At 44.7% G+C, this 72089-nt stretch overlaps 1 protein-coding gene across 2 annotated transcripts; it reads left to right on the forward strand.

The window, feature by feature from the left end:
• Positions 1-28246: 28246 nt before the first annotated feature.
• On the forward strand, positions 28247-52645 carry LOC137545491 (melatonin receptor type 1B). 2 transcript variants are annotated; one of them, XM_068266807.1, is made up of 2 exons: positions 28247-28330; positions 51702-52645. In XM_068266807.1, exons 1-2 carry the CDS (start codon positions 28315-28317, stop codon positions 52568-52570), a joined length of 885 nt encoding a protein of 294 aa, XP_068122908.1. In that variant the 5' UTR covers positions 28247-28314; the 3' UTR covers positions 52571-52645. The 2 variants fall into 2 exon arrangements, with proteins under 2 accessions (XP_068122908.1, XP_068122907.1); XM_068266806.1 differs by lacking the exon at positions 28247-28330 and adding an exon at positions 33866-33945.
• Positions 52646-72089: the final 19444 nt, after the last annotated feature.

The following is a 72089-nucleotide window of genomic DNA, read 5'->3' on the forward strand; positions in this document are numbered from 1 at the left end:
GCAGTGAGGTGGGTTCACTGAACCCAAAAGGTAGTTATAAGCAGTGAGGTGAGTTTACTCAACACAAAGGTAGTTAGATGCAGTGAGGTGGGTTCACTCAACACAAAAGGTATATATGCAGTGAGGTGGGTTCACTCAACACAACGGTAGCTATATGCAGTGAGGTGGGTTCACTGAACACAAAAGGTAGTTATATGCAGTGAGGTGAGTTCACTCAACACAAAGGTAGTTATATGCAGTGAGGTGGGTTCACTGAACACAAAAGGTAGTTAGATGCAGTCAGGTGATTTCACTGAACACAAAGGTAGTTATATGCAGTGAGGTGGGTTCACTGAACACAAAAGGTAGTTATATACAGTGAGGTGAGTTCACTCAATACAAAGGTAGTTATATGCAGTGAGGTGAGTTCACTCAACACATAGGTAGTTATATGCAGTGAGGTGGGTTCACTGAGCCTAAAAGGTAGTTATATGCAGTGAGGTGAGTTCACTCAACACAAAGGTAGTTATATGCAGTGAGGTGGGTTCACTGAACCCAAAAGGTAGTTATATGCAGTGAGGTGAGTTTACTCAACACAAAGGTAGTTAGATGCAGTGAGGTGGGTTCACTCAACACAAAAGGTATATATGCAGTGAGGTGGGTTCACTCAACACAACGGTAGTTATATGCAGTGAGGTGATTTCACTCAACCCAAAGGTAGTTATATGCAGTGAGGTGGGTTCACTGAACACAAAAGGTAGTTATATGCAGTGAGGTGAGTTCACTCAACACAAAGGTAGTTATATGCAGTGAGGTGAGTTCACTCAACCCAAAGGTAGTTAGATGCAGTAAGGTGGGTTCACTGAACATAAAAGGTAGTTAGATGCAGTCAGGTGAGTTCAGTCAACACAAAGGTTGTTATATGCAGTGAGGTGAGTTCACTCAACACAAAAGGTAGTTATATGCAGCGAGGTGGGTTCACTCAACACAAACGTAGGTGTATGCAGTGATGAGGTGGGTTAACTAAACACAACAGGTACTAGTATTAGGTAAATGCAGTACTGGGTAGTACAATGTGCAGCTCCCTGTCACACACACAGGTAGTCACTGAATGTGCTGCTGCTGGCTGGGCTGCTGGCAGTGGGACACACCACTTAGTGTTATATGCAGTGAGATGAGTTCACTCAACCCAAAGGTAGTTATATGCAGTGAGGTGAGTTCACTCAACACATAGGTAGTTATATGCAGTAAGGTGGGTTCACTGAACACAAAAGGTAGTTATATGCAGTGAGGTGAGTTCACTCAACACAAAGGTAGTTATATGCAGTGAGGTGGGTTCACTGAACCCAAAAGGTAGTTATATGCAGTGAGGTGAGTTTACTCAACACAAAGGTAGTTAGATGCAGTGAGGTCGGTTCACTGAACACAAAAGGTAGTTATATGCAGTGAGGTGGGTTCACTCAACACAAAGGTAGTTAGATGTAGTGAGGTGGGTTAACTTAACAGTAAAGGTAGTTAGATGCAGTGAGGTGGGTTCACTCAACACAAAAGGTAGTTAGATGCAGTGAGGTGGGTTCACTGAACAGTAAAGGTAGTTCTATGCAGTGAGGTGGGCTCACTGATCAGTAAAGGTAGTTATATGCAGTGAGGTGGGTTCACTCAACAGTAAAGGTAGTTCTATGCAGTGAGGTGAGTTCACTCAACACAAAGGTAGTTAGATGCAGTGAGGTGGGTTCACTGAACACAAAAGGTAGTTAGATGCAGTCAGGTGAGTTCAGTCAACACAAAGGTAGTTATATGCAGTGAGGTGAGTTTACTCAACACAAAGGTAGTTAGATGCAGTGAGGTAGGTTCACTGAACACAAAAGGTAGTTATATGCAGTGAGGTGGGTTCACTCAACACAAAGGTAGTTTGATGTAGTGAGGTGGGTTAACTCAACAGTAAAGGTAGTTAGATGCAGTGAGGTGGGTTCACTCAACACAAAAGGTAGTTAGATGCAGTGAGGTGGGTTCACTGAACAGTAAAGGTAGTTCTATGCAGTGAGGTGGGCTCACTGATCAGTAAAGGTAGTTATATGCAGTAAGGTGGGTTCACTCAACAGTAAAGGTAGTTCTATGCAGTGAGGTGAGTTCACTCAACACAAAGGTAGTTATATGCAGTGAGGTGAGTTCACTCAACACGAAGGTAGTTAGATGCAGTAAGGTGGGTTCAGTCAACACAAAGGTTGTTATATGCAGTGAGGTGAGTTCACTCAACACAAAAGGTAGTTATATGCAGCGAGGTGGGTTCACTCAACACAAACGTAGGTGTATGCAGTGATGAGGTGGGTTAACTAAACACAACAGGTACTAGTATAAGGTAAATGCAGTACTGGGTAGTACAATGTGCAGCTCCCTGTCACACACACAGGTAGTCACTGAATGTGCTGCTGCTGGCTGGGCTGCTGGCAGTGGGACACACAGTATGAATTAGCAATGCTGTCTAAGCAACACAAGTGTCCGTTTCACACACAGAAAAAAAAAATGATCACACGAGCAGGATTAGCTCTGAAAAGAGCTATTGAATGAGGGGTGCTATTAAAGCAATAACATTCAGCCAGGAGCAAGCTAAGAAGCCAAGAGCCTGACTAATCTGTCCCTAGGAGAAAAAGTCTGCAGCAGCTCGCCCTAGTCTGTCTATGTGCAGGCACACGAGTGATGTAATGGCCACCGGAGCCTGCCTTATATAAGGGGGGGTGGGGCTCCAGGGCTGAGTATAGTCTGATTGGTGACAATGTGCCTGCTGACTGTGATGCAGAGGGTGAAAGTTGACCCTCATAGAGCATTATGGGGCGATTCGAACTTCTGGGAAAGTTCGCCGGCGAAGGCGAACCACCCGAAGTTCGCCCGGAACCGTTCGCCGACGAACCGTTCGGCCCATCTCTATTCACAAATCACATCTAGCCTACACTGTAGACCTGCTAATGAGCACTTCTTAATCTGCACCAGTTAAGGAATGGATTTGCACTTTTCTTAACTGTAGTGTAGCTCTAGAAATCCACGCTAAACTGCCGCTATTACATAGGCATTGGGAAGTTTCTTACTATCATGCAGAACTGTTCTTCTGCTGGTTAGAACAGTTTTAGAAGAAAAAACTGTCAGTAATGCTTTGATAAATCTGGCCCAAAGTGCTTAGGCATGCAGGGAAAAAAACTTGGGCACCTGGGAATAGCTGATAGTAGAATATTGGTATTTTACCAATATTCTACTATTTCAGAGTGGTATTTTTCATTAATAAAATATTGGTAATTTACTACAGCATATTTTACCAATATTTGACTTCAGCAAGACCTCACTCTATTCTCACAGAGAATCCCTCCAACTACTATAACCACCACCACCCCCGGGTGCCTAACGTTAACTACCACCCCCCTGTGTGCCTAACCTTAAACCTCACTTACCCTTGGCTAACCTTAACTACCCCCTACCCAAGTCTAATCTTAACCATCCCCCCACACCTCACCTTAACCACCACCCACCAAACATCTAACCTTACCCGCCCGCGTAAAAATGATCATTTTTAGGCATTGCAATAGGCACCATTATAAATAGCAGCTACACTGTGAAATTTGCAATGCACAATACGATAAATATTGCATTGTACATAATAAAATAAATATTGTATTGTGCATAATATGATAAATATCATATTATGCATTGCGGGCAGGCCAGATTTTACAGTTGTTTTCAGTGGTGTCTATCGTGGCCAGGGATGCTCATCACGGAATATTCACGAGTAACCACAGTGGTTACTCGTGATTCAAATTATCTTTAATTGCCCCAGCTGAGCGGGTAGATGTGGCGGGGTTAATTACCTATAATGCCGCTCTCCGCCCAGCGTTTCAACGAGCTTGCAAGCGTCTATTGGATGATCAAATTTTCATATTCAGGGTCTGCCGAGGCGAATTTTAGTGATTGAAAATTCATCCACGAAGCCGAATACCAGAGGCAAATAGCGTAAAAATGGTCGTGATTCACGGCAATTCGTGATCACGAATTTACATCCGAGCACCACTGAAATGCAGGTGGGGAGATTAAGACCTGTCCCCACTCAGGATTAAGATGTCGTTCTCTGCAGATCGGAAAAAGTAAGGTTATATCATCCCTCCACCGGGGGTGGACACATGTATCGCGGAAAGAGAACAGAGGCCCCAACTGGATAAAATATACTAAAACATTTAAAATTGCTAGGGAGGCAGTGGAGGACTTACCTCCCCGAAGCAGACATGAAACTGTCAGTTTTCAAACAAATTCCATTATTCCCATACTCCAGGATACAAAGCAACGCGTTTCGCAGGTTTATTCCTGCTTCCTCAGACAATAATAGGAGGAGTATACAACAGTAGTACAGTGCAGTGATAATGGCGTCAATTCACCAGAGGTTACCAACCTATTTATCTCTTGGGAGGTAATTTACCTCCTGTGATATCTCCAAATAGCAATGCTCCAGAAGTATAGGGGAAAATATCGACAGAGAGAAATGCAAGAGATAAATGTGAGATAAGTATGAGATAAATAAGTGATAGTTAGTAGCTAGTTTTTCTCCAAATCACAATTCACCAGGGAAGAAAGAGGGTGTGGCCATTTGTTATTTTTTCATCTCTTTATCCCCTGAAAGAACCTGGAGATATCGTGGTTTTCACACAGCAGCTGCTACTGTGGAAGATGAAGCCTTTTGAGCTTACTCTGTTAGGCCTGGTGCACACCAAAAACTGCTAGCAGATCCGCAAAATGCTAGCAGATTTTGAAACGCTTATTTTTCTGTAGCGTTTCAGCTAGCATTTTGCGGTTTGTGAAGCGTTTTTGGTGTAGTAGATTTCATGTATTGTTACAGTAAAGCTGTTACTGAACAGCTACTGTAACAAAAACCGCCTGGCAAACCGCTCTGAAGTGCCGTTTTTCAGAGCGGTTTGCGTTTTTCCTATACTTAACATTGAGCCAGAAACGCCTCCGCAATCCAAAATCTGCAGCAGCCCGGGAGTATGCATTTCTGCAAAACGCCTCCCGCTCTGGTGTGCACCAGCCCATTGAAATACGTTACCCAAGCGTATCCGCAGCCGCAAGCGGATCGCAAAACGCAGCCGAACCGCTCTGGTGTGCACTAGGCCTTAGAGCTTGCTTCTATTATGAGGAGACGAAGGCGCAGGAGGAGGGTCTGTTTAATCGCCCCTCATATTTTTCGTGAGAGAACAGTTCTTGATAATTTTACTGAGACAGAGGTGGTGAAGAAGTTCAGACTCACTCGTGATATGATTTATGATATGATCCGGCAGTAAAAGGCGGGAATACTCTGGTCAGGTAGTGGTAAAACTCCGCCTCCTACCCACAATGCTTCACTTTCAAGCTTACAGAGAGGAAAAGTATCCCATGTAAATCATTACTACCGATTACCTAACTCTCTGCTTTCTCACACTTTCCTCATGCATATCTCTTCATTATCCCCTGCTATCGAACACTTTTCTCTCTGTCCTCTCACACTGGTGAATTGACTCCAGAGTGGTAAAATACCTCAGTGGTAAACTACCTACCTTTTTTCTCTTAGTAAATCCTCTCTGGTGAATTGACGCCAATGCCTAGCGCCCTAGATGGGGGGGGGGGGGGGGGCAGGAGTACAGGAGCCCAAGAGGGAGTACAGCCTGGATAGTGTAATGGTTAAGGGCTCTGCCTCTGACAAAGGAGACCTGGGTTCGAATCTCATCTCTGCCTATTCAGTAAGCCAGCACCTATTCAGTAGGAGACCTTGGGCAAGTCTCCCTAACACTGCTACTGCCTATAGAGCGCGTCCTATTGCCTGCAGCTCTGGCGCTTTGAGACCGCCAGGAGCAATGCTCGATATAAATGTTCTTTGTTTTTTCATTGGCTGCCATGTGTCTGCTGACTGTGATGTAGAGGGTCAAAATTTAGCCAACCGATGAGGTATAGGGGGCGGGTTGAACGCGCTACATGTTCGCGTCCCGCCCCGAATGCTCTATATGTTCGCGTCCCACTACGGACAGCTGAAATCCGCGTGAATTACCCGCCGGGGAACCATTCGGGCCATCTCTAGCCAGGAACTCTCAATACTTGAGTTGTCTCCTTAGGTTAGCATATTTCCAATATTGAATTGACATCAGCAGCATGCTGTAAGCAGAAACAAGTTCTTTACATCAGAAAATAATACAGTGAATATCTTTAATACATTTAATTTCCTTCCAAAGGCAAGAGTAAAATAGATTACACTGTTACCGTGCCATTTATGCAAGGAGGACCGTTTTAAGAATATATACCCAGTATAAAATTACTTTCCGATGAATACTATATACGGTTATTTTATATCTAATTATATATGTCTTGGGAGAAAAGCATATTAACAGCTACCGATGCCAGATGTTTGTAGACTGCAGCGCTATTTGTTTTTCACCCCTTTGGCGAGCCAGTAATTGTGTTTTGTAGAGAATAAAGAAATTGTCAGTGCAAACAATTGGCTGCACTTAGCCGCACCTGGAGAGATTATCACGCTCATTGCACCGGCTGCGAAAAGACGCCATCTCAAGAAATTGTGCTTCTCTGCACGGAAACCGGGAGTTGCTCATGTATTTCCGTGTCTTCACAGATAATGCCACTTGTAAATTGCTGTAGACTAGTTAAAAAAAAGGAAAGAAAAGAAAAAATGGATCTTATTGTAAGTCTGGATTTTGCTTTGTTCTGTTTCTGTTTTTAAAAATGCGTTTCTGCCTCCCATTTTCCTCATGCATATGATTCTAAATTTGCATTAACGAACAATGCTATAATTTGTGTACTATACTTTTTCATTATATACGGTATGCACATTTCAATTCTCCGAGGAATCTTAAAGAGGGATTCTCACCATAAAAATCAAATTTCAACAGCAACTGGTCTGAGTGTAATTAAGTGATAAAGATGCTAATCCTGCATTCAAAACTTGCAAAACTTTTTCTGCTGTTATGGTTTGGAGTTATGACATACTTTAGGAGCACTAGCCCTTTAATAGTCAGTGCCAAACAGTTGAATGTTGGGAGTTCTTTTTATCTATAATATATTCCTCCTCTTATTCCTCCTCTTCCACTTATTTCCCTTCCTAGCTGCTTATCTGAAACACCTCTGATCACTTGTGTTTACAAGTAAGGCTGAGGTGACTCAGCGATTGGAGGAGAGAAGAAAAAAAGACAGTGCAGTTGTTAGTATACACCTCAGTGGGAGTGTCTGAAGACTCTAGGAGGAGGCCAGCTAATGAATACACAATGGGCAAGAGAAGGGAGGGGGGGGGGGGAACAAGAGTCAGGGAGAATATGATGTCAGCATTAGCTTAGCAAAATGGCCACTGCCTAGAATAGGATTTTCTGCTTTTCCTTTAGAAAATTAACATGAATCATTACGTGGATAGCACAATACATCTGTTATGTAGGTAGAACTAGTATTTATCTACTCATATATATAGTTACATAGTTATTTGGGTTAAAAAAAAAACATACGTCCATCGAGTTCAACCAGAGACCACCAGCCTGCTCCCTCATATATCCCTGTTGATCCAGAGGAAGGCGAAAAAACCTTACAAGGCATGGTCAAATTAGCCCCAAAAGGGAAAAATCTCCTTCCTGAATCCAGGTAGCAATCAGATAAAATCCCTGGATCAATATCACTGGGCATTACCTAGTAATTGTAGCCATGGATGTCTTTCAACGCAAGGAAAGCATCTAAGCCCCCTTTAAATGCAGGTATAGAATTTGCCATAACTACTTCCTGTGGCAATGCATTCCACATCTTAATCAATCTTACTGTAAAGAACCCTTTCCTAAATAAATGGCTAAAATGTTTTTTCTCCATGCGCAGATCATGTCCTCTAGTCCTTTGAGAAGGCCTAGGGACAAAAAGCTCATCCGCCAAGCTTTTATATTGCCCTCTGATGTATTTATACATGTTAATAAGATCCCCTCTAAGGCGTCTTTCCTCAAGACTAAATAAACACAGTTTATCTAACCTTTCTTGGTAAGTTAGATCTTCCATCCCACGTATCAATTTTGTTGCTCGTCTCTGCACCTGCTGTAAAACTGCAATATATTTCCTGTAATGTGGTGCCCAGAACTGAATTCCATATTCCAGATGTGGCCTTACTAGAGAGTTAACAGGGGCAATATTATGCTAGCATCTCAAGTTTTTATTTCCCTATTAATGCATCCCAAAATTTTATTAGCTTTAGCTGCAGTGGCTTGGCATTGAATACGATTATTTAACTTGTTGTCGATGAGTACTCCTAAGTCCTTCTCCAAGTTTGATGTCCCCAACTGTATCCCATTTATTTTGTATGGTGCTGGACCATTGGTACGACCAAAATGCATGACTTTACATTCTTCAACATCGAATTTCATCTGCCATTTATGTGCCCATATAGCCATCCTATCCAGATCCTGTTGCAATTTGACACTATCTTCCTGAGAGTTGATGATTCTGTACAATTTTGTATCATCTGCAAAAATAGCAACATTGCTTTCTACTGCATCTTCTAGGTCATTAATAAATACATTGAAGAGCACTGGACCCAGTACAGACCCCTGTGGGACCCCACTGCTAACAGTCACCCATTTTGAGTACGATCCATTGACCACAACTCTTTGTTTTCTGTCCATTAGCCAGTTCCCTATCCATGCACACAGACTCTCCTCAACTTTTGCACCAGACTTTTGTGGGGAACAGTGTCGAAGGCAACAGGACCTGTCTTTAGTAAACCCATGCTGATGCTGAGAAATAAGATTATTTTCTACTATGAAGTCATGTATAGTATCTCTTAGTAACCCCTCACATAGTTTGCATACAACTGATGTTAAGCTTACAGGTCTATAATTTCCTGGATCTGATTTTTTTTGCCCTTCTTAAATAATGGGAAAACGTGGGCTGTACGCCAATCCACTGGGAGTCTGCCAGTTGAAAGAGAGTCCCAAAAGATAAGATAAAGGGGTTTACCTAAAACGGAACTTAATTTTCTTAGGACTCGAGGATGAATGCCATCTGTGCCAGGTGCCTTGTCTATTTTTAATTTATTTAGTCTTGCCTTCACTTCTTCCTGTATTTAATATTACAATTGGAAGATTGAGACTCTTCTGCATCTGTAATTTGCAACAGTGATGTTTCCCTTGTGAAGACAGAAGCAAAGAAAGCATTTAATAACTCTGCCTTACCTAGGTTATCCACCATTGAGTTCCCACGCTCATCCTTTAGGAGTACAATACAGTCAAACTTTTTTTTTTAGAGTTGCTGTACTTGTAAAACTTCTTTGGGTTAGATTTGATATCCCTAGCGATTTGATTTTCAGCTTCAATCTTTTGCCAGCCTTTCTTTTTTACAACTTTTATTTCACTCCTTATAATTGCTTAATGCAGCCTCAGTCCCCTCTCATTTTAGGACCTTATAGGCATTCTTTTTCCCCATTTTATCTCTAACCTTTCTATTCATCCATAGAGGCCGTTTCCATATGGGATATACATACTACAATGTTGATTGAGAATAAGTTTAAAAGCTTGCCATTTCCCTTCAGTGTTCTCCCCTTGTAGTACATTATCCCAGTTCACCAAACTTAGTGCCTGCCTGAGTTGATTGAACTTTGCTTTTCTAAAATTCATAGTTTTAGTGGTCCCGTTGCCCTGTGGCCTATCAGTCACCAGATCAAACGTTATCATGTTGTGATCACTATTTCCCAAATGTTCTTGAACCTGCACATTTAATACATTATCTTGTCTATTTGAAAGGATCAAATCCAGTAAGGCATTCCCCTTAGTTGGTTCCGTTACTATTTGAGTCAAGTAATTGTCCTGTAGTGATGCCAGAAATCTGCTGCTTTTACCAGAATGGGTAGCCTCAATACCCCAGTCAATGTCTGGAAAGTTGTAGTCACCCATAACTATGACTTTATTTTTACTTGCAGCTTTTTCAATCTGCTGTAGTAATCGCAGTTCTGCAGCTTCATGAATATGTGGTGGTCTGTAGCATACCCCAATAAGCAATTGGCAACTTTTATTTCCACCATGAATATTTACCCAAACGGACTCCACATCTTCGCAATCTTCCTCCATCTCATCGTTTAGGACAGCTGTAAAAGAGTTCTTAACAAAGAGACAAACCCCTCCACCTTTTTCCCCGTTCTATCCTTCCTAAACACATTGTATCCCTCTAAATTGGCTATCCAGTTATGGCTTTCACCCATCCATGTCTCAGTTATTCCCACAATGTCATAGCCTTAGTCAATCAGAATGAACTCTAGGTCGTCCATTTTATTTGCAAGGCTCCAAACATTGGTTACCATGCACTTTATATTTTTACCACCACATTTTCCAATTTTGGTTACCTGAAATGGGCTACTTGACGTTTTACCAACCTCCTTACTCTTCACACTGTCCCCACCCCCTCTCCTCCCCCCATAATGTTAGGCTCCCACTGTCTTTCTACCTTATCTTGTCTACGTATTGAGACTTTTCCCTCCCGCCTCCCCCCAGATCCTAGTTTAAAATCTCCTCCAACCGTTTAGCCATCTTCTCCCCAATGCAGCTGCACCCACCCCATTAAGGTGCAACCCATCTCTGCTGTAGAACCTGTAGCCGACTGCAAAGTCTGCCCAGTTCTCCAGGAATATATGCGTTTTTTATTTCTAGGTCAGCATGGGTGTCACTTGTTCTTTAAGTGGAACTGAACTCTTGCACAGGACCATCCTCGTTTTTAGTGGAGGGCAAGGCAGGGCACAGTGAGGGAGCAGGGCATACCTGGCGCAGTGATGGGGGGAAGCAGTGGGGGACCCCTTACTCATCCCTCTCCTCGGCCTCCCTCCGTGCTCCCCCTCAATTGTAGAGAAGGATTTATGGCAGCGGGAGCAGAGTAGCAAAGACTCACCTTCCAGGCTCTATGTGAGGTTCACTGCCGCCAGGATGTTCTGTTTCCAGTGCTGCTTACTTTTACTACTTCCTGATTAGCAGGAAGCAGTGTTGGGCGAACACCTAGATGTTCGGGTTCGCGAACGTTCGCCGAACATCGCCGCGATGTTCGGGTGTTCGCGCCGAACTCCGAACATAATGGAAGTCAATGGGGACCCGAACTTTCGGGCTTTGTAAAGCTTCCTTACATGCTACATACCCCAAATTAGCAGGGTATGTGCACCTTGGGAGTGGGTACAAGAGGGGGAAAAATATTTGAAAAAGAGCTCATAGTTTTTGAGAAAATTGATTGTAAAGTTTCAAAGGAAAAACTGTCTTTTAAATGTAGAAAATGTCATGTTTCTTTGCACAGGTAACATGCTTTTTTTCGCCATGCAGTCATAAATGTAATACAGAGAAGAGGTTCCAGGAAAAGGGACAGGTAACGCTAACCCAGCACCAGCAGCAGCACACGTGATGGAACAGGAGGAGGCGCAGGAGGAGAAGGCCACGCTTTGAGACACAACAACCCAGGCCTTGCATGAGGACAAGAAGCGTGCGGATAGCATGCTTTGTACCGCCATGCAGTCATAAATGTAATAAAGATAAGTGGTTCAATAAACAGGGACCACGCGGCAACGCTAACCCAGCAGCAGCAGACGTGATGGAACAGGAGGAGGCGCAGGAGGAGAAGGCCACGCTTTGTGAGACACAACAACACAGGCCTTGCATGAGGACAAGAAGCGTGCGGATAGCATGCTTTGTACCGCCATGCAGTCATAAATGTAATAAAGATAAGTGGTTCAATAAACAGGGACCACGCGGCAACGCTAACCCAGCAGCAGCAGACGTGATGGAACAGGAGGAGGCGCAGGAGGAGAAGGCCACGCTTTGTGAGACACAACAACCCAGGCCTTGCATGAGGACAAGAAGCGTGCGGATAGCATGCTTTGTACCGCCATGCAGTCATAAATGTAATAAAGATAAGAGGTTCCATAAACAGGGACCGGCAACGCTAACCCAGCAGCAGCAGCAGCACACGTGATGGAACAGGAGGAGGCGCAGGAGGAGAAGGCCACGCTTTGAGACACAACAACCCAGGCCTTGCATGAGGACAAGATGCGTGCGGATAGCATGCTTTGTACCGCCATGCAGTCATAAATGTAATAAAGATAAGTGGTTCAATAAACAGGGACCACGCGGCTACGCTAACCCAGCAGCAGCAGACGTGATGGAACAGGAGGAGGCGCAGGAGGAGAAGGCCACGCTTTGTGAGACACAACAACCCAGGCCTTGCATGAGGACAAGAAGCGTGCGGATAGCATGCTTTGTACCGCCATGCAGTCATAAATGTAATAAAGATAAGAGGTTCCATAAACAGGGACCGGCAACGCTAACCCAGCAGCAGCAGCACACGTGATGGAACAGGAGGAGGCGCAGGAGGAGAAGGCCACGCTTTGAGACACAACAACCCAGGCCTTGCATGAGGACAAGAAGCGTGCGGATAGCATGCCTTGTACCGCCATGCAGTCATAAATGTAATAAAGATAAGTGGTTCAATAAACAGGGACCACGCGGCAACGCTAACCAAGCAGCAGCAGACGCGATGGAACAGGAGGAGGCGCAGGAGGAGAAGGCCACGCTTTGTGAGACACAACAACCCAGGCCTTGCATGAGGACAAGAAGCGTGCGGATAGCATGCTTTGTACCGCCATGCAGTCATAAATGTAATAAAGATAAGAGGTTCCATAAACAGGGACCGGCAACGCTAACCCAGCAGCAGCAGCAGCAGCAGCACATGTGATGGAACAGGAGGAGGCGCAGGAGGAGAAGGCCACGCTTTGAGACACAACAACCCAGGCCTTGCATGAGGACAAGAAGCGTGCGGATAGCATGCTTTGTACCGCCATGCAGTCATAAATGTAATAAAGATAAGTGGTTCAATAAACAGGGACCACGCGGCAACGCTAACCCAGCAGCAGCAGACGTGATGGAACAGGAGGAGGCGCAGGAGGAGAAGGCCACGCTTTGTGAGACACAACAACCCAGGCCTTGCATGAGGACAAGAAGCGTGCGGATAGCATGCTTTGTACCGCCATGCAGTCATAAATGTAATAAAGATAAGAGGTTCCATAAACAGGGACCGGCAACGCTAACCCAGCAGCAGCAGCACACGTGATGGAACAGGAGGAGGCGCAGGAGGAGAAGGCCACGCTTTGAGACACAACAACCCAGGCCTTGCATGAGGACAAGAAGCGTGCGGATAGCATGCCTTGTACCGCCATGCAGTCATAAATGTAATAAAGATAAGTGGTTCAATAAACAGGGACCACGCGGCAACGCTAACCCAGCAGCAGCAGACGTGATGGAACAGGAGGAGGCGCAGGAGGAGAAGGCCACGCTTTGAGACACAACAACCCAGGCCTTGCATGAGGACAAGAAGCGTGCGGATAGCATGCTTTGTACCGCCATGCAGTCATAAATGTAATAAAGATAAGTGGTTCAATAAACAGGGACCACGCGGCAACGCTAACCCAGCAGCAGCAGACGTGATGGAACAGGAGGAGGCGCAGGAGGAGAAGGCCACGCTTTGTGAGACACAACAACCCAGGCCTTGCATGAGGACAAGAAGCGTGCGGATAGCATGCTTTGTACCGCCATGCAGTCATAAATGTAATAAAGATAAGTGGTTCAATAAACAGGGACCAGGCGGCAACGCTAACCCAGCAGCAGCAGACGTGATGGAACAGGAGCAGGCGCAGGAGGAGAAGGCCATGCTTTTTGAGACACAACAACCCAGGCCTTGCATGAGGACAAAAAGCGTGCGGATAGCATGCTTTGTACCGCCATGCAGTCATAAATGTAATAAAGATAAGAGGTTCCATAAACAGGGACCGGCAACGCTAACCCAGCAGCAGCAGCAGCACACGTGATGGAACAGGAGCAGGCGCAGGAGGAGAAGGCCATGCTTTTTGAGACACAACAACCCAGGCCTTGCATGAGGACAAAAAGCGTGCGGATATAGCAGCAATGCTTTTTGCCGCCATGCAGTCATAAATGTAATACAGATGAGAGGTTCAATAAACAGGGACCGGAAACGCTAAACCATCCCAGATGTTCATTGGTCATGTTACTTGGTTGGGGTCCTGGAGTGTTGCGTAGTCGTTTCCAATCCAGGATTGATTCATTTTAATTTGAGTCAGACAGTCTGCATTTTCTGTGGAGAGGCGGATACGCCGATCTGTGACGATGCCTCCGGCAGCACTGAAACAGCGTTCCGACATAACGCTGGCTGCCGGGCAAGCCAGCACCTCTATTGCGTACATTGCCAGTTCGTGCCAGGTGTCTAGCTTCGATACCCAATAGTTGAAGGGTGCAGATGGATTGTTCGACACAGCTACGCCATCTGACATGTAGTCCTTGACCATCTTCTCCAGGCGATCGGTGTTGGAGGTGGATCTGCACGCTTGCTGTTCAGTGGGCTGCTGCTGCATGGGTGTCAGAAAATTTTCCCACTCCAAGGACACTGCCGATACCATTCCCTTTTGGGCACTAGCTGCGGCTTGCATTGTTTGCTGCCCTCCTGGTCGTACTGGGTTTGTGGAAGTCAGTCTGTCGGCGTACAACTGGCTAGAGGAGGGGGAGGATGTCAATCTCCTCTCTAAAGTCTCCACAAGGGCCTGCTGGTATTCTTCCATTTTGACCTGTCTGACTCTTTCTTCAAGCAGTTTTGGAACATTGTGTTTGTACCGTGGATCCAGAAGGGTATAAACCCAGTAATTGGTGTTGTCCAGAATGCGCACAATGCGTGGGTCGCGTTCAATGCAGTCTAGCATGAATTGAGCCATGTGTGCCAGAGTCCTACCAGAATCCTCATCATCCTCTTGTGAGCGTTGTGATAGTTGTTGTGATGCATCATAGTCGTCACCTTCCTCCTGGTCTGCTTCTGCTGACCATTCGCGCTGAATTGTGGAAGTCCAACGTGCACCGCTCTGGCCCTCGTCAGTGGTGGCATGAAATTCCTGCTCCAACTCCAGCTGTTCCTCCTCCTCTTCTTCGTCATAGCTGCTGGGGCCAGCGTTTCCTGAGGCGGATGGCCTGATGTTGGTACCATCACGCTGATCGTTTTCTCCTTCAGATTCCCCCAGTTGCATCATGACAGCTGTTTCCTTGATTTTCAACATTGACCTCTTCAGTAAACAGCAGTGGTATGGTAATGCTGACTGAAGAGTTGTCACTGCTCACAAGCAACGTGCATTGCTCAAAATTTTGGAGGACTTGGCAAAGGTCCAACATGTTGGCCCAATCGGATCCACAGAAGCTTGGCAGCTGTCCGGATGCGCCTCGGTACTGCGCCGTCATGTACTGGACCACTGCACTCTTCTGCTCACAAAAGCGGGCTAGCATGTGCAGCGTAGAATTCCAGCGTGTAGGGACATCACACAGCAAGCGATGGTGGGGGAGATTGAAGCGCTCCTGCATCTTGGCGAGTGCCCCCGAAGCAGTACTGGAATTTCTACAATGTTTGGCCACTCGACGCACCTTCAACAGAAGATCGGCCACGCCTGGGTATGTCCTCAGGAAGCGCTGAACTACTAGGTTCATCACGTGCGCCAGGCAAGGGATGTGTGTCAGCTTAGCCAACCTTAAAGCGCGAATGAGATTACTCCCATTATCACACACAACCATGCCCGGTTTCAGGTCCAGCGGTGCCAGCCACAAATCCGTCTGTTCCTTTATTCCCCTCCAAATTTCCTCCCCTGTGTGCTGCTTATCCCCAAGGCAGATCAGCTTCAGCAATGCTTGTTGACGCATGCCAACAGCTGTGTGCACTGCTTCCACGATCCTACTGCTGCTGGTGCTAGGTTAGCGTTTCCGGATGAGGTACAGCTTTGAGATGCGTTGGAGGAGAAGGAGTCAGAGAGGTAGGTGCTGCTGTTGTTATCCAGTGGGAGGGACGGCGGTGCAGCTGTTTGCAGGGTGGGCAACACCCGCGCCGTAGCAGGTGAGGAATCGCTGCCAGGCTCCACAAGGTTCACCCAGTGCGCGGTAAGGGAGATGTATCGACCCTGGCCGAACGCACTCGTCCAGGTGTCAGTGGTGAGGTGAACCTTGCAGGCAACGGCATTCTTCAAGCTTCGGGTTATTTTGCTGACCACGTGCTCATGCAACTCAGGCACTGCAGAGCTCGCAAAGTGGTAGCAGGTGGGAACCACGTAACGTGGGATGGCCACTGACATCATGCCCTTGAAGCTGTTTGTCTCCACCACTCGATATGGCAGCATTTCGCAGGCCAGAAGCTTGGCTATGCTGGCTGTTACTGCCACGGCCCGGGGGTCATTTGCTGGCAATTTCCTCTTGCGCTCAAACATCTCCGACACAGACAACTGAACCGTAGCGCTGCACACGGAAGGGCTGTTGGTTGTTGTGTTTGATGAACACTGGGAGACCTCAAGAGCACTACTCCGGAAAGTGACAGTGTCAGCGTCGTCTGATGTTTGTGAATGTTGTGAACCACGCAATGGCTGGGCTACTGCTGCTGCTGAGGCGGGTCTGGTGGTGAGTCTGGTGAACCCAAGGGAGGCAGTGTTGCTGGTACCCTGTCCTGCCGCGTTTGCCCACAGAGTGGGATGTTTGGATAGCATGTGGCGGCTCATGCTGGTGGTGGAGAGGTTGTTAATACTTTTCCCCCTGCTCAGGCGGGTCTTGCACACCTTGCAAATCGCCATGGTAACATCCTCAGTGCAGTCTTCAAAGAAAGCCCAGACTTTGGAGCACCTGCCTTGCTGGCGATTTCTGTTTGCTCCTCTTTTGCCTCTCACTTGAACTTCCACGCTTGTGGTGCCTGAAATTGCGCGCCGCCTACCTTGTGGCACAAGGCGAACTCGTGCAGCAGTGGGTTCTTCAACAGACTCATCTGTGCTGCTGCTACGACGGCGATGTTCTCGTTCACAAACAAAATCTGGGTCTATGTCCACATTGTCCATACCCTCCTCTTCCATCTCCTCAAACTCGTCATATGTCATTGTGGGGGGCCGCCGCCGTGGAGTAGAGCTCCCCAGAACAACCTCTGCGCAGCTCACTCCAACGTCGTCTTCCAGAGCTTCTCGGCCGACCTCCTGCAATTGCAACCCCTCCTGCCCAACTTGCTCTGGGATTTGGGTTTCAAAGTCCTCGGACTCGCCTTGTATTTCAGTGCCCGGTGCATTTCCCACAGTTAATGGTTGTGAATCCGGGCACAACATTTCTGGCTGTTCCTCCATTGACCTTTCAAAGGTGGAAGTTTGTTGGCCTGGGAATAGCTCCTGCGAATACCCCATTGTGTCCTGAGGTAATACATCGGACTGGTTATCTGGCAGTTGTGTGCGTGGTGTCGCTGCCGGTTGTGTCAGCTTTGTGCCCACTGGCTCCTTGTAACTGGCTGAGGACTCGGACCTCGTGAGTGATGTGCTGGTGCTGCTTAACCCACTGCTGGACGCTTGAGAGGTCATCCAAGTAATTATCTGGTCCTGTTCTTTTGGATCTGTGAGGGTTGTTGTCCTGGACAACATGGGCGGTATTGAGTGGGTTTTCTTGGGTGCTCCCCAGTGGCCTGTACGTGAACCGTCAGGGGAAACACCTCTTCCCTTGCCTCTCCCTCTTTCACCGGATTTCTTCCTCATTTCACTTATCCTTAAAGTACACGCTGACTGGCAGCAGTACAGTGGCAGTACAGAAATGCTATACAGTGGTGGGTGAGCGGTGTACCACTATTGCCAGCAGCGACACAGAGCACAATGCTATACAGTGGCGGGTGAACGGTGTACTACTGTTCCCAGCAGACACAGAGTGGCAGTAAACAATGCTATATAGTCTGGCTGAGCGATGTACACAGAGTGGCAGTACACACAATGCTATTTAGTCTGGCTGAGCGGTGTACACAGAGTGGCAGTACACACAATGCTATATAGTGTGGCTGAGCCGTGTACACATAGTGGCAGTACACACAATGCTATATAGTGTGGCTGAGCCGTGTACACAGAGTGGCAGTACACACAATGCTATATAGTCTGGCTGAGCGGTGTACACAGAGTGGCAGTAAACAATGCTACATAGTGTGCCTGAGCCGTGTACACAGAGTGGCAGTAAACAATGCTATATAGTCTGGCTGAGCGGTGTACACAGAGTGGCAGTACACACAATGCTATATAGTCTGGCTGAGCGGTGTACACAGAGTGGCAGTACACAAAATGCTATATAGTCTGGCTGAGCGGTTTACACAGAGTGGCAGTAAACAATGCTATATAGTGTGGCTGAGCCGTGTACACAGAGTGGCAGTAAACAATGCTATATAGTCTGGCTGAGCGGTGTACACAGAGTGGCAGTACACACAATGCTATATAGTCTGGCTGAGCGGTGTACACAGAGTGGCAGTACACACAATGCTATATAGTGTGGCTGAGCCGTGTACACAGAGTGGCAGTACACACAATGCTATATAGTGTGGCTGAGCCGTGTACACACAATGCTATATAGTCTGGCTGAGCGGTGTACACAGAGTGGCAGTAAACAATGCTATATAGTGTGGCTGAGCCGTGTACACAGAGTGGCAGTAAACAATGCTATATAGTCTGGCTGAGCGCTGTACACAGAGTGGCAGTACACACAATGCTATATAGTCTGGCTGAGCGGTGTACACAGAGTGGCAGTAAACAATGCTATATAGGGCTTGATTCACAAAGCGGTGCTAACCTACTTAGCACGTCTAAAGTCTTTAGACGCGCTAACCAGGGTGCTAAGTAGGTTAGCACCGTATTTCTCAATCAGATCGTGCGCTAACTTTGCGCGCGCAAAGTTTTATGCGCGCAAAGTTTTACGCGCGCTAAGTCCCATAGGCTTTAATGGGCACTTCGCGCGGAGCGCCCTGCGCTCTGTGCAGTACGCGCGTAAAGTTTTACGCGCATAAAGTTTTGCGCGCGTAAAGTTTTATGCGCGAAAAGCTTGTTTAGACGTGCTAAGGGGGTTTTCACAGGCGTGCTAACAGTTAGCACCGCTTTGTGAATCAAGCCCATAGTCTGGCTGAGCGGTGTACACAGAGTGGCAGTACACACAATGCTATATAGTCTGGCTGAGCGGTGTACACAGAGTGGCAGTAAACAATGCTATATAGTGTGGCTGAGCCGTGTACACAGAGTGGCAGTAAACAATGCTATATAGTCTGGCTGAGCGGTGTACACAGAGTGGCAGTACACACAATGCTATATAGTCTGGCTGAGCGCTGTACACAGAGTGGCAGTAAACAATGCTATATAGTCTGGCTGAGCGGTGTACACAGAGTGACAGTAAACAATGCTATATAGTCTGGCTGAGCGGTGTACACAGAGTGGCAGTAGACACAATCCTATATAGTCTGGCTGAGCGGTGTACACAGAGTGGCAGTACACACAATGCTATATAGTCTGGCTGAGCCGTGTACACAGAGTGGCAGTAAACAATGCTATATAGTCTGGCTGAGCGGTGTACACAGAGTAGCAGTAAACAATGCTATATAGTCTGGCTGAGCGGTGTACACAGAGTGGCAGTACACACAATGCTATATAGTCTGGCTGAGCCGTGTACACAGAGTGGCAGTACACACAATGCTATATAGTCTGGCTGAGCGGTGTACACAGAGTGGCAGTAAACAATGCTATATAGTCTGGCTGAGCGAGGTACACAGTGACAGTACACACAATGCTATATAGTCTGGCTGAGCGGTGTACACAGAGTGGCAGTAAACAATGCTATATAGTCTGGCTGAGCGAGGTACACAGTGGCAGTACACACAATGCTATATAGTCTGGCTGAGCGGTGTACACAGAGTGGCAGTAAACACAATGCTATATATAGCGTGGCTGAGCGAGGTACACAGTGGCAGTACACACAATGCTATATAGTCTGGCTGAGCGGTGTACACAGAGTGCCAGTAAACACAATGCTATATATAGTGTGGCTGAGCGAGGTACACAGTGGCAGTAAACAATGCTATATATAGTGTGGCTGAGCGAGCGGTGTACTACTGTTCCCAGCAGCGACACACAATGACTGGGGGGGACCCTGGCTAGCGTGGCTGGAGAGCGCACTACCCTGCCTGCCTACCCAAAGCTAAACCCACAGACAAATGGCGGAGATATGACGTGGTTCGGGTATTTATTTACCCGAACCACGTGACCGTTTGGCCAATCAGAGCGCGTTCGGGTCCGAACCACGTGACCCGTTCGGCCAATCACAGCGCTAGCCGAACGTTCGGGGAATGTTCGCCCATGTGCTCTTAGTTCGGCCATATGGCCGAACAGTTTGGCCGAGCACCATCAGGTGTTCGGCCGAACTCGAACATCACCCGAACAGGGTGATGTTCTGCAGAACCCGAACAGTGGCGAACACTGTTCGCCCAACACTAGCAGGAAGTAGTAAGAGCAATGAGCGCCAGAGACAGAACATTCCGGCTTTGACTATGACTTTGTGCAAATTTATTTGCACACTAGAAAACTAATTCTGCAGCACTGGAAGCTTGCAATTCCACCTACTATTAGTAAATGGATAATCCAAATGAATGGTTCCCTTAAACTTGAAAAGTTAAGGTGCGGTCACATGCACGAAAGATTGTCCCCCATAGGGATCGGAAATCGATTTCTCAGGCAACAGTTCAGGGCTAAGTGCTTTACAGACACATCACGAGGTTACAGCCTTGTGACATGTTTATTTTACTTTGCAGGTGGAGTTGGGGGGGAACAATGCGCTTGCCAGAGATGATTAAGGGCTCCAGATCTCTAGGCAATGCATCCAGGCAGCTGTACAGACACTTGGCAGAGACAACCCCCAAAGGGCCAGCTCTGTGATGAACACTAGTCTGGCATAAGTACCAGCCTAAAGTTTACACCCACAGATTTGGTCTTAGTACCTCATACACGTAAATAAAAACAGCTAAAACTGAGAAAGCAGTCACACATTTTAAGTTTCCATCTTTTGGTAAAGTTTCTGTGCATGTGATGCTGCCTATAGCCATGATCCTCGGACAACTACAAATTTAATGGCTTGGCTTGTGTTCTTTTTGCGTTCACTGAAAACACATAAACCATTTTTATAGCTACTTTCACACATCTACTTATGTCTAATGGCTCCACAGATCCTATAAACTGTACCTCGATTCTCTTGTATCCCAGAATCCATCAGTGTTTATCAAAGTGAACAGTTCTAGCTGTTTCCGCTAGAGCCTAAATCTTGTGAGCTTGACACAGTGAGCAGACGTCAGCATAGGAACTCTGTTGTACGCAGTTTTTACATTCGCCCTACATCTGCATTACTGCTTTGCTAGGCTGTTTGATAGTCAAATACATTCCTGATGTATGAACTGGTTTTGAATTACCGTAGCATTGGACATTATTACAGTTTTTCATACAAAAGATTAACTCTATTTATTTTAGTAAAATGAAAAATAACAAAGAAAGAAAATATTCTTAGCCCCCAGACTCGGAGCAGATAAAAATTATGCAAGACAAGCACAGATAAAAATGGCGCTGCCATAACCCCCGCTATCTATCGGGCACCATCATTTAACTTCCTTGCCACTAATTGTAGCTTTTACTATTGCTTCCTATAGCAGCAGAGGGTAGCTAAGATTGGGCGGTGGTGGGGAGTAGGATTAGGCGGGGGTAGTTGCGTTTAGGCAGGGGTAGTTAAGGGTAGGCATGGGGTAGTGTGGTTAAGGTTAGGCACATGGGGAGAGTGGTTAAAGTGAATGGGAACCGCATTTAAAAAAATTAATTAGATACTTACCCAAGGAGTGGGAAGGCTCTGGGTCCTATAGAGCCTTCTGGCTCCTCTCCTGGTCCTGTCGTTCCGGTGCTGGCTTGCCCGGTTGCAGTATTTGACTAAATTAGTCAAATACTGCTTTACCCGGCCGAAAGAGGCTTCAGACATCTTCAGGGAGCCCGAGAGCTCCTGAAGAAGGGCGGCCCTGTACTGCGCCTGCGCAAGCACGCTCTCTTGCACGCTCACGCCTGTGCAGTATGGAGCCGCACGTCTTTGGGAGGACACGGCTCCGAAGGCTTGCAAATACCCTTTCGGCGGGGGATTGAAATGGGGGGGAGCCAGCACAGGATAGAGAGCACCGAGAGAGGAGACAAAAGCCTCTATACAACCCAGAGCCTTCCCTCTTCATTTTATGCGGTTCCCATTCACTTAGGTTAGGCAGCAGGGTGGAGTGGTCCAGGGTTAGGCAGCAGGGTGGAGTGGTTAAGATTAGGCAGCGGGGGTGGAGTGGTTAAGGTTAGGCACATGGGGAGAGTGGTTAAGGTTAGGCAGCGGGGGGTGGAGTGGTTAAGGTTAGGCAGCGGGGTGGAGTGGTTAGGGTTAGGCAGCAGGGTGGAGTGGTTAAGGTTAGGCAGCGGGGGTGGAGTGGTTAGGGTAAGGCAGTGGCGGTGGAGTGGTTAGGGTTAGGCGGCAGGGTGGAGTGGTCCAGGGTTAGGCAGCAGGGTGGAGTGGTTAAAATTAGGCAGCGGGGGTGGAGTGGTTAGGGTTAGGCAGCCCAGGTGGAGTAGTAAACACTGGGGGGGTCTTAGGGTTAGGCATAGGTTGAGGGAGGGTTCAGTGTGAGAGTAGACAGGGGTGTAGTTATATCTGGTCCTGGCGATCACGTCTTTTAGAAATGTCCTAAAATGTTAAATAACTTTAGTAACAAATCATTACTGGCATCATCCTGTGCCATTTTTTGTGGCACTATTTTTAAATGTATGCCCCAGACTGGTGTGATTTTGTAAGAGAGTAACGAGTATTGTGTTGGAAGTGGTTACCAACAGCGTTCTTGTCAGTGTCAGCCATGAGACCACTGCTTTTGCTTGGTAGTTTAGTACCTCAACCTCAATTCTGGACATATCCTTTTCAAGGATGTGGAGCTGATTAGTGATTGATGATGTCATCACACCAGTCCTCCACTGGACCCACTGGAAGGGCAGGCAAAGGTTCTTATGCTAGGATCTGGGCTAAATACACACCTTTTTACCTAAAAAAGCAAGGTTACATGGCAAAGACGTCATTGAGCCAATAGAACTTGATTGCCCTCTATCCTGCACATTCGTGCCTTCATAGAAGGTAGATTTTTTTTTATTTGGGGCTTCTTATTCAAAGAGTTGTATTATATTAATCTGCTTGTACTTCCATGAAGACTATGGAGTATCTATCTCAAAGCAGTTCAATTAAGTGTGGGGATCAGCAGGCATCTAATAGATGCTATGGTAACTATTTACTATTCACTGCAACTCTGTATTTTAGCCCAATCACAGAACTCCAAGCACTAACCGAATTGAGGTGGAGTACCAGGGAAAATAATAAGCCAAACACTTGAGTTCAGAAGCGCTTCTTTCGTGAGGGATAGCTACACCTAGACTCGGTATCCGATACTATAGTCTAGGGGGATAAGCAAAGACCCCCATGGTTTGGTGAGGTGACTCATTTGACACCTTCACAAGTGAGTATCCACAACAGTGGAACTCCAATTTTTAATCCGCATTGTTTGTGAATATAAGTAAAGTTACATGCCTTTACATATCTACCCATAGGGCTATGTCCTTCTGGACTCAAGTGTTTGGCCAATCAATCACAGAACTCGAAAGAATTGGATCAATCAGAGAATGCAGAATTTTTCTGAAAAAATTGGATTACCGTGGTAATTTTAGACCTATCCCAAAATTATGTTTTTCCGATTTCTGATTTCCGATTACTATTTTTTTTGTTAATTTTTGCATTCTCTGATGCAAAAAAATTACAAATAAAATACTCCTCAGAAATTGGAAAATCAGAAAATGGAAAAACGGAAATCGGAAAAACGGAAAAGAGACATTAGCATTGGCGGAAATCAGAATTTCCCTACTAGAAACTGATGGGCAACTAAAGTAGCAAATATGATAATACTTAGGCAACTATTGAGCAGCCCATCCACTACAAATACTGGTTTATTCAGTGCCGGAGGAGGGTTAGTGTTAGGCACTGGGAAGGGAGGAAGGGAGGTGTTAGTGTTAGGTATTAGGAGGGGGTTATTGTTAGGCACTAGGAAGGAGAGCTAGTGTTAGGCATTAGAAGGGGGGAACTAGTGTTAGGCATTAGAAGAGGGGTTACTGTTAGGCACTAGCAGGGCCGGGCCGAGGCAGAGGCAAGAGAGGCTTGAGCCCCAGGGCGCAGTGTAGGAGGGGGCGCACAACTCACTCAGCTATCATTACCCTATTGTGTTTGAAGCAGAGAGAAAGCAGAGATCGTTTCAAACGGCAATCGTTTAAAAAAAAGCAACCAACGACCATGAAGTCTAACGGCGGACGAGCTAGATCGCTAAAAACGAACGATCTAGCTTGGCGGATTTTTACCAACGACGATCGTTTGCAAAAGTAGTACATCGTTGGAAACGGTCGTTCGTACTAGGCTTGACATGCGCATTTCACTATTTTTCCATGAAACTTCTCATTTTTATGCGCAAGCGCAATAGTTGCTTTACGTGATGTAACGTTCGTTCTAACGATCAGATCGTTACACACATTTTAAAACTAACTTTACTTAGGTCGTTCTTTCATCAATTAACAGTTCGTTCGTCGTTCTCAACGAACGATCGTTGTCGCATGTGTGTACGTAGCATTAGGCACTAGGAAGGGAGGAAGGGGGAGTTAGTATTAGGCATTAGGAGGGAAGGTTAGTACAAGGAGTTGGGATAACTGTTAGGCATTAGGTGGAGGGGTTAATGTTAGGCACTAAGAAGGGGAGGTTAGTGTTAGGCAGTGGCGTTCTGCTAATAGGGCGCCAGGGGGCGTGGCGCACCGGGTGACAGCCTAGAATGGGGTGTCATAGAGGCCAGGCCAGAGACCAGTACATATCAGGGCTGCCAACCATCCAAATGACACTAAATTGTGTCACACCGCGTACTGTACAGGGAGGCTGATCCCCGAGAGGCTGAGCGAGAAGAAGTTCGAGGAATACTCCTCTGTCTGTTTCTCCCTTTCTCTCTCCCGCCCTCCAATCAGTGTCAGGCTCTTATGCACACGCACCTCTCTCCTGCTAATGGGAGGAGAGAGTCGACAGTCGAGTGAGCCTGCCCACTCATCAGCAGCTGCAAGAGAGTGTGTGAGAAGTAGAGTTGGGCCGAACGGGTCGCCTGCGAACGGTTCCATGCGAACTTCCGTGGTTCGCATTCGCGTCCCGCAGGCGAACCTTTGCGGAAGTTCGGTTCGCCCCATAATGCACCATGGAGGGTCAACTTTGACCCTCTACATCACAGTCAGCAGGCACAGTGTAGCCAATTAGGCTACACTAGCCCCTGGAGCCACTCCCCCCTACTAAAAGGCAGGCAGCGGCGACCATTACGGTCACTCGTGTGCCTGCATTAGTGAGAGTAGGGCGAGCTGCTGCACACTCTCTCTCATAGGGAAAGATTAGTTAGGCTTAGCTTGTCCCTGGCTGCATACCTGTTCTGTGAACCCACCACTGCATACCTGTTCTGTGAACCCACCACTGCATACCTGTACTGTGAACCCACCACTGCATACCTGTTCTGTGAACCCACCACTGCATACCTGTACTGTGAACACACCACTGCATACCTGTTCAGTGAACCCACCACTGCATACCTGTTCTGTGAACCCACCACTGCATACCTGTTCTGTGAACCCACCACTGCATACCTGTTCTGTGAACCCACCACTGCATACCTGTTCAGTGAACCCGCCACTGCATACCTGTTCTGTGAACCCACCACTGCATACCTGTACTGTGAACCCACCACTGCATACCTCTACTGTGAACCCACCACTGCATACCTGTACTGTGAACCCACCACTGCATACCTGTACTGTTAACCCACCACTGCATACCTGTTCTGTGAACCCACCACTGCATACCTGTACTGTGAACCCACCACTGCATACCTGTTCAGTGAACCTGCCACTGCATACCTGTACTGTTCAGTGAACCCGCCACTGTATACCTGTTCTGTTCAGTGAACCCGCCACTGCATACCTGTTCTGTTCAGTGAACCCGCCACTGTATACCTGTTCTGTTCAGTGAACCCGCCACTGCATACCTGTTCTGTTCAGTGAACCCGCCACTGTATACCTGTTCTGTTCAGTGAACCCGCCACTGCATACCTGTTCTGTTCAGTGAACCCGCCACTGCATACCTGTTCTGTTTAGTGAACCCGCCACTGCATACCTGTTCTGTTCAGTGAACCCGGCACTGCATACCTGTTCTGTTCAGTGAACCCGCCACTGCATACCTGTTCTGTTCAGTGAACAGTTTGGTGTGTCAGTGTGAAGCAGTACCTTAATTACACTACCTGATTGATGTATACACATGCAAGATGTTTTAAAGCACTTTAGGCCTGTCATTTAGCATTCAATATGATTTCTGCCCTTAAAACGCTGCTTTGCGTCAAATCCAGATTTTTCCCGGGGACTTTTGGCGTGTATCCCACTCCGCCATGCCCCCCTCCAGGTGTTAGACCCCTTGAAACATCTTTTCCATCACTTTTGTGGCCAGCATAAATTTTTTTTTTCAAAGTTCGCATCCCCATTGAAGTCTATTGCGGTTCGCGAACTTTAACGCGAACCGAACCTTCCGCGGAAGTTCGCGAACCCGGTTCAATCAACCTACAATCGGAGGTTCGGCCCAACTCTAGTGAGAAGTCCATGGGGGTCCAGTATAGTGCTGTGGCAGTTCACCCTCTATGTCCTCACTAGATCTCCGGAGCAGGTACCCACCAACATTAGTAAATAGAAGGATAAGAGCAGTATGACGCATCCAGCTGCCAGAGGAGCGGGCAGAGCAGGAGAGGTGGCTGCAGAGCTCTGCACTTTATCAGCAGTGCAGGCTCAGTAGACAGGCTGTCAGTGTGCTGTGCACCTCTTGTCCCCCTTGCTCCGGAACAGAAAGAAAGTGCAGAGTTTAGTTATAAAGTTGCAACAAATGTCACAACAGTCTACTGCACCTCTTTGCCCTGTACAATCAGTGACAGAATTGCCTGAGCCGACAGCCTGTGTGTGTGTGAGGGAGGTAGCTGAGGAAACAGTAAATTCGGGCGCCTGAGGCTAGTGGACAAATCGGGCGCCGCCATTCACTCCTATAATAAATATCGTTTAATGGGCGCCCGATAGGAAAAAAGGGCGCCGGAGAAAAATAACGTTTTAAAAGCGGCGCCCGGAGACTTAATGTTTTATTACTGTTTCTCATGATTACACATTATTTAATAATTTATACATTTTTAAATTTTATTTTTAAACGAAAAACAGTACAATATTTTTTTTTAAACATTATTTTTAAACGAAAAACAGTACATTTTTTTTTGTTAACATTATTTTTAAACGAAAAAACCAACAGGGGGGTCTTAGGTTTAGGCACCAACAGGGGGGTCTTAGGTTTAGGCACCAACAGGGGGGTCTTAGGTTTAGGCACCAACAGGGGGGTCTTAGGTTTAGGCACCAACAGGGGGGTCTTAGGTTTAGGCACCAACAGGGGGTCTTAGGTTTAGGCACCAAAAGGGGGGTCTTAGGTTTAGGCACCAACAGGGGGGTCTTAGGTTTAGGCACCAACAGGGGGTCTTAGGTTTAGGCACCAACAGGGGGGTCTTAGGTTTAGGCACCAACAGGGGGGTCTTAGGTTTAGGCACTAACAGGGGGGTCTTAGGTTTAGGCACTAACAGGGGGGTCTTAGGTTTAGGCACTAACAGGGGGGTCTATGGGTTAGGGGTAGGTACAGGGAGGGTTACTTAGGCACCAACAGGGGGGGTCTTAGGTTTAGGCATCAACAGGGGGGTCTAGGGGTTAGGGGTAGGTACAGGGAGGGTTACTTAGTAATTTTTTTTTTAAACGTTATTATACGTTTCACTATTTAAACGCAAGATTAACGTTTTTACAATTGCCGATTTAATGCACATTATTTAATGATTTATAACTTTATAAAACATTAATTTTAAACGAAATACAGTACAATACATTTTTAAACGTTATCCATGCTTATCGTTAAAAACCCGGCGCCCTTTTTTCCCAGCGCCCCTTTTTAACGTACGCGGTAGCTGATGCTCAGTCATGTCATTCTCTCTGCTGTCTCCGTATATGCAGGGCAGACTGGCTGCAGGACAGGGTCAGCTTACACATGAGACATTCAAAGCCGTGTCCTGTGAATGTCTCTGCTTCAGATGACTTCCCTTCCCGGGTCTCCTAGTTTAAAGATTGTGGCTGTGAGATTAGATATGATTACATCAGCACAGTGAGCTTTCCTGCCAGTGCTCAGCACTGTGTAGTAAGCCACGCCCCCTTCATCAGCTTGTCACACATCCTAGCTGACCCAGAGATTTGTGCTCTGAAGGATCTGACACTGAAGTGACCACCTGGGCTGGCCATGTAAACAAGGAATGAATGGCTGTAAAGGTAACCTGACTTGCGGGGGATGGAGGCTGCTGAGTGTTCTGTATCAGCCTGCTTGCTAGATAGCCTATAAAGTCTCTCCACTCTTCCATCTATTCCTCACTCCCCTATCCCCCTCACCTTTCTTCTCTTTTTCCAGCCCCCTCTAAAAGTAATATGTGCCATCTTAATTTTTATTGCGCTAACATTTACGTAAACCTTTAGTCCCCATTCCCACTTACGCCCCTGCTTCATGTTAAAAAGAATTGCTGCAACCCATTGCAAGAGCAGTGATAGTCATTGATTGTGGTGTAGCGTGTTGTGGCGAGTCTTATTGCGGTGACACACTAGCTGCAGTGTGTTATATGCGTTTAACCTGGTAGTGAGGCATACTTTTATTGTAAAGTATGCCCCACTGTATGGTCCCACCGCAACAGTACCATGCAGTGCAACCTTTTGGGACTATTGTGGTGCGATTGCTCTGCAGTTGTGGTGTGATTGCACTGCAACAGATTGTGCTAAGTGTGGAAGGGGCCTTACATAGTCCTGTCACTGACTATGCTCAGAGGAGCTCACAATCTAACCCCTACCATAGTCATAGTCTCATGTCCTACCATATTGTTATTATGTATTTATATAGCACTGACAGCTTCTGCAGCACTTTACAGAGTACATAGTCATGTCACTGACTGTCCTCAGAGGAGCTCCCAATCTAATCCTACCATAGTCATAGGCTAATGTCCTACCATATTATTATTATGTATTTATATAGCACTGACATCTTCTGCAGCACTTTACCGGGTACATAGTCATGTCTATCCTCGGAAGATTTTACAATATAAATCCCTACCATAGTCAATGTCTATTGTCCTGCCATATTTTGTATTTATATAGCACTGACTTCTCTTGCAGCACTTTACATAGCACATAGTCATGTCACTGACTGTCCTCAGAGGAACTCACAATCTAATCCTACCATAGTCATAGTGTAATGTCCTACCATATTATTATTATGTATTTATATAGCACTGACATCTTCTGCAGCACATTACAGAGCACATAGTCAGTCATGTCACTGACTGTCCTTAGGGGATCTCACAAGCTTATCCTACCACTGTCTAGCTGTCACGCTCACTACTACTTTTTCTTTTTTTATTTGGGGGGGGGGAGGGGGGTGTCTGTGGATATTCAGCACCGGGTGTCAAATACCCTAGGTACGCCACTGGTGTTAGGCACTAGGAAGGGAGACCAGAAACAGCCCTACTGGAAGGTGTACATTATATCAAGCCAGTCACGTAGGTGTGACTTAATCAACGGATGAAACAGAGCAAAGCTGCTCATCACAAAACTTTCATCCTGTCTTATGATAAATGATAAATTCAAAGTTTATAAAAAAGAATTGATTGAATAGCATGTGCAGCCTGCATATGTATGTGATGGAGCAGAACTCTCCTAATGATTGATAAGACACCTCGAAAAATACACCAAAGCAAGGAAACCGTAACATGCTGCAAAGCCATATAATTATATCAGTGTTAGCGCCTTTCATCGTGTCCCTATTTCTCAGGCAGCATATTGTTCCATTTCAGGTGTTTTTACTCAACTAATTAACTTGTCTTCAAATATTTTTTTACTCCCTCCCCATCTGCTGAGAAGTCCAGATTACATAGAGCAGCGCTGTGTGGATTGAAGGAGGTGATAAGTATTTAGGGAAAGGTTTCTATGAGGCTTTATCTGCCCGGTACGCCTGGAGCCGTGCAAACTGCCGTTCACTCTGATTATCATTCTCCTCACTGACTTCACAATCTTCCTCTCCTGCTAATTATTACCACGTTAAAATGGCAGAGCGGGGAATTAGTTGCCATTGTCGTTGTTTATCGTGAGTGAGGTGGAAATTGCCGTATAGCATTACGAAGAGGAAAGTGAGCAGGCACTGGGGAAGGGTGAGGGATAAAGAGGGAGATAGAAGAATAACCAGAGAGTGAGAGAAATAATGAGAGAGAGGCTCACATGCAAATACATTTTTCTCCTGCGTTTTCTCCTTGGTGATATTTTCAAACTTGTTAATAAAATGCCTTCTAAATCACCACCAAGCAAGGAAATGCTTAAAGGGAAGGTCCAAGCTGTACAAAAAATACAAACTCCACTTACCTGAGGCTTCCTCTAGCCCCTGGCAGTCGTTCTGTACTCTCGCCGCAGCTCCTCTCACTCCCGGTGTCCTGCGCTGAAGAAGCCGACCTCGCCAGGTCAGCGTCCGGGTCGGCTTCATGTGCGCTCGACGGCGCGGGTCACGTGGTTTACGTGACGTCATCGGGTCTTTACTGCGCAGGCTCAGTAGTTCTGTGCCTGCGCAGTAGAGACCCCATGACGTTGCATACACCACGTGACCCCCCCGCCACCGTGGAGCGCACATGAAGCCGACCCGGAAGCCGACCTGGTGAGGGGGCTGGAGGAAGCCCCAGGTAAGTGGAGTTTGTATTTTTTTGTACAGCTTGGATTTTTTCTTTAGTTTTTCCTTTAGTTTTCATTGTTCTTTTTCTCCTAGTTTTTGATACTTTTTTCAATTGCAAAGTGCTGAAACGTTACTGCAAATAGAAGACAAAAAATGATCTACTTGGAGAAAACAGGGTACACACTATGAGATTTTATGGTCGATTTACTGTCAGATCGATTATTTCCAACATGTCCGATTTGCTTTCTGATCGATTTCCGAGCATTTTACGATCGATTTCCGTTAACTTTAATAGGAAACCGATCGTAAAATGCTACCGTGCTATCAGTTAGCACTCTTTTGTGAATCAAGCCCAGAGAGAGAGAAATAAAGAGACAGTAAGAGAAAGATTGTACTTATAGGTAAAGTGGATCTGAACTCTTGCACAGGTAAGGAAGAAGTCAGAGAGAAATGCACCCTGTGTGTATTTAGAGAGTTTAACCTGTCTTATTCTCCCTGATTTCTGTCTAATCACTAGTTGTAATCTGATCTCACCTCTGTGTCACATGACTGCCTATGGCAGAGATGGCAGATAAGCCCATTTGAAAGCACAAGATCTTAAAAAGGAACTTCAGCCTATACAAACATACTGTCATTAAGTTACATTAGTTATGTTAATTCACATAGGTAATATAATCTCTTACCTACGCTGTTTTAAAAGAACTGGCAAAGGGTTGTGATTTCATGAGGGTAATCCTTTTTGGTTGAAAGGAGGTGACCCGGAGCATGAGACACAGTTCCAACTGTCCTGTGTCCTGATCACCTCTCCCAGTTGCTAGGCAATGAGAACAACAACATCAGAAATTCCATCATGCTTTGCACAGCATCAGGGGGACATTTTTTGTTTAATGGGGCGGAGCTTAGCTTTTAAGCAGCTAAAAATTAGGCTTGGGTATGAAAAACAAAGTTCTGATGCTGTGAACCTGTTAAATAAACACCCAGCCTTTTCAGTGCTGCTAAATAGATTTTTAGTCTGGAGGTTCACTTTAACAATATGTTTACTTCCATGAATCCGGAAACTATGCAGATATATTTTAAGATTTGTACCAGCTGTAACAAAGACGTTATTATGCTGTTGTGTAGCTTTTAGAGCAGAGAGGAGTTCCAATACTAGAGAGAGAGAGAGAGAGAGAAAACACAGGCAATAAAGTTAATTGCATATGGACTTATCTACAGTACTTCAATGCGTGACAGTTAAAAATGGCGCACAGCGGCAGGGGAATTAAAAGGGCGCCGCATAGACTTACATTATATAACGCTATTTAACGTTATAAGTGTTAAAAATGGCGCAGGAAGTGTGTCTTACACTTATAACGCTATGTAGCGTTGTAAGTGTTCAAAAATGCAGAGGGCAGCGGGGGTCGGGGGGGGGGCGAGAGGCAGCGGGACACGGGAGGGTATAGGCATCGGGGCAGGATGTGCAGAGGCATAAGTTACCTTGTCCTGGGCCGCCGATCGCTCCTTCCCTCCGCTCATTCACTTCTTCCATTCGTTTGCTGTAGTCCTGCAGCCGGCCAATCACCATGCGGAGACTGAAGCCACATGGTGATTGGCCGGCTGCAGGACTACAGTAAATGAATGGAAGAAGTGCAGGAGCGGAGGGAAGGAGCGATCGCCGGCCAGGACAAGGTAACGTATGTATATTACACGCATCCTCCCCCGATGCCTATGCCCTCCAGTGTCCCGCTGCCTCTCTCCTTCCCCGCTGCCTATACTAGCAGCCCCCTGCATGGTTTTTCATGGTGCACCGCTCTGCAATCAATGTATCATAAAACGAACTTTACCATTTTATTGTATTTACATTTGAACGGTAAATAGCGTTTTATGATACATTTATCGGCAGAACGGTGCGCCATTTTTCTCCCTGCGACATTTTCAGATGGACCCCTTCAATGTAGGTGCACGTGCTATGGTGGCTTAATGTAAGGTGATAGATCTTTTCTTTAAAATGCCTTTTCAGCACTCTGCAATAAATAAACTACCAAAAAGTAAGTGAAAAAGTGCTGTCAAAATTATTCCTGCTTGCTGGTGGCTTAAAAGGCATTTAATTGGCAATGTGTGGAAAATATACACAGTAGTCCGTAGAGCGCTTACTCCCCAACAGTCCCAGAATATGTTTAGACTTAAAGGGAAGGTTCGCGCAGACTATAAAAAACAAACTGCACTTACCTGGGGCTTCTTCCAGCTCCTGGCAGTCGATCGGTGCCCTCGCCGCAGCTCCTCTCTCTCCCGGCGTCCAGCGGTGAAGAAGCCGACCTCGCCAGGTCGGTTTCCGGGTCGGCTTCATGTGCGCTCCATGGCAGGGGGTCACGTGGTGTAGGGACGTCATCGGGTCTCTACTGAGCCTGCGCAGTAGAGACCAGATGACGACACTTACACCACGTGACCCGCGCCGTGGAGCGCACATGAAGCCAACCCGGAAGCCAACCTTGGCTTCTTCACAGCTGGACGCCGGGAGGGAGAGGAGCTGCGGCGAGGGCACCGATCAACTGCCAGGAGCTGGAAGGAGCCCCAGGTAAGTGCAGTTTGTTTTTTATAGTCTGTGCGGCTCTTCCCTTTAAACAGGTTCACAGTTTCTTCAGCAGTTCAATCCAGTCACTGATACAATAAATACTCTCACCAGCGTTTAGTGGCTGATTTAATGTCAGATCAGCAGAACACGCTTCTCAGCAGGGTTGCCAAGCGTCCGTCAAAAGACGGACTGTCCGTACAGAAGCTCTTAAAATAGAGCTGTCCGTACTGCCCGTATTTCCTGGGCAGTCGTCCGTCCAAAAGTGCATAAATTATTAAAATCTATTCTGCGCATGCGCCTTTCGCTATGCGCACTCTTTTTTCCCCCCTCCCCTCAGCCGCCCTCTCCTCCCCGGGTGTCCCCTCCAATCAGCTAACCTCATTTGGAGCCGGTGACTCGCTGCCCAATAAGAGATGCAGGGAGCCGGCGCAGCCCACTGAGCACAGCAGCCAGACGAATGTCACGTGGAGGAGGACAGCGAGGAGAGTGTCACACGGGCGGCAGCCAGGTCGGAGCTGAGATCGCAGCATAGAGACAGCACTCAGGCACACAGACACAGCCGCTGAGCCACACAGCAGAGCCGAGCAGGAGCAGATCAGCAGCAGCCGACAGAGCACATGCCATCCCAGCTAACAAGTAAGGAAAAGACAGTCCCAGGCTCGCTGAACTTCATGGCGGCAGCAGGCTCTGTAATAGCTTTCCCTCATCTCATGTTTTATTAGGGCTCGCCTCGCTCCGGTCTGATAGCTGGCTGATTGTGACCACCAGGTCACACAGTTCATTCATGCATCATGCCTGTATTCTTACAGCAGGCGATGCAGAGGGAAGGGACAGCTTCAGCTTTTTACTACACTGTGAGGTGAGGGGGGCAACGTAGTTCTTACATTCCTAAAAGTATTTGTGTGACTTGAACAGGACAGAAGGGAAGTATGGAAAAATGCACCCATATGTATTTAGATAATTTAGCCTGTTTAATTCCTCCTCATTTGTGTCTATTATTATTTAGTATTGATATAGCGTGACATCTTATGCAGCACTGTACAGAGTACATAGTCATGCCACTTAACTGTCCTCAGAGGAGCTCACACTCTAATCCCAACTGTAGTTATGTAGTTATGTGTCCTCCATTGTGTATGTCAATACAATAGGCCAATTTTAGGGGAAGCCAATTTTTAGTTATCTGTATGTTTTTGGGGTGTAGGAGAAAACCAGAATGTCTGGAGGAAACCCACGCAGTCACACTGAGATAATACAAACTCTTTGCCATGGCTGGGAATGGAACCAGGGACCCAGCGCTGCAACCACTACACCACTATGCTGTCCACAATTTGTAATTTGATCTCTCCCTGTGTCACCTGACTGCCATGGCAGATAAGCTCATTTTAAACCACAGTATGTTAACAATATGTTTGCTTCCAATAAAGCAGGAAGTAGATACACTCCAGATTTATTGCAGGATTTGTATCAGCTGTAACAAAAATGTTTTTTTCTTTAAAGGTTATTATGCTGTTGCTTATCTTTCAGAGCATAGAGGAAGTTCTGGGTTAACGTCTGCTTGAAAGGGAACCTAAAAAAAGCAAGAGTAACTTATCTGGGGCTTTTACTGGCCCCCTCCCTCCAGCCGCTCTGTGTCCGACTCAGTCCGTGCGGTCACAAACAGATCCTCTGGTCCCCTGCAGCGCCCCACTTTTGGTTCCAGCGACTCAGCGGGTAAATGGGCCACTGGGCCTGTGCAGCCAGACAGGGTCACACAGGTGCAGTCAGTGACTATTAACTTGCTGAGTGCCGGAACCAAAAGTTAGGCGCTGCAGGGGACCAGAGGATCTGGCATCTTCTGCAGCACATTACAGAGTAATATGAAGGTTCAGAACGCTCTACCCCCTGAGAATTAACCAGCAGGTGCAGAATCAAAGGAGCCAAGCCAGTCCACAAATATGCACAGAAGGATCCGCAAACCAAATGCTGGTAAAAAAGTAGCTGTATTCTTTATTCAAAAAATTCCATGTTGCAAAGCAATAAAAACCACAAGGTTCAACTGACGCGTGTCGGGCTTACAATCTGCCCTTAGTCATAGTTTAACTATGACTAAGGGCAGATTGTAAGCCCGACACGCGTCAGTTGAACCTTGTGGTTTTTATTGCTTTGCAACATGGAATTTTTTGAATAAAGAATACAGCTACTTTTTTACCAGCATTTGGTTTGCGGATCCTTCTGTGCACATTACAGAGTACATACATAGTCATATCACTGACTGTCCTCAGAGGAGCTCAAACTCTAATCCTACCATAGTCATAGTCTAATGTCCTACCATATTATTATTATGTATTTATATAGCACTGACATCTTCTGCAGCACATTACAGAGTACATAGCCATGTCACTGACTGTCCTCACAGGAGCTCACACTCTAATCCCTACCATACTCATAGTGTAATGTCCTACCATATTATTATTATGTATTTATATAGCACTGACATCTTCTGCAGCACTTTACAGAGTACATAGTCATGCCACTGACTGTCCTCAGAGGAGCTCACACTCTAATCCTACCATAGTCATAGTCTAATGTCCTACCATATTATTATTATGTATTTATATAGCACTGACAGCTTCTGCAGCACATTACAGAGTACATAGCCATGTCACTGACTGTCCTCACAGGAGCTCACACTCTAATCCTACCATAGTCATAGTCTAATGTCCTACCATATTATTATTATTATTATTATTATTATTATGTATTTATATAGTATGGACATCATGTTTCTTTTATCGGGAAACAAGCCTTCTCAGTTCAGGTGGGCTGTTTCACATGAGCCATATGCAGTAATCACCTGCTCCAGCTACAGTATGTTTCTTTCCTCCCGAAATTCACAAGAAGTTACCTAAAAAGCCCGCTACTGACTCCGCCCCTGACTCCGCCCCCTGTCCGTCCAAAATTTGGGCTGTCCAGATTTTTTGACCATTTTGTCCAGGAAAAATGAGAAATTGGGTTGGCAACCCTGCTTCTCAGATGAATTTCTCTCCGGTAATCTTCCTTCTTCCTATATACAATATAACTCGAGAAAGGACAAACGGGACACACCATAGCTTAATCCAGTTTAGGGTACAACCCCTTCTCCAGCATCTCCTTGTGCAACCCTCTGTGCAAACAGTGCTCTATAATCAGATAAGATGCAGGCTCACCAGATAGAATGGCTGATTTAACCACAGATCAATATAGAAGGCTCAGTTTTAATCTGTTTCGGCTCCCACCATCCAGGCTTTTCTTTCATATATTCTTTAGAAGAAAAACGGGATACAACATAGCGTAATCCAGTACAAACACTGTATTCTCAACAACACTTCCTCAAAGTGCAAACGTGTGTACACCTCTGTGCAGAAGTATGTACAGCCATTTGTTAGTTCTTTTTAGGAAGCCATAACTTTTGAAGGTTTTAATCACCCGGGGCTTCTTCCAGCCCTGAGCAGCAGTCTCGCATCGCAGCTCTGGTCCTCTTCAGTGTCCCCAATGGCCAGGGATACCGAAGAACCCAATTTGGCCTGGGCGTCCACGTCATCTGCTTGCCCGCGCATCCATAGCATTTGGTGCAGGCTGCGCCTGCACACAACTACTGCGCAGGCCCAGTACATACTAGATGGCGTGGACGCGTGAGCACGAATGGACGCGCATGCACAAAAGAACTGACCCAGCCATCGCCATAATTGCAAACGGCCAGCAGGGACACCGAAGAGGACCGGGCTGTGGCGAGAGACTGAGTCTGCAGCTCGGGGCTGGAAGAAGCCCCAGGTGAGTAAAAAATAGATTTTTCATTTCGCCACTGAAGTCCTTTAAGGTGGTAGGGGGTACTCAGGGCAAATGTGTGCTAAGATGTCTCAGGGTACTCTTATACAGGGTGTTTATCTGGCCACTGCCAAAAATCCAGTTATCGCCACTAATCATGGCCATTAACATGGGCACCTATGGCGACATCCAAACTTCCCTAGCACCTCCGGTGCCTGATAAAATAGTGGGTAGAGATGGCCCGAACCTTTCGCCGGGCGAATCTCTGCAGGGGGCCTGGAGAGGGTGTGTATAAATTCTTCCTATCACAGCAGAGCAGCACATTCCTGCCTCAGCCGACAAAGCTGACAAAGGAAAGAAGGTTAGATTATATAACAGAGATAATACAGCCACTGTGCAACTAGGAAAGGCTGCAGTAAGACAGAGAACATTAGAACAGGTATAGGAACTTATAGGATAGAAGAAATAAGGCTGAAAATTTTGTTACAGAGTCTCTTTAACAATTCAACCCCAGAATTAGTGATGATCATAAGTGGCAATCTACACTACGCGGGAATTACGCGTAATTTCCCGCAATTACACATAGTTAAACTACTTTACGTTTCAACTTCGTTATCTACGTATGTGCATCATAACTACGTGTTAATCTACGAAACTACGCATAACCCGTAACATAGTTGTATGCGGACGTAAATGCCGTCATGCGGAAAAAAATCCGCATTAATCCGTCAAATGCGCATGTGTGGAACTCTTCAATGCGTTCATTCTCTTTGCGCAATGTGGAATTTTACACGGAAACCTCTGGGCAAATAACACTTATGCGCATGTGGAAATTTTATCTGTATGCGCCAAAATTTCCACGTTAACACAATCGTAGTTGACTTCGCAATTGACATGTGAACTACGCGTAGCTGACGTAATTACGTATTGCGGTACTATGTTATGTGGAATTCCGTAAGCGTAATTTTGAAACTACGAATTGACACTACGATGCGTAGAGGGTAAACTACGATGCGTAATTACACGTATGTGTAGATTGCGCGTAAGCGTAGATTACGAGCATCCCTACCCAGAATACTATGACTAGTGTTGCTAAGAATAAGTAGTTTTGCTTTCGTGAATTTTTGTGTAGTTTTCACAGTCATGATTCTGATCGTAATTCCTAGGGATGATCAATAGGATGCAAACAATTTGTAATTACATCCAAATTTCATGTAAACTATAATCATCTTGAAATTGGACCAATCAGAATGACGTCTTGTCAATTTTTATTGGTCCAAGGGCAAACTTAACAACTCCCCCCTCCCCCCACACACACACACTTTTTTTTAAAGCCTTCTTGTCCATGGTTCTCCCTACCTCTTTCCTCAGGCTGGTTTCACAGTGTAAAATGGCGTTAGCGATGCAGTGCGTCAAGCCCGCCGCACCGCATTGCACAGGGAATACTGTGTTAGTACACTGTCTGGCATTAAGCCAAGCAGGAAGTGACATACGCTTGTGGTCACTTCCTGCCTCGGGTATGCGGAAATGCACGGAAGGTTATTGTAAAAATACGCTTCCACACATGTGCGCTGTGACGCCGCAACAACGCCAACGTTGTTAAAGAACCTTGCGTCACCATAGACTAACATGACTTCCGGGCCCATGCAGATCGACGCAGGTCGTCTCAGGAGCCCCGCAGTAACATATGCGCTACCGTTTCTCACAAATTGAGATCAGGGGACAAAAACAAGCAAACACAGCACCATGAAAAAAAAATATATTTTTTTAATTACTGTACCTCACTGAACCAAGCTGTCCCAATCATCATAATCATCAGCCATTGGTTTGCTTCTATCAGTGTTGAAGTGATTCCTAATACTAGGGATGGTCGGAAATGGTGATTTCTGATACCGCCAAAAATCTGATTTCAGCAAATGCCGACAGTGTCATACCAACGGTAATCCGATCTCCGACTTTCCGCATAAATGTTTTCTTTATGGAATCCCTAATATTTTGGCATGGAAGAGGGAAAAATAGTTTTCATAATAATTTTTTAATAATTTTTTTCTATTCAATAAATTGATTTTTGCAGTAAAAGATCGTTTGAGTGGCGGTTGTTTCCTTAATGTATGGAGGGAAAAATAGTTGTTAGTAAAGGGGTGAGTGATAACTGAACGAGTAATGTGGAGTGGATCCGAGATCAAAAACTAACTATGACAAGTAACTTTTCTATGTATCTTATCTAAAGTTTAGATAGTTTACACAGCAAATCTAGCTGCAAACAGCTTCAACAGTTTCATGTTTATTTATTTCTGTGATACAATGAGGGCAGCCATGTTTTGTTTTTCACATTACACACAGGCAAGCTGCAACTGCTTTTCCAGCCCTCAGCTCACTCCCCTCTCCTGCTCCCTCCTCCCCTCTGCCTCTGAAATCTCTTGCTAGTAAACTCCTTCTCCTCCTGCCCAGACTGAGCTCCCATAAGCCCTTGTTACATGGAGTGCCAAGGCACTTGGAGCTGTGGGCGAGGCTTGTTTAGTTTATAGGAATTAGAGTATTAAAGCAAAAAAAAATAAGTATTGGGCTTGAGGAATGCCGTATAAACTATATGTAAGGAACACAATTATGCAATGAGTAAAAGTTTATCTCGGATCCACTTTGCCCAGATTTGTAGTTTGTTGTACCATAGCTTTACCATAGCCGGCAGTTGTGTTATTTAGGCTTTATAGCAGCTGTTTGCGTCAGGCACTGTTACAGCTTCTTCTCCCCGCAGGATCAGTGCAGGCTTCTCGTTTTTTTTCTATTTCTCTTGTTGGGTTTAGGCAGAGATGTGTGACTGGGAACCGGCGGAGCTTGAATCTCTGCCAGACGCTGATGTAAAATTACAGCTCCGGTACGTCTGCCGAAATAATCTCACGCGAAATAAAAATTGCAGAACTCAAGTACATCATAAACCATCGCAGAGCGGACATGTCGCGCAGAAAGTACAGAGCGTCGCCTTTCTGGAACAAGTTAGGCAGCTCACGCTTCCTGCAAATTTTTTTTATTTATTTATTCTTTTTTTAAAGCGTGATTGTCAGCCATAAAGTCAAATTCAATTTACCCACTGCTCTGTGTTTATAAGGCAGTCTACAACCTGACCCTGCATTGCAAGCATTCCAATATAATCATAAATGTTTCTGCTGTAATAAATCTTATCTCAGTCAGCCTGGCTCTATTAGGTACATTAGCTTGTCATCTCCCCTCCCACATTACTGTTCCTGACTGATTGGCTGAGGGCAGTTCAGTGTAACACCAGCCTGATAAGGAAGAAGCTGCTGTAACACGATCTATGCTGTGCTCACATGTGTTTACAAAGCAAGCTAGATTTCACAGTGCAGTTTCTAGTAGGAAAAAAGTGTAAGGGAGGAAATTACATCAGAATTGGCTTCCATCAGAGGTAGTAAAGATGGAAAATGCCTGCAACAGTTTTCTCTTTATTTACTGTATAAAATTAACTGAAATCACAACATGGACAGTACAATACATATGTAAGTAGAACAAGTATTTATCTACTTATTTATGTGTTTCTTTCTAGGATAGTATGGCTGTCCCTGCTGCTTTAAATAAGAGAATTCTAGAGCCGTTCGTATCGTGGCTGAATGGTTTACAATAAGGTTTTATACAAATCTTCCAGATCAGAGGTTTGGGGCAGGTGCAGGTTCTCAGTGTTGCTTTTTGATAGTGTTTGATAGTGTCTTCTCTGATCTACTGTAGAACTATTCCGTGATATACTGCAACAGGAAAGAACGCAGGGGAGGAGGGGTTGCACTTTGCTTTAGATCAGCTTTGAAAATCAGACCACTTACTGTAGGTCCTACCAACTCGTTTGAATGCTTGGGGGTGCAACTTTCAGCTGAGAAAAACATTAACATATTGCTGATCTACCGCCCACCAGAAAAACACTCAGACTTCCTTAAGGAACTTGTAGACCTCCTATGCAACCTAACACTGGAACACCCCAGATGGATTGTTCTTGGAGATTTCAATACATGGGTGGATGACTCCTCTTCAAAACTTGGAATAGAGCTACCTCGTGCCTTACATGAACTGGGCTTCCTCCAATCAATCAGCTCTGCTACTCACAGGAAAGGCCACACTCTGGACCTTGTATTCCATACTGGGCTGTCAATAGCCAATGTGGAAATTAATCCTGTTGCCTGGTCAGACCATCACACTATCCACTTCTCCCTCTCAATACCAGCTGTCAAACACCAGGTCAAGAATCAAATAAAATATCGCCGCTTAAAAGGGCTAACACCTCAACATATCCGAGATAACCTTAGCTTTGATTAATTGACTGACTCCAGCTTGGACCCTGATACTCTGGTGTTTAAATACAACAAATGTGTGTCCTCCACCTTTGAGACCATTGCTCCTCTGCGCACCAAATATCTTACTCCACACCATCATGCACAGTGGTTTGATAACGCTATAAAAGAGCTGAAAAGACAAGGCCGAAAACTTGAGAGACTGTGGCGCAAATCTCAGTCCCCAGAAGACAAACATGCCTTAATCCTCCACTTGAAGAGCTACCAAAAGATAATCACGGGAAATAAATCATCCTTTCTATCACAAGAGATTGCAAATGCAGTTAACAAACCAGCCCATCTGTTCCGCACAGTGGAAAAACTCTGCAACCCGGCATGTCAAAAGCTTAACATCGAGTCTTCAAAGGACCTCTGTGACCAATTTGCCCATTTCTTCACAGACAAAGTCTCCGCTATAAGGTCCGACATCCAACTTACAGCATCTGAGCCTAATATAGCGCCGAAGACCATTAGCAGAGACAATGTAACACCTTGGTCAAACTTCAAAGAAATTGATGAAGAAGTCACATCAAGCATCCTCCTTCATGTCCGCCTAACTACCTGTGACCTAGATCCTGGCCCAACACAGTTCATGTTGAACTGCCCCGACCTGTTCGTACCGGTATTCCTAAAAATTGTTAACTGTTCCTTAAAATCAGGGATATTTCCTGCTTTACTGAAGGAAGCAATCATCAGGCCTCTCCTCAAAAAACCCTCCCTGGACCCAGATGCAATGACCAGCTACAGACCTGTCTCTAACCTTCCCTTTCTGGGCAAGCTAATTGAAAAAGCTGTTTACCTCCAGCTAGAAGCCAAAATCCTACAAAACAACAGTTATGACCCATTCCAGTCTGGCTTCAGGAAACACCACAGCACTGAAACGGCCCTCATCCAAATATGCAACCACCTGCTCATGGCAAGAGACAGAGGAGAGTGCTGCATCCTCATACTGCTAGACCTTTCTGCAGCCTTTGATACAGTTGACCATGACATCTTGATAAACAGGCTACAGGAATACTGCGGCATTGATGGCATAGTTCTTCAGTGGTTCCAATCCTTCTTGAGTGGCAGAACCCACAAAGTGTCTATGGGGCCCTTCCTGTCTACCCCTGTATCACTTAGGTATGGGGTGCCCCAGGGCTCAATCCTCTCTCCCCTGCTTTTCACGATTTACATGTTACCGCTGGGAAAACTAATCCAAAAACATGGCCTGACATACCACTGCTATGCAGACGACACTCAACTATATCTTTCCTTCAAGCCTGGTGTGACAGACCCAACTCTAACTATAAACGCCTGCTTACGTGAACTACAGCAATGGATGAATGACAACTGGCTGAAACTAAATGCAGACAAAACTGAAGTCCTTCTGATAGGAGGGCAGAGCATGATAACAAAACAACTTAACTTGCAGTCTTCACCACTGGGAATAGGAGGCACGGATCTGCGCAGCTCTGATCATGTGCGTAGCCTGGGAGTTCTAATTGATTGGGATTTAAAGTTCAGAACTCAAATCTCTGCTGTGGTGAAATCATCCTATTTTCACCTGAAGAACATTGCAAAAATCAAGCACCTCATACCCCCAGAAGATCTGCCAACCTTAGTCCACGCCTTCATCACATCCCGACTGGACTACTGCAATGCTCTCTACACTGGCCTTCCAAAAAAGGTCTTGTACCGACTACAGCTGATACAGAATACTGCTGCCAGACTGCTAACCAACCAACCCCGTCACTGCCACATAACGCCAGTCCTGCACTCCCTTCACTGGCTACCTATAGAATGGAGGGTCCTATTCAAGATCGGCCTACTGACATTTAAATCCCTGAATAATTTAGGCCCTGGATACATGAAAGATATGTTGCAGCTGCGTAGCAATCCCCGCATTCTCAGATCAACAGGTTCTAATAATCTAGTCATACCCAGAGTCCACTTGGAAACTTTTGGTCCCAGAGCCTTCTGTCATGCTGCCCCTACGTTTTGGAACTCCTTACCTCAACAGATCAGGACAGCTCCATTCCTGGACGTGTTTAAATCCAGACTGAAAACCCACCTGTTCAGTTTGGCATTTGCAGAAATATAACTTTTGTTGTGTGAATACTTCATCCTACTACCAATTACTGAATCTGAGAGAGCCTAAGCGCTTTGAGTCCTATGGGAGAAAAGCGCTATAGAAATGTTATTGTATTGTATTATTGTATAACAGTGCAAGGTGCAAATCTGGTGGGGAATATTTCCAAGAATTTCCAAATGTTTCCTAGAATTTAGTAGACCAAATAGCGTGTTGAATCTTTTAAAGGATACCTGAAGGGATAAAAACACCCCAATTTGGCTACTTACCTTGGGAGAGGGAAACCAGAGGCTTCCCCGTTGCTCTCCTTGCCATTCCAGCAATGAGACCCCGAAGCCAATCTATGGCAGCGCCCAGGCGTGAGCTGTCTGCACCTGTGCAGTCCAAGTGAACTCCATTGACAAGCCCTTGTTGACGGGCTTGTGGGGGACAAGCCCGTCAACAAGGGCTTGTCAACGGAGTTCACTTGGACTGCACAGGTGCAGACAGCTCACGCCTGTGCGCTGCCACAAATTGGCCTCAGCTTTTTCCACCAAGCCCGAGTGCACAGGAGCAAGCCATCTGATCCTGTGCAGTGTTGGTGAGCTCTGTGGAACTTCGGGGATCCCACTCCTAGCCCTGGAACAGAGGGGTGGAGAGTGAGAGGGGTAGCCTCTGTAGGAGCCCCTCTCTTCCCTCTCCAAATGTTTGTTTGTTGTGCGTTCTGAAGTGAACAGAAGCAACATCTGGTCTCCCAGAGTACAGTGGGAGATGGCCTCATGACATCATAGCCTAGGCAAAGAATCACTGGGATGGAGGGGTCACAGACCAATATACAGAAGCTGAAAAAAGGATAATTAACTTAAAATTGGCTATCCTGAATAACGTATTATGATCTACTGCATATTGTTACAGTGTCTTTTTAACAGGTGGGATAGTCACCTGCTTTGCCTTTGTACATACCAAATTACAAACCGCAGCAGAAGGTGTATCATATACGGAATGCACAGTCACCAATTCCCTTCAGAATGGCGAAGGCACGAAACGATCTGGAAGCTGATGATTGATCAGTGATTACCTTTAAACACACACAAGCATTCAGACATCAAACTCTTATGTGACACACAGCAAGGCAATATGACAGAAATGACACGGCGGCCTGCGGCTACGAGGAGAGCGAGGTGAGTGATGACAGCTCTGTTATTAACTGCAAAGTTTACAAGACAACAAACATGATGAGGAGAGTCACCAGTCACTGGGTCTTCAGAGTGATAGAGGCATAAGCAATCCCCCCATAAGAATCTGTCTGTAATGTCAGATTTCTACTACCTACTGTGAGTGACAGCAACATAGGAGAAAAGTAATTTATGGCTTATTTTACACTGGAAGAAACGTACTTCTTATTTGTATATGTTTACATGTATTTAAAATGTTAAGATTTTTGTGACAGCTGTTGCTTTTCTTTTCGAGTAGAGAGGAAGTTCTAAGTTCAGGTCCACTTTAAGTTGAAAAATAAGTACCTTATCAATTAAATGCGCTTTAAGCTACCACCAAGCAAGAACATTCTCTGAATAATTTTGACAGCACTTTCACCTACTTTTTGGTATTTTTTTCACTAGCAAAGTGGTGTTATTTTAAATAAAACCTGAAAAAATAACTGCTAGGAGAAAAGTTAAAAGAAAAAATTAATTGAATAAGGGCCATGGGCATAAATGTAATTCACTTTCTCTCCTGAGTATTCTTCTAGGTCAGGGATAGGGAACCTATGGCTCGGGAGTCAGATGTGGCTCTTTTTATGGCAGCATCTGGCTCACATACAAATCAGTACGGGTTGAATTACTAAGCTACACTCAGGTCTTAAAGGGACACTTAAAGGGGAACTGAAGAGAGAGGTATATGGAGGCTGTCATGTTTATTTCCTTTTAGACAATACCAGTTGCCTGGCAGCCCTGCTGATCCTCTGCCTCTAATACTATTAGCCATAGCCCCTGAACAAGCATGCAGCAGATCAGGTGTTTCAGTGGTTCAGACTTATAAGTCTGATCTGGCAAGACTAGCTGCATGCTTGTTTCTGGTTTTAATCAGATACTACTGCAGAGAAATAGACCAGCAGGGCTGCCAGGCAACTGGTATTGATTAAAAGGAAATACACATGACAGCCTCCATATACCTCTCTCTTCAGTTCCCCTTTAAGCCAAGAATAAAAAATCAGTTTTACTCGTCTGTGGCTTCTACTAGCTCCCTGCAGCCAACCCATGCCCTCGCAGTCACTCACGGTCCCCCACCGCCAGCTAGTTTCGTTTTCACTGACAGGCCCTGACAGAGAGTTGATGGGCTTTCTGCGCCTTTGCAGGCTTGGCCACGCGTATCTTTCTTAATGTTCCCGTCCTCAATAGCATCCTGCACAGGCGCAGTACGCTATTGCGGACGGGAATACAAAGAAAAATATGCATGGCCATGCCTGTCAGCGAAAATGAAACTAGCTGGCGGTGGGGGACCGTGGGCTCCGTGAGTGACTGCGAGGGCACGGGACGGCTGCAGGGAGCTGGTAGAAGCCCTAGGAAAGTAAAACTGATTTTTTTATTCCTGACTTAAAGGAGTTGTCAGGCTAAAATAAAAAAAAAAGCTTTACTCACCTGGGGCTTTCTCCAGACCCTTGCAGCCGACTGTCCCACGCTGTCACCTCCGCTCCCCGCCGCTGTCCCGCTCTCGCCACTCAGTATTTAGGCCGACCATGGGGTCAGCCTTACTGCAGCTGCACGAAGCGCCGCTGTCAATCATGGCCACTTGGGCTGCAGCGAACTGCGCAGGCGCAGTAGTTCTGCGCCTGCGCAGTTCGCCGAGGCCCACGTGACATGATTGACAGCGGCGATTTGCGCAGCCGCAGTAAGGCTGACCCCGCGGTCGGCCTGAATACCAAGCGGCGAGAGCGGGACAGCGGCAGGGAGCAGTGGTGACAGTGTGGGACAGTCGGCTGCAAGGGGCTGGAGAAAGCCCCAGGTGAGTAAAGCTTTTTTTTTTTAATTTTAGCCTCATAACTCCTTTAAGTGTCCCTTTAGTTTTGCGGCATGTGGTAACCTGCAATTGCCTTCTGTTTGAAACGGCAATATATTATGTGTAAAAGATATGAGTGTGCAATGGAGAAGAGACACTGACACTGAGCGCCTTCGAGAGAGCCTATCATAGAGCCATGTTGTGCTATTTAATTAAACAAGACCTCGTTTAAGAGCACTTACATAGAGATAAGTAGTACTAATAGAAAACATATCAGGCCTTTCATTTCTCATTTGATGCTATGTTTGAAATAAACTGCTTTATTATCTGTGTATAATGGACAGAAAAAATAGCTAATTTACCAAACACCATCGTAGAGTAGATTTCAAGTGTCATTATACGGCACATTAACGGTGATGTTATTTTGTTATGTGACTTTTCTTATTGATTTGTCAGCTAGTTGAGTGGGAAGTGATATTTCCTCCTGCGTGATCATTACAAACAACAGAGAACGCGGCGTGTTTGTGTGCAGTGTCTGAAGCGTAACCATTGTCTACAAACATTTCCGAGGAATATTGTCAGCTTATACTAGAATGGGGTTCAAAGATTTATTTTTATGTGTTTGTATGAGTGGGGATCTAGGCTGCTGGATAACAGAGGTATAGCTATAGAGCTATGGGACCCTGTGCACATTTTACACTGCCTTACTCACCAGAACTGTATTGATAAAATCACATGACAGAGACCATTAAAACCAGAATTCCAAAAATTGCAATCAGGGGCATAACAGTAGACCCTGCAAGGGATGCAGCCGCAAGGGGGCCCAGAAGCCACAGGGAGCCCCATCCTAAGAGACTTACAACTAAGGGTAAAGAGAGAAACATGTTTCTGCTCTCTGCATAATTGTTCTAATGACTGCATCTGCTCAGCTACTGATAACAAATCATACAAAGTTTTGCAGACAAAGATTTGTAGTCAGATCCTATTCAGTGTTCAGCAGGGTCTTGTGTACAGCGCTGTTCTACCCCCAGCCTCTCTACCCCTCCCCAAGTGCTGTGTCTTGTAGTGATGCTTGAGGAGTCTGGGCAGAGAAAAAGCTTTCCATTCTCTGCACAATTATTCTAATGACTGCATCTGCTCAGCCACTGATAGTGAATCATACAGAGTTTTGTAGACACGGGGGAAAGGAGGGGTAATGGGAGGGGGCCCCATCCAAAGTTTTGCAGGGGGGCCCAGTGATTTTTAGCTACTCCCCTGGTTACAATAATGATAACATTTTTTATAGCGCTTTTCACCCATAGGACTCAAAGCACTTAGGCTCTCAGATTCAGTAATTGGCAGTAGGATAAAGTATTGTCCCAGAGGATAAAATTATATTTCTGCAAATGCCAGACTGAACAGGTGGGTTTTCAGTCTGGATTTAAACACGTCCAGAGATGGAGCTCTCCCAATCTGCTGAGGTAAAGCGTTCCATAGTGTAGGAGCGGCATGACAGAAGGCTCTGTGACTAAAAGGTTTCAGTTGGATTCTGGGTATGACTAGATTATTAGAACCTGTGGATCTGAGATTGCAGGGATTGCTACACAGCTGCAACATTTATTTCATGTATCCAGGGCCCAAAGTATGTAGTACTTAAAATGTCAGTAGGCCAAACTTGAATAGGAACCTCAATTTTTTAGGTAGCCAGTGAAGGGAGTGCAGGACTGGTGTTATGTGGCAGTGACAGGGTTAGTTGGTTGGTTGGTTGGTTGGTTGGTTGGTTGGTTGGTTGGTTGGTTGGTTGGTTGGTTAAGAGTCTGGCAGCAGTATTCTGTATCAGTTGTACAAGTACAAGGCTGTCATAGGAAAGGAGCACACAATCATGTAGAATACACTAGGAAAGGGAGGACCCTGCCAAAGGCTTACAATCTAAGGGGAGGGGAGATAGACACACTAGGTAGGGCTGATGAATAAATATTCAGTAGAGAGTTACTGTATGGTAGGGGGTGGGTATGCCATCTTAAAGAGTTGGGTTTTGAGGGCTTGCTTGAATGTGTTGAAGGAGGCAGCAAGTCTGATGGGCGGTGGAAGGGGGTTCCAGAGGTTAGGGGCGGCTCTTGAGAAATCCTTTAGGCATGCATAGGGAGTGGGAAATGCATGGGCAGTTGGGCAAAGGCTGTTGGAGGACCAGAGGGGACGACCTGGTGTATACCTGTGAACAAGCTCCGAGATATGGGTAGGGCAAGTTTTGTGCACAGATTTATACACCGGGCATAGAATATTGAAGCCTATCCTGAATCGGATAAGGAGCCAGTGCAGAGATTTACAGAGGGGGGATGTGGATGCGGAGCGGTGCGAAGAATGGATGAATCTTGCAGCCGCGTTCAAAACTGATTGAAGGAGGGCAATGCATTTCAAGGGGAGGCCAGACAGGAGAGAGTTGCAGTAATCAATGCGTGAGATAATGAGGGCATGAATGAGCAGATTGGTCGTGTCCGGGGTTAAGAAAGGGCGGATCTTGGAGATATTACGGAGGTGGAAATTGCAGGCTCTGGGGACGTTTTGGATGTGGGGGATGAAGGAGAGGTCAGAGTCCTGGGTGATGCCCAGACAGCGGGCCTGGGAGGTAGAACTACAGAACAACAGAACTACACGACAGTACTAAAGATTTCACCACCTGTGAATTATTTCAGAATGTAAATCAGAGAGAGGAAAGATTTTACAATGGGTCAACACTGACTAAATCATTTGTAAATGAATATTGTAAAAACAAATACTGTATATACTTGTGTATAAACCGTCCCGTGTATAAGCCGACCCCCCAACTTTTGCCCCTGAAACACCGTAATAATTTATGACCGTGGATAAGCCGACCCCCCAATGTATCCCCCTAGTCTGCCCCCTGTATGTGGGCAGTGTGGGCATTTATTATTCTCATTCAGGTTTTAGATCCTGGTATGAGAGGTGTGACCACCACACGAATTGCCCCTATGTAGTGATGTTCGTAATCTGGTAATCTACTAATTACGATTACGCAAAATTTTACATAAATTTACGCAACAGCTATCCGTGATTGATTTTGTGTAACTCCAAACAAACAGAGCAAAATAAATCTAGCCATGGATGTGTTCAGTAAGCTAACAGCCATCCATCGAGCAAATAAGCACCAGAGAAGTTTATAAAAGTACACCAGAAAAAAGTTTATTAGGAATGTATCCCAAAAATGTTTAAAAACAATTAAACAAACACCAACAGTATGAACAATGGATGTCCAGTGTACATCCATTGTCCATACTGTTGAGGTTTGTGTAATCATGTCCCTAAGGTCCTCGTGATAATGGATCTTGGGACAAAAAATATAGAGAGAGTACAACAGCACCAATGATCACAGGGTAAATACTACAGATATAACAGGCTGCACAATATATGAGGCAGTCACAAAAATTCACATGGACCCACAAAATATGTATAGCATGTCCAATAATATAACGTGATTGGAACTGGAGATAAACAAAAGCAGAAAGCCAGTCCAGCAAAATGCTAAATCCGCCAAACCAGTGTTAGCTAAAAGGAACCTGTGAAAGAAAGGGGGAGAAAGGCCTGCTTACCCAGTGATCACGTAGCTTAAAGAGGAACTCCAGTGAAAATAATGCAATAAATGCTTCATTTCTACAATAATTATGTATAAATGATTTAGTCAGTGTTTTCCCATTGTGATATCTTTCCTCTCCCTGATTTACATTCTGACATTTATCACATGGTGACATTTTTACTACTGGCAGGTGATGTCAGTGGAAGTAGCTGCTGCTTGCTTTTTTTGGCAGTTTGACCCAGCTGTAAACAGCTGTTATTTCCCACAATGCAAGAAGGTTCACAGACAGGAAATTGTCAGGACCATGGTCCTGACATCCCACTATGGGAGGGGTTTCACCACAATATCAGCCATACAGAGCCCCCTGATGATCTCTTTGAGAAAAGTTAAAGATTTATCATGGGAAAGGGGATATCAGCTACTGATTGGGATGAAGTTCAATTCTTGGTCACGTTTTCTCTTTAAGTATCCCATGTCCACTGTTCTCACGAATCTCACATGTATCTCAGATAGATCTGCTTATTTGGAGACAGGCAATGAAGTGCAGGGGGTCCCTTAAATCATCCATACATCACCGCAAAAACACACTGTTGCGGAGCAGACTTCCTGGATGGTACTTTTTGAAAAATTTTTTGACCTGTTCCTACTCTTCTCCTTAACATACTGTATGTAGCAATTTTGGTGACAATGGCAGGTATGGGGGCTTTGCTATCAACCGCTAAATTTGGCACAAAATTACGCAAAATTCTGAAATGACTGTTCCTGATTACGTTTACAAATGAAATTAACTACAGTTTTTCCAGAAATTCCATTTTCTTTCTTTCTTTTCTATCTATCTATCTATCTATCTATCTATCTATCTATCTATCTATCATCATACTTTGGGGCTAGGTTCACAGTGCTCAGTTGCGTTGCAGAATAATTCTGCATGCTATCTTATTGCCCATTCTATGGGTCTGTTCACACTACAGCATTGTAACTCTTTAGGTTATTCTGACTCGCTGCATGCAGGCTTTGTATTAAAGTTTATGTTCAGTTTCCACTGCAATTCACACTCATTATAACACGTTATATTATGCAATTGGCCACTGTGAACTTATCCTCACTGGTGTTTGAGCTATATCTGTGATATAGCTAGTTATTTGACCGCTTTCATGTTTTGTTTTGAGCTATGATTGTAAATAGAGACCAAGGTTCCATTGTTTTAGTATTCCTTTATTTCATACCCAAGTAATGGTATACATATGAAGAAAGAGAGCGAAGGGCCCTTAATGCATTATGGGTAGATATACCGTACGTTCAGCGAGGGGGTGAGGGAAAGCCTGACAGAAGTTTTGCGACCTTGATGCTTCTTCACAGGTAATGGTATATGTATTTCCCACAACAAACAAAGGAATAAATAAACTTTTATATAACTCATTTAAGAAAATTCAACTTCCTGCTTCAGTCATAAAATTGGCAAGTCTAGCGCTTCAAAAATAGTTTTTGAGGGTTTTATTTCTGTGTTATTCCATTTTCCCAAAAGAGAGTGGCTGTGACTAATGACCTCCCAAGGGCTTTATGTATCGAATCATAGTGGTTTTTTTTAGCTTTTCTTTACTCCTACAGAAGATAGACATCTCGTTGGATTCTGACCTAATGGTTTTTTTGTTTCCTTCCACAGGTAATGCCTTTGTAGTGAGTCTGGCCTTTGCGGACCTTGTGGTGGCCTTGTATCCCTACCCATTAGTGTTGGTAGCTATTTTTAAAAACGGCTGGGTCCTTGGAGACATACATTGCAAAGTAAGTGGATTCGTGATGGGCTTAAGCGTCATCGGTTCCATTTTCAATATTACGGGCATTGCCATCAACCGGTACTGCTACATCTGCCACAGCTTTGTCTACGACAAACTCTTCAGTGCATGGAATACAATGCTTTACGTGTGCCTCATATGGGCTCTCACTGTTCTGGCCACAGTGCCCAACTTTTTCGTTGGCTCCTTGGAATATGACCGTCGGATCTACTCTTGCACGTTTGTTCAGACTGTAAGTTCCTCATACACCATCACCGTGGTGGTCATCCACTTTATTGTGCCAATCACTGTGGTGACCTTCTGCTATCTTCGCATATGGATTTTGGTGATCCAAGTGAGAAGAAAGGTTAAATCAGAGACAAAACCAAGGCTAAAACCAAGTGACTTCAGAAACTTTCTCACTATGTTTGTGGTCTTCGTAATTTTTGCTTTTTGTTGGGCTCCTCTAAACCTCATCGGCTTAGCTGTGGCCAGCAACCCTAGACAGGTGGCCCCCAAGATCCCAGAGTGGTTATTTGTTCTAAGCTACTTTATGGCTTATTTCAACAGTTGCCTTAACGCAATTATATATGGAGTTCTTAACCAGAACTTTCGGAGAGAGTACAAAAGGATTTTAATGTCACTGTGGATGCCTAGACTGTTTTTTCAGGAGCTCTCAAGAGGGGGGACAGAATGTCCAAAGAGCAAGCCTTCTCCAGCTCTGAACAATAATGACCACCTGAAAACTGATACTGTGTAGGCTCTGCCAGGAAAGGACAATGGATTGGAAGCCATTGAAACACACACCAGTATTTTCATATTATTTTCATTTTTCATTGCCTCAATTGCATATTTTTGTATGAAAAATAAAAAAGTGACTTCAAGATACGATTTTTTATATGTTATCTTTATTTATATAAACTGAATTTGCTCATTTTTTTAAATAAGTAATAAAAATGATGAATTTATATTGTTGCGTACAAATGGGTTTATTCTGGTGTCACTGCCAATGTTCCTGGATTTTCCCTGTTCCAAAAGTCAAAGAATAATGTCTAAGTCCAGACAAATATGACAAATGAGTTCATGTACCTCGACAAGTTCCCAATATCTTGCCATCCATGTCAATTGTAATAAAGCAACCATGCTCAGAGCCTAGCTATAAGGGAGCAGCGCCTACGACCGCAGGGGGTCCAGAGCTATGGAGAGCGCCCAACTACTAACCCTCCTTTCAATACAGGGGTCCATCCTGCAGATCAGGTGCTTCTGTGGCTATAATTGTTATGGGTGTGAAGATTATGATGGCCACACTTGTCTTATGACTCTTGCAAGAGGGATCCTGAGGTGTCAACAATGGAGGGTCCCTTGATTCGTAGTTACAGCTCCACATACACCTATAGGGTCCCTTGATTCGTAGTTACAGCTCCACATACACCTATATTGATCGTGAAATATCGATCTGGTCCTCTGATCTCAGTTATCCTGCTCTTAATTCGGATGGTAGCATTTAAGCGAGACTGTGTTTGCAGCCAAAAGAAAGACCATGCATCTTCTTTAGGTTAGACTCGAAATGGGATGGGGGATTTCACTCTGCTGCATACTGTCAGTCACAAGAATTGTCTGAGTGGACCTGTAAAGCTTTGGTGCAAAGAGACCTCTTACTTTTGTCTAGACACTGACATTTTATATTATGCTCAGTAAAGTATCGACAGCAAACATGACACCAGAGTAGTTACTTTAAAGGGACTCTAAACAGTGCCCGAATTTAAAAGATTGCACTTACCTGGGGCTTCCTCCAGCCCATTACAGGCCGCGAGGTCCCCCGGCGTGCTCCTGGCTCTTCTCCGTGCGGCTCTGCCGGCCCCCATTACCGGTGACACCCGGGTGTCGGGCCGGTTCTTCCTGGATCTTTATGCTACTCGTTATCACGCCGGCCGCTATGCATCATCGGAAAACCGCACGTGCACAGACCTGTCACGTCCCAGGTAAGTGCAATCAATTCGGGCACTGCTCAGGGTCCCTTTAACAACTGTTTACCATTTGTGTCAGAGGTCTGGAAGTTTGGACCAGGTAATAGTGTCTGGAGCAGGCCGGGTAACAGCCGAGAAATAGGGAAGAACTTGAAAAAAAAAAATATTTTCTAGGGGGGAAAAACGACACTTTAAAGTAAATGTGAACCTGTTACGAAAAAAGAAAAGCCAGATACTTACCTAAGGAGAGAGAAGGCTCTAGATCCTAATGAGCCTTCCCTCTCCTCTCCCAATGCCCTCGTTCAGACGGCAGCTCCCCCGTTTAAATCCTCAGCTGCAGGGGACTTCAGAAGTCTTTGGGAGCAGAGTCCTCCCGAAGCCAGGCGGCTCCATACTGAGCACGTGCGAGGGTGCTTGCGGACGGGTGCGCAGTATGGAGTCGTCTGTCTCTGGAAGCACTCAGGCTCCCGAAGACTGCCGAAGCCTCCCTTCGGGGGCGGAAATACTGCTACGGGGGATCCTGAACGGGACCGGGCACAGAGAGAGGAGAGGGAAGGCTCATTAGGAACCAGAGCCTTCCCTCTCCTTAGGTGAGTATCTGACTTTCTATTTTTTTTTTACGGGTTCTATTTACTTTAAAAAGGGAAAGGGAAAAAAAATAAATCAATGAATTGCAAAGTAAAAAGTTAAAAAATAGAAGCGCCAATGGCCATTATCTATAATCACACCCACTAAAATTGTGATAGGTTAAAAGGTTGTTTTTTCATAGATATTCAAATGCCCAGAAGGAGATACTGGTTGCTTAGCAGTTGGAAAAAACTCCACAATACAACAAGGTTCATAGACAGAAAACTATCACACTGTGGGAGGGGTTTCACCACAATATCAGCCATACCTGATGATCTATTCGAGAAAAGTTAAAGGTTACCACAACTGACATGTGGCATAATGAGATAGACATGGGTATGTACAGTGCCTAGCACACAAATAACTATGTTGTGTTCCTTTCTTTCTTTCTCTGCCTGAAAGAGGTAAATATCAGGTATGTAAGTGGCTGACTCAGTCCTGACTCAGACAGGAAGTGACTACAGTGTGACCCTCACTGATAAGAATTTCCCCCTTTTTTATCTCTTTCTTGCTCTCAGAAGCCATTTTCTTCTAGGAAAGTGTTTTATAGTTTGAATTTCTTATCAGTGAAGGTCACACTGTAGTCACTTCCTGTCTGAGTCAGGACTGAGTCAGCCACTTACATACCTGATATTTACCTCTTTCAGGCAGAGAAAGAAAAAAAGGTACACAGCATAGTTATTTGTGTGCTAGGCACTGTACATACCCATGTCTATCTCATTATGCCACATGTCAGTTGTGGTATCCTTTAAAGATTCCTCATGGGAAAGGGGGAATCAGCTGCTGATTGGGATGAAGTTCAATCCTTAGTTCCTTTTTTAGTGATTTTCACTACTTGGTGGAAGCAGGGCCGGGCCGAGGCATAGGCTGGAGAGGCTCCAGCCTCAGGGCGCAGTGTAGGAGGGGGCGCACAATTCATTCAGCTGTCATTCCTAATTGTGTATGATGCAGAAAGAAATAAGAAAAGGGGATACATAGCAGTGACTGCAAGCCAGATAACTAGATATTAAGGTGTTGGGGAGGTTGTGGGCCCTGTGGCACCTCTTAGTCTAATAGCAATCAGTGTGTGATGGCTGGGGTGGGAGGGATGGAGGGGCGCACTTTGGTGTCTCAGCCTTGGGTGCTGGAGGACCTTGTCCCGGCTCTGGGTGGAAGACTAACTATTCCCAAGCCTCTCTCACCCATACTGTGTTAAAGAGGAGCTGTCAGCCATACTATCTCAGAAAAAAACACATATATAAGTAGATAAATACTTGCTCTACTTACATAAGACGTGTATTGCACCATCCGTATTTTGATTTTAGTGATTTTTCTACAGTAAAAAAAAGAGAAACTCCTGCTTAGAATTTCCCATTTTAACTGTGGCTATTTTGAAGCCAATCCTGACGTCATTTCCTCCCTTACTCTCCTCCGCCTGATTTCCCCGCCCTTCACTTTAGAAAATGCATTGTCTCAGCATGATAAATATTGGCCAATCAGAGAGGAAAGGAGGGTGTAGGAGGGGAAAACAGGAGGGAAAGAGGCTTCAGCCAATCCGGCTGCATTAGTTAAGTCTGAGGGGAAATAGAGAAGCAAAAAAGGACAACCCAGCATGCCCTGCAACTTCCTTTTTGTGTAACAAATTTTGTGTGTACCAAATAAGAGTCAGGTAAACTGGGGAATGATTATTTATCAACAAGATTGATGATGTTCTGCCCAACACTTTCATAAAAAAAGGTACAACATCTTACATGTCTCTTCTGGGTCCTACTCCTTTTGGCTTGATGCAGGATCTAAACTCACATAGCTATATGTGTAGATTTAGCCATTTGGAATGGTGTACAAAAGCGTGGTCCTCTTGGCATGTGGCTGAAAGAGGCATCGGGGGGAAGCATGACACAAGACTTCAGACAAGGCTTGGCACTGTTTAGTGCTGGAAGAAGGTTGCATATGAACTTTTTCTTACCACGATGTGGGCAGTAAGGGTGGATGGTGCTTCATGATATTTCACATAAGAGTGCAATATCACTTTACAGTACGCCTGAAGTGATTAAAGGCACACTATAGCGAAAAATTCTAAAATTTTAAATATGTGCAAACATATACATATAAGATGTACGTTTTTCCAGAGTAAAATGAGCCATAAATTACTTTTCTCCTATGTTGCTGTCACTTACAGTAGGTAGTAGAAATGTGACAGAAGTGACAGGTTTTGAACTAGTCCAGCTCTTCATGAGGGATTCTCAGGGATTTATTTATTTTCAAAAGCACTTAGTGAATGGCAGTTGCTCTGTCCAACTGCCAAAAAACTGTGTAGCGAGCAGGGAAGCTGGCCAGCATCATTGTTTAAATCATTTTTAGGGAATATCTTTATAAAGAATAAAAGCCTTGCTGAGAATCCCCTATGAAGAGATGGACCTGTCGCTTCTGTCAGATTTCTACTGCCTACTGTAAGTGACAGCAACATAGGAGAAAAGTAATTTCTGCCTCATTTTATTCTGGAAAAATGTACTCCTGATTTGTATATATTTGCACATATTTAAAATTTTACAATTTTTCGCCATAGTGTCCCTTTAATCACTTCAGGCATAAGTAATATTCCACTCTTATTTGGAATATCATGAAGCACCATCCACCCTTACTGCCCACATTATGTTAAAAAAAAGTTAATATGCAACCTTCTTCCACCACTACACAGTGCCAAGAAATGTACTTCTTATTTGCACACCCAGACTGCCTTTTTCAACCAGGCATTGGAACAAATTGCCAACAAATTTGCTGCCTGACAATTGTTGTCTAAACTGGTATAATCTTGGCTTCTCCAAATCTCATGTGTGTGTGTTCGGTGCACCGCAGTATTGGATTGTGCTCTGTATGTATGTGGCGGGGTGGCCATCCCATGCGCTTTTAATGTGTATTTGTATATAATATTTTTTTTGATAAATTTTGTATCAGTAATAAATGAACAGTTTGCAATTTCATAAATTTAAGCGATAGTTGTGGACATTATATTTTTTTCATTATATGACACGTATGTGAGCCTTAATGAACCACTTCAATTATTGCGTTAATAGGAGAAAAGTAATTTATGGCTCATTTTATTCTGGAAAAAAACGTACTCCTTATTTGTATATATTTGCACATATTTAAAATTTTACAATTTTTCGCCATAGTGTCCCTTTAATCACTTCAGGCATAAGTAATATTCCACTCTTATTTGGAATATCATGAAGCACCATCCACCCTCACTGCCCACATCGTGGTAAAAAAAAGTTAATATGCAACCTTCTTCCAGCACTACACAGTGCCAAGAAACATGCTTCTTATTTGCACATATTTTAAATTTTTATTTTTTTGCCATAGTGTCCCTTTAAATAATAGAATGTTAGATGCTTACCTCCCTGTGCTTCCAGCAATGGATGAGCACTACGAGTGGTGAATGAGATGCAAATAATAATGAGTTGATGCAAAATTATGGTTTCAGCCTGGACACTTTTTTTTTTTTTTTACCCCAACATGGCCATGTTCAGATATTATTGGGGGTTGAGGGTGAGTATTTAAGGAGGATAGTGGTGTATAGGAGGCTGGCCCTTACTTTATCCATGGAATTGATTCAAAAACATTGTGATACTGAACTACAAGCATTCAGGAGACCAAAAACCACAACAGCATGCAAAAAAAATGTATGTTCAAATCTATAACATAAATTAACACATTTTATTTTGAACATTTTTCTCCTATGAAAAGGGGCGTTTCATTTCTATGTGGTGCTTTAAAGATATTTTGGGCAGAACAGTTGAATCCTTTATTATTTTTGTTTTTACTTTGAAAAAAATGAATGTATCATAGTTTTTTTGACCTATTTTTGTATGTCATGTGGTTTCACACAGATGAATTAAAAGTTTAATGATTTACCTTTAAGGCGACTTACACACCAAGACGTTGCGTTTTAGGGGACGTTATGGTCGCATAACGTGCCCCTAACGCAACGTATAGTGATGTTGAAGTTGGACGTCAGATTGAGCTGCGTTATGCGGCTCTCAAAGCAGCGCTCCAGGTTAGTGATAGGAAGTCCGGATCTTTTTAAGGATTCGGATCATTTGAATCGGATCATTTAAAAGATCCGGATCTTTGAACCGAATAATATGAATCATTTTACTAGGGAAGCAGACTGGATGAAATAACTAGCAGGACAGGACTTTCCCTGCACTGTACATTCTGTATGTTCCTGTGTCTTCCAGACAGACATCCACTGTGAACCAAATCTTTCATTGTGATGATCCGGATGATTCAACTCACAAAAAAGATCCGGATCAAATGAACTATTCGTTCATGATCCGGACAACACTACAGTCTCACCATGAGTCACCACAGTGCAGTGAATATTAATTAGCCATGTGGCTGGCTGCGGAGGAGGAGGAGGGGAGACCTCCTCCTCCAACATTACTGAGCATGTGCAAGCAGTCTAACGCTGCTTAGCCAAGTATAACGTACAGCATGCAGCACTTTGTTTAAACGTGCTGCGTTACTAAGTAACGCAACGTGGGCACTGTGAACAGCCCATTGATTTTACAGTGCTGTGAGTTAGGCTGTGTTACTGGCTGCTGTAACGTGGGACTTTAACGTCCCACTGTGAAAGCAGCCTAAAGGATGGAATGTTGTTGTGTTGTTCTAGCTGATTTCTATTTATTAATATTTATTATCATTTTTAATTACAGATAGTCCGCTACTTGCAATCACTCGAGTCACAAACATCTCATACATACAAAGTACAAAACTGACTGTACTGTTCAGTTGGGCTGAGAGAGGAGTGAAACGTGTTTTGGAGGGAAAGGGGCACATTTTTGCTCTAAATTGATCAATATGAAGCTATCAGGGGCAATGGATTGAATAATTCCCAAGCAAACTTCTGCTAGAAATGCGATCAAAACTAAAATGGTCCGGAACTCTTGCACAAGACAGAAGGAAAACATAGATAAAGGCACCCTGAATGTGTTTAGATAGTTTAGACTGTCTAAATACCTCTCTTCTGTGGCTAATCACAACAGGCTGTAATTTGATCTCTACCCTGTGTCACATGACTGCCATGGCAGAGATGGCAGATAAGCTCATTTGAAAGCACAGGATGTTAACAGCATGTCTGAATCCATGAATCAGGAAGTAGAAAAGGTACAGATTTATTTTAGGATTTGTATTAGCTGTAACGGATATATTTTTTTGTTTTAAGGTTATTGTGCTTTTGCGTATAGCTTTTATTCCCCAACGATGGAAAACACTGGAGATCATCCAGAGCAGTGGAGGGCACATAGTAGGTTCAATGCTTCTCATTTTTTTTTTTAGGAAAGATTTCTTTCTAGAGCCCTGCTGTTTCTGGCCTTCAGCCACTCTTAAAGGAAACTCGGCACAAATTTAACAAAATATATATATTAAAAAAACCTCCCTCTAGGGTGGGTTCAAGAATAATGTGGGCCATTAGAGCTCTTGGTCGTGAGATGTATACAGTGATGTGAAAAACTATTTGCCTTCTTCCTGATTTCTTATTCTTTTGCATGTTTGTCACACTTAAAGAGAATCTGTATTGTTAAAAATCGCACAAAAGTAAACATACCAGTGCGTTAGGGGACATCTCCTATTACCCTCTGTCACAATTTCGCCGCTCCCCGCTGCATTAAAAGTGGTTAAAAACAGTTTTTAAAAGTTTGTTTATAAACAAACAAAATGGCCACCAAAACAGGAAGTAGGTTGATGTACAGTATGTCCACACATAGAAAATACATCCATACACAAGCAGGCTGTATACACCCTTCCTTTTGAATCTCAAGAGATCATTGTGTGTTTCTTTCCCCCTGCATCTCTCATGCTCTGAAGTTTCAGGCTGCTCTTTTCTTCCTGCAAACAGCTTTGCCCTTGTCTGAATTTCCTCAGTATGTGAAAGCCCAGCCAGCTCAGAGGACGATTTATCCAGCTTGTAAAAGATAAGAGAGAAGAGAGAAGCTGCCCTAATCTAAATAGTACACAGGCAGTGTGCATAGAGGGGCCTGGAAGGGGGAGTTCATAGCAGAACCACAACACTGAAGAACTTGGCAGCCTTCCAGACACAGGCCGACAAGTCTGACAGGGGAAAGATACATTGATTTATTACAGAGACTGTGATAGCAGAAAGTGCTGCAGTAAGCCAGAACACATTAGAATAGCTTTTGGAACTTGTAGGATGATAAAAAACAGGATGCAATTTTTGTTACAGAGTCTCTTTAAATGTTTCTGCTCATCAAAAACCGTTAACTATTAGTCAAAGATAACATAACTGAACACAAAATGCAGTTTTAAATGATGGTTTTATTATTTAGTGAGAAAAAAAACTCAAAACCTACATGGACCTGTGTGAAAAAGAAATTGCCCCCTGAACCTAATAACTGTTTGGGCCACCCTTAGCAGCAATAACTGCAATCAAGCGTTTGCGATAACTTGCAACGAGTCTTTTACAGCGCTCTGGAGGAATTTTGGCCCACTCATCTTTGCAGAATTGTTGTAATTCAGCTTTATTTCAGGGTTTTCTAGCATGAACCGCCTTTTTAAGGTCATGCCACACCATCTCAATAGGATTCAGGTCAGGACTAGTGTTGGGCGAACATCTAGATGTTCGGGTTCGGGCCGAACAGGCCGAACATGGCCGCGATGTTCGGGTGTTCGACCCGAACTCCGAACATAATGGAAGTCAATGGGGACCCGAACTTTTGTGCTTTGTAAAGCCTCCTTACATGCTACATACCCCAAATTTACAGGGTATGTGCACCTTGGGAGTGGGTACAAGAGGAAAAAAAATTTAGCAAAAAGAGCTTATAGTTTTTGAGAAAATCGATTTTAAAGTTTCAAAGGGAAAACTGTCTTTTAAATGCGGGAAATGTCTGTTTTCTTTGCACAGGTAACATGCTTTTTGTCGGCATGCAGTCATAAATGTAATACATATAAGAGGTTCCAGGAAAAGGGACCGGTAACGCTAACCCAGCAGCAGCACACGTGATGGAACAAGAGGAGGGTGGCGCAGGAGGAGAAGGCCACTCTTTGAGACACAACAACCCAGGCCTTGCATGAGGACAAGAAGCGTGCGGATAGCAATTTGCGTTTTGTCGCCATGCAGTCATAAATGTAATACAGATGAGAGGTTCAATAAACAGGGACCGGAAACGCTAACCCATCACAGATGTTCATTGTTCATGTTACTTGGTTGGGGTCCGGGAGTGTTGCGTAGTCGTTTCCAATCCAGGATTGATTCATTTTAATTTGAGTCAGACGGTCTGCATTTTCTGTGGAGAGGCGGATACGCCGCCGATCTGTGACGATGCCTCCGGCAGCACTGAAACAGCGTTCCGACATAACGCTGGCTGCCGGGCAAGCCAGCACCTATTGCGTACATTGCCAGTTTGTGCCAGGTGTCTAGCTTCGATACCCAATAGTTGAAGGGTGCAGATGGATTGTTCAACACAGCTACGCCATCTGACATGTAGTCCTTGACCATCTTCTCCAGGCGATCGGTGTTGGAGGTGGATCTGCACGCTTGCTGTTCTGTGTGCTGCTGCATGGGTGTCAGAAAATTTTCCCACTCCAAGGACACTGCCGATACCATTCCCTTTTGGGCACTAGCTGCGGCTTGTGTTGTTTGCTGCCCTCCTGGTCGTCCTGGGTTTGCGGAAGTCAGTCTGTCGGCATACAACTGGCTAGAGGAGGGGGAGGATGTCAATCTCCTCTCTAAAGTCTCCACAAGGGCCTGCTGGTATTCTTCCATTTTGACCTGTCTGGCTCTTTCTTCAAGCAGTTTTGGAACATTGTGTTTGTACCGTGGATCCAGAAGGGTATAAACCCAGTAATTGGTGTTGTCCAGAATGCGCACAATGCGTGGGTCGCGTTCAATGCAGTCCTAGGCCGAAGAGGTCATAGCCTAGGGTCACAAAACCTGTTTATTGGGCAATTTCAATGGTGGCGAGTCTGACGTACATAAATCGCAGCAATGGCCGTTAGCAACGTCTGAATCTCACGAAATGTCTCATGCAGGTAGAAGACATATTGTTAGACTTGGGCTCCAAAGATGGGTTCCCTACATCTCTGCAAACCAGAGTTACAGGGCTCCAAATTTGGTAAAATCCCCCATAGGCTTTCATTGGGCCTCCTATTTACAGTTCCAAAATCTCACATCTTTTCAAAGGGCAATTACTCAGCAGTGGCAAATTTTCTAGCATTGTAGGGACCCTTAGGGGGAACATGACTGGTGAGTTTCGGGCCCCTAGGCCGAAGAGGTCATAGCCTAGGGTCACAAAAACCTGTTTATTGGGGCTATTTCAATGGTAGTGATGGTGACGTACATAAATCGCAGCAATGGCCGTTAGCAAAGTCTGAATCTCACGAAATGTCTCATGCAGGTAGAAGACATATTGTTAGACTTGGATTCCAAAGATGGGGTCCCTACATCTCTGCAAACCAGAGTTACAGGGGTCCAAAATTGGTAAAATCCCCCATAGGATTTCATTGGCTCCCTATTTCACTTTCCAAAATCTCACATCTTTTCAAAGGGCAATGGCTCAGCAGTACCAAATTTTCTAGCATTGTAGGGACCCTTAGGGGGAACATGACTGGTGAGTTTCGGGCCCCTAGGCCAAAGAGGTCATAGCCTAGGGTCACAAAAACCTGTTTATTGGGGCTATTTCAATGGTAGTGATGGTGACGTACATAAATCGCAGCAATGGCCGTTAGCAAAGTCTGAATCTCACGAAATGTCTCATGCAGGTAGAAGACATATTGTTAGACTTGGATTCCAAAGATGGGGTCCCTACATCTCTGCAAACCAGAGTTACAGGGGTACTACAATGCTAGAAAATGTGGTACTGCTGAGCCATTGCCCTTTGAAAAGATGTGAGATTTTGGAAAGTGAAATAGGGAGCCAATGAAATCCTATGGGGGATTTTACCAATTTTGGACCCCTGTAACTCTGGTTTGCAGAGATGTAGGGACCCCATCTTTGGAATCCAAGTCTAACAATATGTCTTCTACCTGCATGAGACATTTCGTGAGATTCAGACTTTGCTAACGGCCATTGCTGCGATTTATGTACGTCACCATCACTACCATTGAAATAGCCCCAATAAACAGGTTTTTGTGACCCTAGGCTATGACCTCTTCGGCCTAGGGGCCCGAAACTCACCAGTCATGTTCCCCCTAAGGGTCCCTACAATGCTAGAAAATTTGGTACTGCTGAGCCATTGCCCTTTGAAAAGATGTGAGATTTTGGAAAGTGAAATAGGGAGCCAATGAAATCCTATGGGGGATTTTACCAATTTTGGACCCCTGTAACTCTGGTTTGCAGAGATGTAGGGACCCCATCTTTGGAATCCAAGTCTAACAATATGTCTTCTACCTGCATGAGACATTTCGTGAGATTCAGACTTTGCTAACGGCCATTGCTGCGATTTATGTACGTCACCATCACTACCATTGAAATAGCCCCAATAAACAGGTTTTTGTGACCCTAGGCTATGACCTCTTCGGCCTAGGGGCCCGAAACTCACCAGTCATGTTCCCCCTAAGGGTCCCTACAATGCTAGAAAATTTGGTACTGCTGAGCCATTGCCCTTTGAAAAGATGTGAGATTTTGGAAAGTGAAATAGGGAGCCAATTAAATCCTATGGGGGATTTCACCAATTTTGGACCCCTGTAACTCTGGTTTGCAGAGATGTAGGGACCCCATCTTTGGAATCCAAGTCTAACAATATGTCTTCTACCTGCATGAGACATTTCGTGAGATTCAGACTTTGCTAACGGCCATTGCTGCGATTTATGTACGTCACCATCACTACCATTGAAATAGCCCCAATAAACAGGTTTTTGTGACCCTAGGCTATGACCTCTTCGGCCTAGGGGCCCGAAACTCACCAGTCATGTTCCCCCTAAGGGTCCCTACAATGCTAGAAAATTTGCCACTGCTGAGTAATTGCCCTTTGAAAAGATGTGAGATTTTGGAACTGTAAATAGGAGGCCCAATGAAAGCCTATGGGGGATTTTACCAAATTTGGAGCCCTGTAACTCTGGTTTGCAGAGATGTAGGGAACCCATCTTTGGAGCCCAAGTCTAACAATATGTCTTCTACCTGCATGAGACATTTCGTGAGATTCAGACGTTGCTAACGGCCATTGCTGCGATTTATGTACGTCAGACTCGCCACCATTGAAATTGCCCAATAAACAGGTTTTGTGACCCTAGGCTATGACCTCTTCGGCCTAGGACTGCATTGAACCCACGCATTGTGCGCATTCTGGACAACACCAATTACTGGGTTTATACCCTTCTGGATCCACGGTACAAACACAATGTTCCAAAACTGCTTGAAGAAAGAGCCAGACAGGTCAAAATGGAAGAATACCAGCAGGCCCTTGTGGAGACTTTAGAGAGGAGATTGACATCCTCCCCCTCCTCTAGCCAGTTGTACGCCGACAGACTGACTTCCGCAAACCCAGGACGACCAGGAGGGCAGCAAACAACACAAGCCGCAGCTAGTGCCCAAAAGGGAATGGTATCGGCAGTGTCCTTGGAGTGGGAAAATTTTCTGACACCCATGCAGCAGCACACAGAACAGCAAGCGTGCAGATCCACCTCCAACACCGATCGCCTGGAGAAGATGGTCAAGGACTACATGTCAGATGGCGTAGCTGTGTTGAACAATCCATCTGCACCCTTCAACTATTGGGTATCGAATCTAGACACCTGGCACAAACTGGCAATGTACGCAATAGGTGCTGGCTTGCCCGGCAGCCAGCGTTATGTCGGAACGCTGTTTCAGTGCTGCCGGAGGCATCGTCACAGATCGACGGCGTATCCGCCTCTCCACAGAAAATGCAGACCGTCTGACTCAAATTAAAATGAATCAATCCTGGATTGGAAACGACTACGCAACACTCCCGGACCCCAACCAAGTAACATGAACAATGAACATCTGTGATGGGTTAGCGTTTCCGGTCCCTGTTTATTGAACCTCTCATCTGTATTACATTTATGACTGCATGGCGACAAAATGCAAATTGCTATCCGCACGCTTCTTGTCCTCATGCAAGGCCTGGGTTGTTGTGTCTCAAAGCGTGGCCTTCTCCTCCTGCGCCACCCTCCTCTTGTTCCATCACGTGTGCTGCTGCTGGGTTAGCGTTACCGGTCCCTTTTCCTGGAACCTCTTATATGTATTACATTTATGACTGCATGCCGACAAAAAGCATGTTACCTGTGCAAAGAAAACAGACATTTCCCGCATTTAAAAGACAGTTTTCCCTTTGAAACTTTAAAATCGATTTTCTCAAAAACTATAAGCTCTTTTTGCTATTTTTTTTCCCCTCTTGTACCCACTCCCAAGGTGCACATACCCTGTAAATTTGGGGTATGTAGCATGTAAGGAGGCTTTACAAAGCACGAAAGTTCGGGTCCCCATTGACTTCCATTCTGTTCGGAGTTCGGCCATGTTCGGCCCGAACCCGAACATCTAGATGTTCGCCCAACACTACACGTGACCCGTTCGGCCAATCACAGCGCTAGCCGAACGTTCGGGTAACGTTCGGCCATGCGCTCTTAGTTCGGCCATATGGCCGAACAGTTTGGCCGAACACCATAAGGTGTTCGGCCGAACCCGAACATCACCCGAACAGGGTGATGTTCTGCAGAACCCGAACAGTGGCGAACACTGTTCGCCCAACACTAGTCAGGACTTTGACTAGGCCACTCCAAAGTCTTCATTTTGTTTTTCTTCAGCCATTCAGAGGTGGATTTGCTGGTGTGTTTTGGGTCATTGTCCTGCTGCAGCACCCAAAATCGCTTCAGCTTGAGTTGACGAATAGGTGGCCGGACATTCTCCTTCAGGATTTTTTGGTAGACAGTAGAATTCATGGTTCCATCTATCACAGCAAGTCTTCCGGGTCCTGAAGCAGCAAAACAACCCCAGACCATCACACTACCACCACCATATTTTACTGTTGGTATGATGTTCTTTTGCTGCAATGCTGTGTTACTTCTACTCCAGATGTAACGGGACACGTATTTCCAAAAAGTTCAACTTTTGTCTCGTCGGTCCACAAGGTCCAAAAGTCCAAAAGTCTTGGCAATCATGGAGATGTTTTTTTAGCAAAATTGAGACGAGCCTTAATGTTCTTTTTGCTGAAAACTGGTTTGCGCCTTGGATATCTGCCATGCAGGCCGTTTTTGCCCAGTCTCTTTCTTATGGTGGAGTCGTGAACCCTGACCTCAATTGAGGCAAGTGCGGCCTGCAGTTCCTTAGATGTTGTCCTGGGGTCTTTTATGGCCTCTCGGAATAGTTTTCTCTGCGCTCTTGGAGTAATTTTGGTCGGCCGGCCACTCCTGGGAAGGTTCATCACTGTTCCATGTTTTTGCCATTTGTGGATAATGGCTCTCACTGTGGTTCGCTGGAGTCCCAAAGCTTTAGAAATGGCTTTATAACCTTTACCAGACTGATAGATCTCAATTACAGTACTTTTGTTTTCATTTGTTCCTGAATTTCTTTGGATCTTGGCATGGTGTCTAGCTTTTGGTCTACTTCTCTGTGTCAGATAGCTCCTATTTAAGTGATTTCTTGATTGAAACAGGTGTGGCAGTAATCAGGCCTGGGGGTGACTACAGAAATTGAACTCAGGTGTGATAAACCACAGTTAAGTTATTTTTTAACAAGGGGGGCAATCACTTTTTCACACAGTGCCATGTAGATTTGGAGGGTTTTTTCTCACTAAATAATAAAAATCATCATTTAAAACTGTATTTTGTGTTCAATTATGTTATCTTTGACTAATAGTTAACGGTTTTTGATGAGCAGAAACATTTAAGTGTAACAAACATGCAAAAGAATAAGAAATCAGGAAGGTGGCAAATAGTTTTTCACACCGCTGTCGGTACTCACTTTGAGGGACTAAATCTCCAATCATGCACTGGGGTGGCTGGGAAAATGTGACACCAGCATTTCAAACTGTGAAACCTGTGGTATTGGGGGGGGGCTAGAAATCAGCCCTGCCCCCAAAGGTAAGTGATGCTTGGCAACCCCAGTGGGATTTTTTTTTGTATCAGAATGTATTGCTACTTAGCATGACTCTGATTAATCCTCCTTCTAATGTCCCATGGTCATGCTCAAATGTCCCGCCCAGCAGCAGCTGCACCCAGAGGAAAAAGGAGAAGAACTGCAGTGAAGTTTGCCGCAAACCCATGAAACTAGTTTTTTGACCACTACTTTGCTTCAATTCACTGTATATATCTATTACAATTTCAGTTTGCCTTGTTCAGTTCTGGGCCCACCATTTAGAGGACCTTGACATTTTTATTCTGCTTCTCCCATTGACTATAATGATTTTTTTAATGTGAAATTGCATTTGGAAATATGAAAATAAAAAAAAAAGATGAGACAAAAACATTACTCATCTCAGTTTCCGTTATAATGAAGCTGAAGGTTTGTAACAGGTTCACGTTCATGGCAAGTGACTCATAACAGCATTTTACGATTTCGAATCCTCATGTCCATAATCTCTTGTGTCCAAAAATCCACCTTCAGGCTTTTTATTTTCTCCAGCTATACAAAAACATATTTCATCTATTTAAAATATGTATGAATGCAGAGAGAGAGAGAGAGAGAGAGGTCCGTGTTACTGCCGAAGCTTTAATATGTTTTGATGTGCCTTTTGGCTTAGGAAGAAGGTCTTACGGTTTAGCCCGGCTGAGCAAGACCTTGAAGCTATGGAAGGCTCTGACATCAGTACAGTTCCAAACATCACCCTGACATTTCAACGAGATCTATTGTATCTGAGCCATTGAATATCTGTATTTATATGTACAGGAAAAATATGTCAGTCTATAAATAAAGCAGACATCACACAACTTCAGAATATATGGTAGACATTAATGGAAGACTGGTACAATTTATTATCTGCCAAGCATTCTGCTGTAAAGGTCAACAACCATGAAAATCAGAGAATTTAATGTATTTAAAGGGAATGTAGAGGGGTTTTTTATTATTATGAATAATAATAATAGTACTAATGCAGTGGTAAAGTCCAGGGAAATGTAACCTTTCAAAATAAAACCAATCAGAATAGCACTAAAATTAAAGGACCACTATGGCAAAAAATAATAATAATAATAAAATACACATGTACTTCTTCCAGATTAAGATGCACAAAATAATTTTTCCTATGTTGCTGTCCTTTACAGTAAGCAGTAAAAATCCGACAGGTCTGACAAGTTTTGGTCTAGTCCAGGGCTGGGCAGTCTTTGTGCGGCCTGGGCCGCATGCTGTGGACCGTGGGCTGCATTCCTAAAATTTCTCCCTCCAACTTCCCTCCCTGCAGAGTCGTGAGCGGAACAGAGGGTTAACTCACTTACTCTCCACTTCCTGTTTTGGATTTCCATGACAACAGGATGTCACATGACACGCCAACATTTGTTATTGGTAACCAATGGAGAAATTGGCAGAGAGGGGCTGCTTCAGAGGAGCGGGAGGAGAGGTGGATGAGACAGGCAGCAGTGTTTAGTATGGACAGGAGAGGAGCCAATTTGTTTTTTGGTAGACCACAGAGTAGGGTGTTACAGTAGTCAAAAGGGGATATGATTAGATCAAGTACACGCATTTCGGTTGTTACAGTAGTCAAAAGGGGATAGTACACGCATTTCGGTTGCCTCCTGTAAAATAACCATAAAAAATTACAAACTGCAAGTGGGCTAACTTTCAAATTTAGCAGAGGGTGAAATAATTATTTCTCCCACTGTAAACGTCAAACATCGGGTCTCAGCTATTATACAGCCAATCTCTGCAGCCCAACATAACTACTCTTTCTAATTACCCAGAGCTGTAAAGCGTTCTTCAGAGGGATAAGTAATGACTTAGCCATCTATCCTCCGGTTCAGGCTTCCCTCAAGTTGTGCTGATGAAATAATTTAGAGGAAACCGGAGTTTAATAATCTAAGGCGCAAATATTAGTAAGACTGTAATAGATGACATGATTGTGTCACAGTCCTGTCACTCTGAAGGTCAGCCCAGGACAAGGAACTTCTTTTCCTTGTTTGAAGTGATTTTGCAAACCAAGAACAATCATGACATTTCCAGCACAAGAGGTGTTTATGACTCTTCACCAGGGAACAAGTGCAATATGTTCTTTCCCGGCTGCCTGACACCAAAATCATCACAAATTATGAAAGGGAAACGATTTCTTAAGAGCACAGGAGAGGCGTCTGAGTGGCCGAGACTAAAAGGCGGAGAAGTGGCCGCTGAACCGCTCTCCAGAAAGAGATGAAAAACTCTCATATCTGGATTCCAAAATCTGAAAATTAGAATTATTATAGGTCGAATGGTTTACAGACATCAATTATATTTTAAAACCCACTAAGGCTTTGTTCACATCTAAAATCGAAATCCCTGATGCCAGCGATTTTCAGTTTTTTGCACCTTTTTTTTGTCTCTCCTCCCAGCGCTTACCTGAGCGCTTCAATTTTGTGTACAGCGCTTTTCAAAGCACTTTTGCAGAGCGATTTGTTTTTTCACTTCCTGACGCAAGTCAGGAAGTGAACTCTTTGACCCGGAAATGAATAAATACAATGTATTTATTCAATCACCGCACAGTGATTTTGTGAGCATTTTGCACTTTTCCTATACCTTCTATCGTAGCAAAATCGCCCTAAAAATGGTACAGGCAGCGCTTTGCTGAGCGGATCGGAAACAAACCGCTCAGATGTGAACTCTCTCATAGGGAATCATTGCACAAGCGCTTTAAGGGCGATTTTGCAAATCGCCAGCACTTAAAAAATAGCAAAAACGCACTACGTGTGAACAAGCTCTGATAGGGCAAAGAAATATTTTAGTTTCCAAACTTACCTCCAGCAGAGCCGCCACAAGCCATTCAGACGACCTGTTTTTAACACACATATGAAGCCAAACAAATAAGCAAATGATCACTCAAATGGTAGGGTAAGTTACAAACAATCGAAAAGGGAAAAAAAGTCTACCACAAAATGAGAGCTTAAATAAATGTAATAACTTTATTACTGGGACATATCCCAGTAATAGTGGCTGGATAGTGTAATGGTTAAGGGCTCTGCCTCTGACACGGGAGACCTGGGTTTGAATCTCGGCTCTGCCTGTTCAGTAAGCCAGCACCTATTTCAGTAAGGAGTTTCTTGGGCAAGTCTCCCTAACACTGCTACTGCCTACTGAGTGCGCTCTAGTGGCTGCCTCGCAAGCGCTTTGAGTCCGACAGGAGAAAGGCGCTATACAAATACTGCCATTATTATATCCCACACGTAACATCTAAATACAGACAGGTGGAGGGTGTACAAAAAGGGGACAAATAAATAAATTATTCATCGTTTCATCCATCCATACATCCAGGGACGAAGAAGTGACAAGAGACTCAAATGAAAACCAAGACTCGGCACAGTAACAAAAATACAAAAATCATGCAGGAAATGGTGACATTTAAATTTCATGCATCAAGGTATGCAAAAAAATAAACACAATAAATAAATGCAAATCTGTGTAAATGGGGATTAGTTGCCTGTATTGGCACACAAATAGACACCTAATCCCCATTTACACAATTTTGCATTTATTTATTTTTTGCATACCTTATTGAATGAAATTTGAATTTCACTGACATGAGACACAATAAATATAAACGTAGACACTATGTTTATATTTATTGTGCCTCATGTCAGTCTTTACGGATAAATGATTTCTTTTTTTGTACCAGTTTTTGTATACCCACCGCCTGCTTGTTTGCGTTTAGATGTTTTTATTGGTGTGGTGTATGCCAGAGTAATAAAGTTATTTTATATATTTAAACTTCTTTTTTGTGGTAGACCTTTTTTTCTTCTTGTGTATGTAGAAAAGTTGGACTAGATTTTTAAAAAAATTGCCGCTAGGTGATAGAAAAAAATTGCACCCCTTGTCTGTCGTATTGATACATTGGGGTTGATGCACGAAGCTGCATTACTATTGTTGTGCGCAGACAGTAGTGGTGCTCGTAATGGGTCAATTAAGAGTACGTGGAATTTGGCATAATTTTTCATACAGCATACTAGGTTTGTAAATCATAATTAGGCTTGTAATTAGGCAATTACGCGTAATTCGCATAAAAATATTTGCATCAATTCACCAGTGTACTGTGCATGCGCAGTTATTAGTAAAATATTCAATGCGAAAAATGCATTCGTATGCGGAAAAAAATTGTGTTCAACAGCCAGCATACTGTACATGATTATTTAAATATTAGTTAACTATTTAATACAAAAAATCTATTTGTATGCGTAAAAACGCTTGCGCCCCAAATTACGCATAAATTAAGCTAACATGCACCATTATGGTTAGTGATTAGGTTTAAATGCAAAAATTGTTACACGTAATCCGCAAATTTCGCATTACGATTACAATGCATAATTGCGAATTATGATGTATAATTACGCAAAGGTGTAATTTTTGCCCACCACTAGCAGACAGCACACAGCAATATTACTGTTACCACAGGCAGCATGCTACCTCGAGTCACACCATTAGTGCCACTTGCAGTACTCGAGTAGCGTGAGCGTTACTATGGTAACAGCATTACTAATGCACATCACTGTAGCAACGCTCATGGTACTGGAGTAACATGGGTTGCACTAATAGCGTAACTTGTGGTAACCTGCTGCTGGCAG

Source organism: Hyperolius riggenbachi, chromosome 2 (genome assembly GCF_040937935.1).
Source record: "Hyperolius riggenbachi isolate aHypRig1 chromosome 2, aHypRig1.pri, whole genome shotgun sequence".
In the NCBI taxonomy this organism is placed as follows: domain Eukaryota; kingdom Metazoa; phylum Chordata; class Amphibia; order Anura; family Hyperoliidae; genus Hyperolius; species Hyperolius riggenbachi.